At 37.1% G+C, this 72,089-nt stretch overlaps 3 protein-coding genes and 1 pseudogene across 3 annotated transcripts; 2 read left to right on the top strand and 2 right to left on the bottom strand.

Moving 5' to 3' along the window:
- Positions 1 to 2,869: 2,869 nt before the first annotated feature.
- LOC113308448 lies at positions 2,870 to 4,356 on the bottom strand (annotated as a pseudogene).
- Positions 4,357 to 30,645: 26,289 nt separating this feature from the next.
- On the top strand, positions 30,646 to 31,506 carry LOC113312983 (LRR receptor-like serine/threonine-protein kinase EFR). Its single transcript, XM_026561716.1, has one exon. The coding sequence runs from the start codon at positions 30,646 to 30,648 to the stop codon at positions 31,504 to 31,506; it is 861 nt and encodes a 286-aa protein (XP_026417501.1).
- Positions 31,507 to 31,647: 141 nt separating this feature from the next.
- LOC113312981 (putative receptor-like protein kinase At3g47110) lies at positions 31,648 to 34,146 on the top strand. Its single transcript, XM_026561714.1, has 3 exons — positions 31,648 to 31,690; positions 31,741 to 33,228; positions 33,357 to 34,146. The coding sequence occupies exons 1-3, from the start codon at positions 31,648 to 31,650 to the stop codon at positions 33,731 to 33,733; spliced, it is 1,908 nt and encodes a 635-aa protein (XP_026417499.1). The 3' UTR covers positions 33,734 to 34,146.
- A 149-nt stretch (positions 34,147 to 34,295) lies between these two features.
- Positions 34,296 to 36,220, bottom strand: LOC113307813 (phosphopantetheine adenylyltransferase-like). The gene has a single exon (XM_026556270.1). It carries the CDS (start codon positions 35,823 to 35,825, stop codon positions 35,316 to 35,318), a length of 510 nt encoding a protein of 169 aa, XP_026412055.1. The 5' UTR covers positions 35,826 to 36,220; the 3' UTR covers positions 34,296 to 35,315.
- Between the last annotated feature and the right edge of the window lie 35,869 nt (positions 36,221 to 72,089).

The following is a 72,089-nucleotide window of genomic DNA, read 5'->3' as shown; positions in this document are numbered from 1 at the left end:
TAATAATGGGTGGTGGAAGTGGAACTACCTACAAATTAAAAAAAGTAATCCTAACAAAATATCCAATCCCATATCATATTGATATCAAAAATAAAAGCTCATTTCGTACCCGTACGGCCATCTTAATTTCAGTTATGCAAGTATCGGAATCTGTTCATCTGAAAAGGTAACACCGGCAACAACAAGCTTCTTTTTCGATTCTATGTAGGATGGAACCGTTGTCTACCGCCCGCCCAAAGCCGAGGATCATGCTTCGTCTTGTTCTGCTTCGTGTCGTGGTCGAATACAAAAAATCTTACGACAGCTAAGATAAGGTTCCCTGCTAAATGTTGGAATTATTGTTTTTGAATTTGATTAGTAATTAAATTAGATATGTCAATTTATCGTATCCGCTTAAAATATTTATTTATGTTTAGGTTTTTATGGTTTAACTAATAAACGGAATCTTACCAAGTGGATACTTCATGTGCTTTACAGTGCAGTGACATATTACAAATTGAGGGCATGTTAGCACGATGCATAATGTGGCTCCTTTGGACTCGACTCAAATCATCTGACAAATACCACGGTTACGGTCGTTTTGATTTCAGAACCCATAATGTGTCGAAACCAACGACTTCGTGTTTTATTATTTAGTTCCAAAACATCACGAATGGAACCAACGTGAAGATATCCAGTTGACAAAATTGGAAACCTAAGCCTCGACTATGAAAAAGAAACACTGAATCCATGCCTCATGGTATCACAACTTGTAATATCAACCAAAAAAATGATAAAAATAAGTATATCTTTGGAGCTGAAAATAATTGATTTGTATGCAAGTGATTCTAATTAAATCATGGACCCGTGAGTTAAGTAAATGTCGAAAAACATCTATATCATGTAAGTTTTTTATTTTTATTTTGAAGAGACTTTATCTTTATCATGTAAGGTGATTAACATTAATAATAAGGTAGTTGACACAACATAGTGGAGCACAATGAGGGCTTATATGCTTAAACAATAATGCCAGGAAAGAGTTTAATGCAGTTTGTGTTGATCCCCACCATTATTAAGGGATAAACCTAATTAGGCCCCCAAGCAAGGTCACGTCGCGTCATGTTGCGTGTCCTTTTCAGTTCAGTTGCCGCAAGCGGCATAGGAAAATGCAGCCTTTCTTAGTGTACAACTTTTAGAACCCAGTTTCGAGCCATCCGTCCTTAACAAGGGTATTAAATTCTATGGGGTTGCCCATTGGGTGGATCTACTGATGATGAGTGTTTTGTTGTAAATTTTTGTTATAGGGAGAGCAAAAGCAAGAAAATGATCTGAGGAGTGCGAAAATCAAAGTCTAGAGCAAGGTTTGAAAAACGGCCTTCCGAAAGTTATCTAAGCTGACTTCACTCAACTTGGGGATGAGTAGCTTAGGGGACAGCATACAATCTAGTCTCAGAAACCCCTGAAATTTGATAGTATTGAACCTTCCCCATGATACTCTCAGAGGAACCATACCCAGATAGATTATTTTTTTCCCTCTCAATTACCTTCACCCAAAAATCACAATTCCTGGACAGGTTCTTCGCCGACAGAAGTGTGAAACTCAAAGAATCTCAGAGATTGAGACTGTCGAAAACAAATTCTGTGGTATTCCAAGCACTCTGGACAGTTGTATTAGTCGTATTAGTCTACAACGCTGATTGATCAGTTTCTTGACCCCAATATGATAGATAGAGAATATACAGGAGTAGAAAGACAAAACGAAAAGATTGCAATAGAAACGTTAATCTTATTGCTTTAGAGAAAGAGTTTTACAATGTTTTCCTTCAAGGTAATTTTTCTGCCCTAGGAATTGTACCCTTCTTCTATTCTTCTTCTTCTTTTTCTTCTTCATTGTCTTTTCTCCTGCCCCTACAAGTACTCTCTTGCACCCTATTTATAGGTAGCACTACTTCTATATTCTAGTCATTCTAGGTTTGGAAACTCTCCTATGTTTGTAATCTTCTAAAAATAGGACTCCTAAGTTCTCTTTCTAGAATTAAGGAACTACTTCTAGAATTACTAGGAGACTGCTTCTTGGCCTATACCTAAAAACGGATCACTGATACATGGGCAGCGACAACTATGAGGGAATAACTTCATGGTCATTCAGTACTATAACAGGCATATAGAACTTAGATGTGTCAATATACTAGTCCTATTAACGTTGGGGGTTTTGCTTGTAGTTCTGCCACCATATCTTGTTCTTCATTGTTGGATAGGAAATTTGAAAAGTGGAAATGGATCTACTCCATCTGACTTTAAGAGTTGTCTATTCTGTGTTTCCTATAAGTTATAACCAACAGGAGGGTTTTCAAGACACAGTCTGATTGACATCTAAGTGCTTTGGAGAGTTTTATAGCTGAATGTGAAGTTCTGAGAAACACACAACACCGTAATCTCGTAAATACATTTAGCGAGATGTCAAATGAAAATGACATCTCGTTTAAGGGAAATGACTTCAATCCTCGATTTTTTCAGTTGATGCCAAATGGAAGTTTAGAGCAGCGGTTGCAATTGCCAATTGATAGGAGATGAACCAGCGCAGGTGTTTAAATCTTGGCGAAAAGACACGATATAGGCATTGATGTCGCTTATGCATTAGAGTATCTTCATCAAGAGTGTAAACTACCCATTGCTCACAGTGACCTAAAGACATTTAACGTACTTCTTGAGCACGATACTACTGCCCACGTGGGTGACTTGAGCTTAGCATGGTTCCTCCATATCAGTTGCGCTACAGGATCTATTGCCTATGTTCCTCCAGGTATAACTTTGGCTTTAGTATAATATTTTTATGCTCAAGTTTCTTTCAGCAAAGTAGCCCTAAATTAAACATTTGAACTTGCAGAGTATGGTATGGGTAAACAAGTTTCAACATATGGAGATGTGTACAGTTAGAACAGACTCTTGTAGGAGTTATTTACAGGTAAAAGACCTACAGATGAATTATTCAGAGACGGTCTAAACCAAGTTTGCTACAATGGCTGTGCCTGGACTAATTGTGGACATCAGAGACCCACTCTTAATTTCAGAACTGTCAGTTATAGAAGAGGAACACCAGGTTCACTTTCCAAACAAAGCACAGAAACAATAGTTCTAATGAACAATGAGCATAGGGATGCAATATATATATGTAGTAATAAAAACCCTGAATAATGTTATTCGAGACCGTGTATCATGTCCTAAGTCTTCTCAGGTGATGAAAGATGTTGTTAAGAAAATGCATGGAACTAGAAGGTCATTCCTTGGATTCGCAAGGCGCAGAGTTATTCAAAAAGTCAATGCTAGTATTATTATGTGCTTCGACAGGAACAAATAAACAATGTATGCATGTCTATCCATCAATGTGGCTCAAGTTAAGCAATCTAACCTTTTTTGTGACACACCAGCAAGAATAAGATCATGTTGTCAATCTGAATCTTAAACGCCCAGTAGTCTTTAATTTGTAGGCTGCGGTTGTTGTTTAGCCTTCTCAGCCTCTAGCTTTCTTAATAACGTGGAACTTAACTTCTCACCTGTAGATTCTTCAGGGAGTAACTCCACTACTTCCAACTTCGATTGCGGTAGACCTTTCTCAGCTCTCTTCTTGTTAACCGATAATCCACCTGGTAACGTCTCTTTACTGACTACGATAGCATCCAAATTTTCATCTTCGATCGAAGGCCCATAACAATCTGTAATTGGTTCAACTTGAACTATCAGCTCAGGTTTAATAGACTTGATATAGTCCTTGACATTACGCACCCTTACCTCAATCGGTTCAATCAGATTTGCAAACTGCTTCTTACTTAACATCGGTCAATCACAAACACCAACCACGAGACGTTTAGTGGCTAATGCAGATGATGCCTTGAGTAAGAGATGGTGCCCTCCATGTAATCTATCAAAAGTTCCACCAAAAACAACTGATTCATATGACTTTTGGGGGGTTAATGTTTCTAATTCAGGAGAATTCTTCATCTCAAAAGTTTGTTTGACATTGTATTTCAACACAGCTTCAATTTAACAGTAGGGACATAGAATCATTGGTTATCGATTTAACAGAAGGGACATAGAATCATTGTTTACAGCAGCAGGAACAAAATGTATCACCATGGAAGGATCCATGTAAAAGTGCTGGTTCAAACATTTTATCGAACAGTACAGGGGCTCTGTTAACAGATAGAAGGAGAAGGAGAAGGATAATGGACTTCTGTTTACAATTTACACTAAGATTATTAGGCACCGAGATCTTTCCTAATTAGGAAAAATTACGACAAAGAAAATACTGAGAACAGAGAAAAATGAAAGAGAAAAAATAGTCTAGAACCCACTTCCTATCCACTTCCTATGATAGTAGAGCACTAACCCACTTCGAATTGTTTTTTTTTCCTGCTGAAAAACTACGTCCGTGCTGCATACCCCTGCCCGCGAGAGATTTTTTTTCGATGGGGGCGTTGTTTGAAGGGAATATGGGGGGCAAATGATATGTTGACACATGTCTTTCATATTAATAAATTATGATTCTAAAAATATGAAATAAGTATATTTTTGGAGAGAAAAAATTTGCTTTCTTAATTGGTGTTTGTATTTTCGAAAACAAAATTCATTAATATGTCAACATATCATTTATCCCTCATGCCCTCTTCGAAAAACGTCACATCAAATTTTTTCTCCGCCCCCGGATGTATCCCCATGATGTGTTCGAAAATATTGAAGTTGGCACTGCTAGTTCTCCCCTCACTCCAGCTTTCCTACGGCAACGGGATCTAGTTTCACGACTAGATTTTTTTTTTTTTTTTTGCTCGGTAAATAAATTTTATAGTTAGAATAGTTAGTACAAGGTACAAATCCCAAACAAATCTTCTCGTACAAGTACAAGAAGCCCAACAGAAAAGAACCTAGCATATTGAAATTATACAAGGCCCAAGATATGCAACTCAACATACAGCTGTGAGAGCCCAATAGAAATAGAAAACCCTAACCCTAAAAGAAAATGGAAAATCTTTCTGGTCATCTGAACTGAAATCCGTCGCCACTTCAGAAAATTCCCACTTACTCGAAATCCAACATCGGAAAGCTTCAGCTTGCACGACCAGTCGTCATCTCGAAATCGTCGCCACTTTTCCCATCATGTTAAATAGGTACCCGAATTGATGAAATCAGTGATTTCGAAAGATGTTGATTGATTAAAGAAGAACGAAAAAGATGGGTATACAAGCACCCAAACAGAATCAGCAACCTTCTACAAAAGGTATGAGAGAAAGATTTATGATGAGTAGATCTGGTGACCAACAACACCACCACAACCAAAACACTTCCACCCAAAACACACAGTGATGAATCGTCTCTGCGCTCCAACGAATCAACAGAAACCCCAAGGAAATAAAGCATCACAGGAAGCCTTAGTTTTTGTTACTCTGCTTTTCTTATTTTGTTTAATTATGATTCAAAACCTCTATCTTTTCAAAGTGCATATTTCAGTTTTATTTTTTGATATGCAAATGTGTTTCCAGCTTGTCTTGTCTATTATGACGTTTGCCAATATCCCACATTGCAAATATCCCCATAATTAACTTAATATAACATGGAAGAGTCATTCTACTCATTGGCAATTGATTTTGAGTTATTTTAACCTGGTGTCATAGTTAGAGTTAGGCCCATACGCGGGTTGTATACCCGATTTTGGCACTTGTTACTGTGCACCCATGACCCGACTTTGGTCATTACGTACGTAGGTCCACGTGTTAGGCCGAATTACTAGTTAATAAATTCAAGCAAGCTACGTCGGAGTTGGGGGACACAAGTGCAATATAATATGGAAGGGCCACTTCATTCATTGCCAAAGCTTCATAAAATCTATTCAGTATGGGAGAAGGAAACTCATCCCAAGTTGGTTAATAAATTCAAGCAAACTACGTTTGAGTTGGGGGACACAAGTGAAGTTTTGATTGTTCAGCAAGATAACAGTACGAATGTTGGGAAAATACAAACTGGGAGGCTAGTGTAATCAGAAAAGTTATAATAGAGGGAAGATTGAGTCTTGATATTGTAGAACGCTTTATTCAGTTTACCTAGCCATTCATGGCTACTGAAGATAGGTGAAATAAAACCTAATATGATGATTTTCAAGTTCATTAAATGGGAATTCTTGAACACAGTCATTGATGAGATGCCATGGAGTATAAACAAACACCTTCTTGTGGTTCATGACTACATCCCTGATATGGTTTACACTAGCAAACACTGGGTATTTAAACATTTTTGGATTCAATTAAATTTCTTACTACCAGGACATATCAATGTTGCTACTATGACAAAGATTGGTGAAATAATGGGAGAAGTTACTGGAATTGAACCTAAAGATGCTATGTCAGTTGGAAGTGAAATGTCAATATTGATCTATCCATTCCTTTCAGAAGAGGTGTCAAAGCCATAACCAATAATGGGATTACTAAATGGATCAAGTTTTTTTATGAAAAACAACCAAGTAGCATTTGCACTGAATGCTATGTTATTAATCACTGCAAAGGAGCTTGTAAGGGTGTTGCAAACTTTCTATCCAAAGCTCATGAAAAGCCATATTTCTTTGGTAATAAGAATAATATCAAGAAAAACTTGCAAGCTATTTCAACCAATGCTGCTCCAGCCGTTATAAACAATCAAAAGAAATTTTTCAAAAAGACTGTTTTTATTCCTCCCAAAGATGGTGTCCCAGTTACTCTTGACCTCTTGCTCAATAATGATACAATTGAAGGTACAGTTGACTATGGGCTAGCAAAGAGATGTAGAACTTCGATAGATCCTATCTCAATTGAAGTCACAAGCTCTTCCTCTATCTCACCTACTTATAACAACACAGACTGCCAGACTACTCATAGAGTCATAAATGGAGGCAAGCATTTTGGAATCACAAATAAGGAGACTCAGGTAAATTGTTCATTGAATCTTTTTATTTCACTATTTTTGATATTTTTCTTTACTCTAGTTTTATTTTGGTCATTTTATAATTGATGTGTTTCCATATCCTTAGTGTTAAACTTTTGTTTTGTCATATGTTATTTTACTATGATGTGGCTTCTAATTATTGATCATTTTTTCAGCATGAAGATAATTTTGTGGAATGTCCAAGGTCTTAAAAACACCAACACTATAGGGATCACCTAAAATATCTTATAAGAACTCAAAGCCCTAATATCATTTTTTTGTGCGAAACTAAACTTAGTGAAGCCAAAATGAAACTATTAGTAGTTGCTTTTCACTTCTCAAATGTAAGATACTTTTCTCCGGTGGGTCTTTCTGGAGGTTTAGTTATAATTTGGAAGAATGGTTTTTCTTGTGAGTTCCTTAGTGGTGAAAACAATATGATTCATTTCCTTATTTAAGATGATCCCAACCAACCAGATTGGCTCTTAACTTGCATGTACGACCTTGGGAAAGGTCCTAAAAAGAAGGAGCAATGAGAATTTATTAATGAGCAAGAATATTGCCGTCATGGTGCTTAATAGGACATCTTAATAATCATATGTGGGATTCTACTGGAGATACTTCTTCTGATGGTTGTGTTAATTCTATTCTTCATGATATAGGTTTAAAAGACATTGGTTATTCAGGTCATGTGCATACTTGTACCACCAACAATTTGGGAACATGTAAAAGGAGATCTAGAATAGATATGGCATTGGTTAATGCTGGATGGCACTCATGTTTCAACAATTCTAAATTACTTCATCTTACTCAAATGGGCAGTGATCACTGCCTTACAATGCTCATCACAGATTACAACCAACCTAATTGTGGAAACCTTTCAAGTTCTTTCAAAGCTGGCTGAATAATATGAGATGTGCTATAGAGATTGCCAAAGATTGGGGTACTCATGTTCATGAATTCGATGCTTTTAAACTTACCAAAAGAGAACAATTCACTAGGATTGCTCTCTCTAAATGGAATAAACTCCATTTTGGGGATATCTATCTTATTGTTGATACCCTCTAACAAACAGTTGTTAATTGTTCAAGCTCTTCCTTATTCTCAAGAAAATACTTCTAAGGATTTTCAAATTAATGAAGAACTTCAAAATTGGCATCATATTCAGCATGAGTTCAACAAGCAAAAATCAAGAGATAACTTCATTAAAGACATGGATAACAACACCAAATATTTTCACACTCTTACCAAAAGGAAAAGAGCAAGGAATAATATTCGCTCAAAGATAGGAATGGTAATTGGGTTCATTCTAGAGATCAGGTTGTTGCCTCCTCATTGATAAATTTAAAGATATAAGTACTTCAATAAAATCTCATATTGAAGAAAAATTTTATAATCATCCGCCAACCATTATTACTGACGAGGATAACAGAATGTTTGTTTCAACTCCATCCAATGAGGAAATATTTAGTACTTTAAAAAGCATAGAAAGCTGGTCTGCTCTAAGACCTGAAGGTTTTCAGGCAGGTTTTTACAAATCTCAACGGATCTTAGTTGGAGATGATATTTGTGAAATGATGAAAAACTCCTTCACATCTAAACACATTCTAAAATCTCTTAACAAGACCTATATTTCCTTGATCCCCAAGACTAAAAAACCTATTTTTCCAACAGAGTTTAGACCCATCAGTCTATGTAATACTTCTTAAAAGATTGTTTCTAAAATTCTTTTTAAGAGAATGAAACCCCGAATAGAAAATATTGTTTCTCCTTATCAAGCAGCTTATGTCTCTGGAAGGTTGATTAATGACAATACAATCATAGCTCATGAACTCATGAACACATTCATTATATGAAGAAAAAATAAGGTAAGGTTGGCTAGCTCTCAAGGTTGACATGTCAAAGGCTTTTGACATACTTGAATGGACTTTTATTCTCAAAGTTATGAGAAGTTTTAGATTTCGTGAAGACTGGATACAACTCATTCAACAACGCATCAGCACTACCTCTCTCTTTGTCCATCTTAATGGGTCTCCTTGTGCAGAATTTCATCATTCTAGGGGCATCAGACAAAGAGATCCATACTTATTTATTTTGTCCATGGAATTGTTTGTTGATTGATTGAATAATACTAATTATCATCGATAGCCGTAATTTCTTGTTTACGGCTAGGCTTTTATCAATACCTAGTTGTAAGTAGTTTAGAAACCAAAAACAGAATTCTAATATGATCATATCTAACCTATTTAATCAATCAAAAGCAACAAAAGATCATAAGTTTGTCGATTCTTAGCTAATAGAACTCATTGCTGGAAGATAGTTGATGGGAGAAAACGATTTTCTGTTTTTTAGGAAAGTGGAGAGACGACCGTACGGGGGAGGCTCTCGATCGAGCAAATTGCTTTAACCTTTTAGAAACAGATGCACTGCACGGGAGTGCTTTGAGTTTGATAGATCAATCTGTAGAACTCCGACCTAAACCAAGACAATGGACGTTCCGAAGTCAATTCAGTCACAAGAGAGGATGGGTCGATCTGTATGAGGAAAGTTGAGAAATGTGTGAGATCAATGATGATCAAGGATTGCGGATGTGCTGTTATTCTGCGTGCATAAGTTCTGATTGATTAGATTTTGAGAGTGATTGCTCAGATGATGAGAATTCTTGTGTGATGAGAATTTTTTGTTCAAACGAGTCTTCTTGTTCTCTTTTTAATCATGGGTTCAGAGACTTATTTATATTGCAAGAAATAGCATACACATTGATCCCAGTAAGTGTGAAGGTTGATGGAGTCAAAGAGTGGGAAAGTGAGAAATCGTGTTAAAACCAGTTTCCCATCGTGCAAAGACTTGGTTTATTTTCCACCCACTACTTTCTTAACTCCTCGAACCGCTTGCACGACTTAATCACATTCTCGTTATGGGTGAACACACATGTCGTAGGCCGCCAGACCAAAACCCTGGTTAATATCCCCGATGTGACACGATTGATGTCTCTTGATTGTGGAGTCTGCAAGGCAGGCGTGTATTTAATTAGTCAGTTGTTGACTTGATTGGACGATGAGTCTTTGTATTTCTGAGTCGAGCATGATTTACGAACGCTCTAGAATTCATGAATTGAATATGTCTGTTGAGACAGACGTATAATTGTCGAATGAATGTTAATAATTAAAGTGAGCAAATATTGCTCGTATGAGAAAATATTTCTCATTTGGTGAATTGTTCAATATTGATAGTTGAACCAATATTCTTGAGCAAATATTGCTCGTGTGAGCAAATATCGCTCATTTAATGAACTGTTGAATATTAATAGTTGAATCAATATTCATAGTCTGAGCAAATATTGCTCGTCTGATGAATTAAATATTGATAATTGAATCAATATTCCTAGTTTGAGCAAATATTGCTCGTTTGATGAATTATTGATAGCGAGACTAAATAAAATATTAACTTAAGACACTGGCAACTGGACCGGGTATAATCAATTAAAATGTTGATTGTAGGATCAACATAAAATTATTAGTGTTTGAACCTACTTAGAATTATGCTTTGCGGAGCATTGGATTTGAAACCCCAATTTTAATCAACTGTTGATCAATTGATGATTTATTAAGAATCAACCACTTAGTGAAAGAGGGACCGTCTACATGGGATGACGGGTCGACCATCTAGTGCCCAGATGCTCGAGTGAGCAAATACCAAAGTCTCTTGAAGTCTAGTTGGTAAAAGGATGATTAAATGCTGCTTTAATCATTTATTAAGATAATGCTCGTCTGAGTATTAGGTAATAAAACCTAATTATGGAGAAGTGAGGGACCGACCAAGAGGTCATGGAACCGACCCAGATGGTCATGGGACCGACTGACGGTCATTTGATGAAATTCCGAGTTATTTGGAAGAGTTTGAACCTAATATGAGAAAATTAGGTCAAATTATGAAAATATGTGGGACCGCTCTTTGCAAGCCAAAGGGCCGACCCTGGTCGTTCTAGGTAACATGCCCTTGTCACCATAGTGTTTGTGGAATTTTGGTATTTTCTGGTGTGCGTTTTAGCAATATTTAAGAAAACATGAAGAAATCAGGGTTTTGCTCAAACTGAGGAGTTTCATAAGATGGAGGAAATAATATTAATAAAATAAGGGATTATAAGGTGTGGGACCGGGCATGGCCGGCCTACTAGTAGGCCGGTCCCGCGACACCTTTTTTATTTTTATATTATTTCTATAATGTGAAGGAAATATCATGAAACTGAGGAGTTTTGCTCAAATGAAGGAGTTTTCATGAGATCAAAGAAAATAATAAAACAAAGAAGAGGCTGAGACCGGCCATGGCGGCATGTCCGGACGGCCGGTGGGCCCGGTCCCCTAGGCGCCTCAATTAATTATTTATTATTATTATTTTCTTCTCTATTTTGCATAGGTTTCCACATTCCTTCGTATTTTTGAATGCTCGTTTGTGCATTCAGGTGCCCGTTAGTGCATTATTGTTGAGTACACTTGCACCATTTTCTAGGGGCTTACTCGACGGTGGCTTAGATGCCCGTACGTTGAATATTTATTACTAGCCCATGAAATTCTGCTGGAAAAGTCTTGAACTGAAGTAACGAATTATTATAAAGAACGTAGAATGTTTTCTAGGAATTCAATTGATGAATCTAACGACTAGAAATAATTAATTGATGGCTTTATGTTAGCACGTTGTCTAGGAGCATTATAATTATTCGAGAACCGAGTGATGTAGTTTTAAAGTGGTAAATAAAGTTGTTGTTCACTCGAACTCGTTGAGGTTTGATTTAAGACTTAAAATAAAAATAAAGAAAATATATTCACAAGGTTGTCAAAATATCGAGAGAAACTGAGACCCAAGATTCCACCATTAATCAAAATCAATTGGTTCATTTATTGATTCTTAACAATTATAGCTATTTTATGGACTCTATTTCTTTGCCAAGGTAGATTTCTAAAATATTAGATGTAAATCACAAGCATGGTATATCAAAAGATCTTACGTCTAAGCATACACCATCAAATGAAATCACAACTAATTAGTAAAAATCATAAATCAATCGAATCAAGTGCAAAAGTCATAAAGAATCTAATATAGTTACCAAACAATTGTGAATAAGACTTCCTCCGTCATCCCAGTGTTGGGGTTTAGCTCATCATGCCCAAAACATACTCAAAAGATAGAAACATGACTCAAAAGGTGTTTTTATTGAAGAAATTGTATGACACGGAGATTTGAAACGCTGTATTGCTGTTACAGACGTCACTGTAACAAAGGAGCAGTCATTAAAGCTTAATAGTGGTCGCCAAAGGTCTGTTGCAACCACGGATGCAGAACAACATTTTTTGCGACTTTTCTTGTTTCCGCGACTGACTTGTTCAGTCTTTTGTTCTTCAACAGCTTTTTCTTCTTCACCAACAGAGAACTTCTCTGCAACTCTTCTTCTTCGCACCGGAGCTCCACCAGAACCTTTCTAACACTCCCCAACTCTCGACAATCCCCCTTGAGACTCGTACAACTCCTATATATATATATATATATATATATATAAACTAGGGTATCACCCAGGCCTTCGGCCTGGGCTCAACCTCTCGTGCGCCTTCGGCGCGTCGGACTTTATGATACGGATGCGTTTCCAACGCTTTCGAATCTTTCTGGCTTGTGGCATCCAAATCATTTCGTCTCGTAAATACCAGGCTTATGATAAAGTGCATCCATCTGATTCATTTGGTAAAAAGAAATTTGTTATCCTTATATTGTTTCATTTAATCCGATACTAAAACTTTTGCGCCACATTGGCCTTCGTTGCATCACCCATATGCAAAAATATTTGCTTGCTTTTCCTCACCTTCCTTGTATGGTCAGATATTAATGTTGCTTTGGCAAGTTCATGATCTTTGCAAATAACTTCACTATATTCATCACTCTTATAATATTAAATCCACAAAATGATTCATAAATAGGTTACTTTATCGTATGCAAGTTCACACCATCGAGGGTTCCATGTGTGATACTACTACATTTTGCATGGTTCGCCAATAACCTTAATTTCCATTGCAACACAATACAAATTTCATTGCAACATAATTTGAAGTCTGAAAAGGCGAAAAACGCTAAATAAGCTTAAAGCATAGAACTGAAAATTGGTTCAATCAGAAATCAATACCAATTTTTATTCGCCTAATCTAACTGATCACAATTGAACCAATAAAGTGAACAGATCAGCAGTTCAAATGGGTGATGCAAAAAAAGAACAATTTAACAAATACTAATTGTGAAAAAATTTACTTCTACCCACGGTGTTCTATATAAGGTGCTTTTAGATTAGGATTTTATTACCTTATGAAGTCCAGCAAGACCAACTTATTTCATTTTGTCCGTGAATTTCCAATCTCACTTGTGAAAATTCACATGTGCAATGTTAACATTTGGTATATTCTTAAAAAATAATATTACGGAGTGCAATGTCTATTTTCTCTTCACGACCGATCATGAAAGAGACCCAATAAAGTCTCCCTTAATATGAACAAACGAATGAAATAAAAGAGTAGAAGGCCTTCGAGAGAAAAAGTAATATGTAAAACACAATAAATTAAAGAAATTAGGAAATATCCAAGAAATTTTTAAGTACGTAACATATTAATTAAATATGGATGACATGTACATTAATCAATTCCACTAAGCACATTAAGCACCGAAAAACTAAGTTACAAATTTTCACTTAAGAAAGGTGTAAAGAAGACATTTCCACGAAATAAAATCAAGCATTTATTCCGGTAAATGTGCTGCATTCATCTCTCGGAAAATTTTAAGCTCCCATGTCTTTTGTATCCTTAAATGGTGCATGTATCTCACTGCCACAATTTCCTTGCATTTAGATGTGTTTAACACCATCTTTATGCTCAGATGTCTTTGGTAAATGTACTTGTGCATGTCGAGTCGAGTACATAAACATTTGTTTTTTGTCCGAGAATCTATAAACCTTTGGTTGCTGCGAAGTTTGAAGAAGCGTACGTGATGACAACAATCACCTAAGGATTTTTATTTTTATTTATTTATATCCAACTGATCTTACTGGGATAATGTCTCCCTACTGGCTTATCATCACTTGAATGGTCTTCAAAAAATAGACAAAAAAGCAATAAATCATTCTGACATAAGCTTAGCATCACATAATGTAAATTTTGTTGCCATGAAATTAAAAGTTCTGGGGAATCCCCTGAAAATTTAAAGCATTGCGGTCATGGCATAAAAAAAAAACGAAATTTAAAGAAAAATTTCTTTTGTTTTTTTTACCCATATATTAAGCACACTACTGAAATTTTTATACGACTGTCGAAATCTAAAACAAACAAAAGGAAAGAAAATTCAGAAAAACGTAGTGGAATTCCAACAAAAGATAACTAAGAGATAATTGACAAATTGCAGTTCCATATGTTTATTATAGAGTCTGACCGAGTTGTGACTGGCTTTTGCGCTGACATTTTTTTTTAAATGTAGGTTGGTGCCCTAGTATGGAGAAAAAGCGCCCAATATGGTGTTACCAACCATGTAATCTTTGTTGTTAAATGGCTTCCCGGAAGCACCTACATTAACAATAACCAAACATTGAGTAAGGCTTGAGCGTTAACATGATGAAAAAATCTCCACTGCATGAGATGAAGAAAATCCAAGTCTAGCTTGAGTGTAACCATTAACACTGCAGATCAATCTTTATTCCAAACGCCAACTGCATATCATGAGGCAGAAGACAAACTATAAAAACGATAAAGGATAATCAAAATGAAAAACAAAAACGAAAATAAACATATTCCATGAGTCGTTCCTTTATCTAACCACACTCAATAAGAATGATCAATATTGGCGCCAAAAAAATTAAGAAAAAACACAGGCAAAGAAAAATGCTGCCACATCGATCAAAAAAAAGAAAGAAATGCTGCCACTTCATTCGCAGCAAAAGCTAATAACATGAATAAAAATGGTTAAATGAATGTATCATTTACAAAAGAAAATGTTAAGTAAAAGGTTACGAACTTACATAGATGGACTGGGAAAAATCGATTTCCAAGAACAAACCGTGTTTCAGTTTTGTTTTGGTTCTCATGGATGATGATAATCAAGCAGCATGTTTGTCCTCCAATTTCTTTTGATGTTTATTACTATCTGAAAAACAAACAATGAGAGAAAAACTTAAAATCACCAAAAAAAAAATAAAAAAAATGAGAATAATTAAGAGAAAAACTATCATGTCTCTTCCTAATGGTCGGAAGAAGAAAACTAATTAAGATGAAACCAAGCGAAACTGATTTGCAGTTTTGATCTCTTTCAATTGGGGAAGTTATAGAAACTTACGAATAACTTATCTGGAAGACACCTAGGGAGAAACAAAAGGATGCTGTGACACGTTATTGCTGCGGTTTTCAATTTTGCCAACATTCAATAATATAACTTGACCCTTCTTGAAAGACAAAGAACGGTGGATCAGGTGATACTTACGAAAAAGGAAGGTGCAGATATTCCTGTTTGATTAAAATATCACGACCACTAATTGTTTTTTCCAAAATTATGGAAGGACACACAAATCAATTAACTATGACACAATTTAATATTTAGTCGTATTTTTAGCATATTCTGACATACATGCTCGGTATAAGTTATGTATACACTGTCATACAGTTTAAGATGAAAATGCGAGCTATACGCTGAGACTGAGTTGCCATGATTCCGGTGGGAAATGAGGCTCTTCTCTTATCATTTTATTCCTATTTGCAAGAGTAGTGTGCACCTTGGATTGACCCGCAAAAGAAAAAGAAAAAAAAAGGTTCATCAAAAAGGCCATGAACTTATACCGACACGCCCACACATGAAAGAAAAAGAAAAAAAAGGTTCATCAGAAAGGCCATAAACTTATACCTACACGCCCACACATGAGATTCAAGCTATCGCATGCATATGAATCTTGGTTTAATTTGGTGGATTATACAAGTCATGAACTTTCATTAAAGGACGATCGAAATTGTTTCAAAAGCACGGCCATGAGAAAAAATGAAGGTCACAGAAATGACAATACATGAACATATCATTTTCGGCAGATAATCTGCATGTACGTAAACCGATAATCGGCCGATAATGTGCATGTACATAAACCATTGGTTACATGAACATTTCATTCCTTGGTGACACCAATCACTTTAACGATTTCTAGATGTTGTTTCCCTATTGGCTTAGAATCATTACTGCCATGAAATAATGGTGTCCATGTGCGCATAATATCTTTCATCACCCTTGACAGATGGGAAATCCCCAGAAAATTCAACGGATTACTTTCAAGGCATGAGGCGAAAATTATTTTTAAAATGAGAAATGATGGATGTTGGGTTAGGCACTGTTGAAATTCTGATGTAAAACTTGAGGGTGACACCGAACAAATATTGTCTCGGACCTCTTCATTTTAAAGCTATTGTAATTTTCATCCGACGTTGGAAAATGCATTTGCTGCATTATACTCTCAGATATGTTTCCGAAACGAAGTTGATCTGGCGTCGACTCTGTCATATATTTCTCTCAACGCTGTAGGTGGTTCACGTAGTAATGGAAGACGAACTTTTCGTTGAAGACAACATGTCCCAATTTTTGGGGTTCTTAGAGACGAACTCGTAAGTTTTTCTGTCATCCAGTGTAATTCCCCGCAATGCCTACATTTGACATCCATTTGTCCCAGAAAATGGCTTCCTTCCTTGGGAGAGATCAGTGATAATTTCCAACCTGCAGCAAACAAAGAGATTTTAAAAGTAAATGTCAAAAAAACAAAAAACTTTACAAAGCCAATACTTTAGAAGGAAAAGCAATTCAACATCATCAGATTGTAAGGCAGTACTTCGAATTTAAGCACATTCTCATCAATTACTATCAGAAATTACCACAATTGAATTCAAAGGTTAAACAACCAAAACAAATAAATACTCTTCTGGGAATTTGGGGAAGATAAGAAGATAGAGATGGAGAGTTTGGAACAGTTTTTGACAAAATCGTGGGAAAATGGTGAATATATAGTGAGTCGGTTATGGATAAGTACGTAACTTATAAAAACTACTCCTACTTTCTTTGCAAGCGGGTAAGGATCAGTAGACGTACGTGCCAATACAGCGGTTTTCGGACCTTTAATTGTCTGATGCAGAAAGACAAAGAACGGTGGATATGTGTACCCCTAAAGAAACGGACGGAGGGGACCCTCACCTTGTTGGTCTAAGAAATCACCACCAGTAATTGTCTTTTGCTGACTCCATCCCGACCGCTCTTTGTCTCCCCCAAAAGGCAACTACGTCATAGTTAATTGATATATATTATAAAAAGAAGTGGTGTGTGTAGCCTTACAAATCCGACCATCGATTTCGTCATCCCACGATGGAGATCGATCGGTTATATGTCTTATATAGACGTCCGTCCGATCCCTTGACTTCCTAATAAAAATATGATTCTAAAGATTATTTAACGGCGTCGGATCCTTGGATTTCTTAATTTGACTGCAGCGTCGGATTTCCTAATTTGACCAAGTTTTCGTTAATATAGGCTAACACTAAGTAGATGTATTTATAGAATAGAAGAGCATCATTCTTTAACGGTTTCACCAACAAATGGTCTTCTATCTATAGTTCTTCCTCTCCATTAACAACTTCTAATTCTTAACTTCGTCTCTCTATATCATAATAATACTAAGTTATTAATACTAAGTTATTATTATGGATGATTTAAAGGATGGATACGGTGAAATAAAAGAAAACAGAGCTGATGATTTAAAAAAAAATTGATCTAAAGAGGAAAGGAGAAGAAAGAAAACCTAATAGAGGAAGAGGAGTGAATTGGGTAAGAGATTTTATGTTTAATGCAACCAAATATCTCCTTACTAATACATCTTCACGGAAAACATATGGCTAAGGGTATGTTTGGATTATGTTTGGTGGATGACCCTCCATGTAGATTATTTGTATACACCAGATATACTCTGGTCCATCGAACGTTCAATCATCCAATAAGCATAATGATTTGTACCATAACTTTCTCAAGAAAATTTAAGTTATCCTCAACTAATCTAAAAGCTATTTTTAAAAAACAAATAAAATAAAAAACATGGTAAAGATTTATGTGCGAGATTTAAGTGTCACAATCCCGACCAATAAAACATTAGGGAATGTTTAAGGGCCACGGTCGGGGCTGTAAGCCCCGACTAATTTGACCTGACCAACAAAATACTATAGTATCCTCAAGGGACCACGGCCCGGGCTGTAAGCCCCGGCTAATTTGTCCCGATCAACAAAATGCTATGGTATCCTCAATGGACCACGGCCGGGGCTGTAATCCCCGACTAATTTGACACAACCACAATACTAGGGACGCAAGTACGAACTAACTTATAAGCTCGATGTTTGACAGTTATAATCTAATTAGTTTTGCGAATGACTAAAAAAGATTTTGGTAGAATACTGACCAGCCGATCAAACAACAAAACGAAAACGAAAAAGGTTGAGCCCCGACCGTAGGCCGGGGTGATACCTAGTATCTATATTCTAAAAAGAAGTGGTGTGTGTGTAGCCTTACAAATCCGACCATCGATTTCGTCATACAATGGCTCAGATCGATTCGTTATATGTTCTATATAGACGTCCGTACGATCCCGTTTTTAACATATAATTTAGGACGGCGCGGATTATGCCCGGCCCAACCAAAACTCCCTAATTTTACTTTGACCAATTTTTAGGTTTCATGAACCGCACCCTAACCTTACCGTGACCAATTAAATTTGTGGTCTACTCGATTTGATTAGCCAGGACGCATGCATACACATTTGAGAACCCATTACTAAATTTTGTAATGGGCTAGACAGCTATTACTAAATATCTATGTACATGGGCTCCAAAACTCTCCCAAATTTTGTATGGACGCATGCATAGGGGTGAGCATTTGATCCATAATCCGTGGATTTAATCGGGACCAACCATTCATTTGCGGATGGGTGTCCGGACCGTTCGTTAATGGGTTGGATGCGGATGGAATTTTTGAAATCCAACGGATAAAGGATCGGGCACGGATGCAACCTTGAAAATCCGTTGGACATCCATATCCGTTAAATTAAGGACATTTATATAGTTCTAGAAAATGTTATGGATCATTTAGGAATTTTTAAGATGTTTGCTTGGGGTGACGTACATCGCATTTTTATATTTGCATACATATATAAGATATATAGGTTTTATAAGGAGTCATTTGTGTTAGCTTTATTTTATTTACTATAAATTTTAATTAAAACAAATCCATTGGATTATCCGCATCCAATCCGTCCATCCGTGCATCCATTGGATACGGATTGGATGCGGATGCCAAATTTGAAATCCGTAGTGCAATGGATTGGATGCGGATGAGGTGAAAACCGGTCCATACTGGCCCATGCTCACCCCGGCATGCATACAGAGTTGCTAGACATGCTTGCTAAAAGAACATCTACTTATCAAGTCAATAACTTCATTCCTCGTGTCGGTATTGGTGCATGCGGAGGACGACACGTTAATCATATTTAATATTAGTAAAGGAGATTTAATAAGCTAAAGTTCACGATAAACTTAGAGTATTACTACCCCATTACGATAGTATCCTATGCTAGATTTAATTAGCTGATTTACTTCAGTTATATTTTTCGTATAAGATATGTATTAGAATTCTATTTACATAATGATTTCTAAATTAGCTACGTTTAGAATATAGGAAACACGAAAAGAAAAAGAAAAGGAAAAAAAATATAAATTTTAGGAAGTTAGGAATATAGGAAATCAGTAAACCAAATCTTAATTAGGGGATTACATTTGACTCTTGATTTTCTAATCCACGGCTCTGGTTGCTATGGCCCGACTGACTAAACACGACCCAATCATTACATGTTGACTAAATTTTAATGCGGGGACTAATTTGACTATAGATTTTCTAATCCACGGCCGGGGTCGTATGCCCTGGCTGCTATGACCCGACTGATCAAACACGAAACGATCATTACATGCTGACTAAAATCTTATGTGAGGATATTGACCGGCCGACCGAACAGTAAACAAAACTCGAAAAAGGTTGATCCCCGGCCGTAGGCCGGGGTGATATCTAGTATATATTATAAAAGGAAGTGGTGTGTGTGTAGCCTTACAAATCCGACCATCAATTTCGTCATCTCACGACGCGGATCGGTTCGTTATATGTTGTATATAGGCGTCCGTCGGATTGTGCGATTTCCGAATTTGAATGTGTTTCCATAAGATGTAATCGTGGTTATACATCCAAAAACAATAAAAAATAAACGTCACTTGGAGGTTTCCTAAATCAGTCAAATCATTAAAAAATAAGTTATTCTAAAACACAGATTACCTTTTGGAATTCAAGCTCTCCATCTTAAGAAGTTCAAAAAAACAAAAGATTCCTTATGTTTTGGTTTCCTTATTATCGGTGACAATTCCAAAAGCAACACCAGCTCATCCTATTAATAGGGCGTCTCTGATCTCAAGTTCGTCATCAGTTCTGATTTGTTCATTCATTCATCGTTTCATATCATCCTACAACTTCAGAAATTATTTATTCAATCGGATTACATCGTTTCATGTTCATCCTACAACTTCTGTCCGATCCGTTGAGTTTTCTGATATGGCCATGTTTCGATTATATGTAAAACAAACTCACATCCCTTGAGTTTCCCGATTTCAAACTGTTGCTGTTTTGGTTTCCTTAATCGGTACCAGCTCATGATATTAATATACATCACTCCATTAAATTTGTCATCATCTCCAATTATTTGTTTCTGCATCTCAGAAGAAGAATTGTTTCTTTTCAACTAAAGTCTTCTCCCTCGCCTTCTGCTAACCAATAATAACCATCCGCTAATGAGCCGGACAGAAACTAAACATGACCTAGCTACTAACCCTAATCATGGTTAACCTAATTTCCTAATCTAAGCTGGTCACTGTAATAAAACAAGTAAGGAAAATCAAGCTACTCATTCCTAAAAGTAAGATCGTTGACGTAGTAAAGAGAATGTGATTTTTTTACCACATGCGGTCCCACTAATGGTTCTCTCTATATCTCTACACCATAGGTTGCTATCATCTTATACAATTGCTATTAACTTTCCAAAAGATTAAGATTAGATGGGAAAATCGTCTATAAATAAACGAGGATATGATCAGTACAGGGTAGGAGTTTACGAAGAGTTTGTATAATTGAAATTTTTGATCCTGGCCAGAACAAGTAAGAAAAAGCCCCCACCATTATTATCCGATGAGCATCAATGTGAGTTATTATTTATTTATCACTTCCTTTAAATTAATCCCTTATTGGCATTAAACATACTCCATGTGCCTCATTGTGTTATTGAGAAAGAGGACCTACCATGATAAAAACCGACTTCCACTTCTAATACTACCAAATACCAAATATGAGATTATTAAGCATATATATATATATATATGCCGGAACTTGCGTATGGGACTATGGACGGGATGCAAGCCCCGGACCAATTTGGCCCAACCACAATCTTTTGTTGAAGGCGTAGCCTCTGATCCGGATGTTGAACTTCCCGGAAACCTGTTGGTTGTGAAGTTGAGTCATATCCACATGATATGGCAGATGAATGATTGACCAAGATTAATTTCCAAGATTAATGCGAGGAAGATGACTACTCGGATGCAGCCTATAACAATCTTGAAGATCATCTTGAAGGGATTTCTGAGGAAAACTCTGAATATGATTCTGATCATGAAGATGATACTGAATCTGACAATCAATCATTATAGTAGTTTACATCTTTTGATCTCTGTAGGTGTAGATGTTGCCTTGATCATTTCAGTATTTTTGCTTCATGAATACCAAAAACCTTGTTTGTCTCTTTACCTCTAATTGAATAAAGTGGACGAATGTCCATATGCATGAAAAATCACGATTCTTCTTCAGAAAATTTTAACTGTGAATTTTGGATATTTTGTAGTGGACCTCCGTATGGAGAGAACGACCTATCCTTAAATTCTTCATCAATTGCTCCAAGTTGCCGCTTTGCACAGGATGGTGTAAAATTTCGACAAACAAGCTTGCTGCAAAAACATCCATTTGCTTACATCTTCGAAACTTATGGATCCCTCATGGAAATACGTGCAGTATTACAGTGGCAGACTGTCAGTCCCCAGTAATGGTGAGATCTTCTCTTCATTCCTTCTTTTTATTCTTTCTTATTTACAGAAAGGTGGAGATATCGAGGTTTAAGGACTTTGTGGAAATATCTAGGGGAATTTCTCTCGACCGTGAGTGTTATGAATCCCGTTTAGAAATTTCTGCTTGCATGTCATCCTCTCTGAAAGTTGTTGAAACTTCATACGATATCGGAATTTGATGATTGAATCCAACTTTCGAAGCTAAGAGACTTAGGAATCATATGCAAAAAGAATCCTTCAGTTTAGAGATGTCCAGGGCAGTCAATGACGCGTGCACATTCATAACTTGTAATCCAATGAAAATTTTCAGATTTCATAAACCCGGGTGTGGAAGCCATATCTTTATGCTCGTATGTCCGATTTATGTGCCCTTTTGATATGTTGTATCAGAGACATAAATGGACATCTTTGATTAAGAAATCATTGTCCCATTCCTCACCCATTGTAAACCCATGGCCTGAAAAATGTTGTATCTCATTTGTAGAGGTGATGGGAACATCTTGTAAAAGACTTTGGCTTGTGCTTGTCCGTCGTGCAAGCTTTGGGATGTTAAAATGTTTTCATGTATACACATCTTGATATGAATCATTAGTACTTGGTGAAGTCTGATCCATCGATTAATACCTTAGAAAATGGATAGTTGATGAAGCCGGTCTTGAGGATGTTGCTCCTAAGACCTTTGTTGATGCTGAGATTACAATTAGATTTTCTCTAGATATCCTTGTTGATGCTGAGACCACGGATGGAGGTCCTCCATATATCCTTGTTAATGCCGATATTATGGTCGAAGTTGCTCCAGAGACCGAAAAGGCTAGAACCATGATTATCGACATAATCTTTTCACCTCCACCTAGTGAGTCTTTACATTCACGAACTAGTCGGTGAGTTGAGCATCCCTAAGATGGGGATGTACTGGGGTTTCAACCCAAATTCTCCTGAATAGTGTGACTTTACTATGAAGTGGCTTCGTCAGGGAATCGATGTTGTTGCATACAAGAGCAGCAGTCTCCATTCTGGATGTGATTGGTGAAGATAAGAAGTTCCCCAGTCGCGCAAGGTTTGCAATGTAGAGATCCGTTGATGACGTTTCATGGAATCACATCAGGTTGCAATGACTTGTTATGTGGAACACATTTATTGAAATTGATCTAAATTGATCTTTTCAACAAGATCAAGTCCCCAAGTGCATCCCAGAGGTGTTCTTTTGTTCAGCAAAAAGATATATGTTGAGGAAATTTGTGCCATCCATGGAAGAATGATGTTGCATCTGCTCCATAAGTCTTGTCATGGAAATAGTGAAGATTTAACGATTATAGTTCAGTTACACTTTGACCGTCTTGGTATTGAATCAGCGTGTCATCGTCGAGATATTTATGCTGAAGCTAGAGGCGCTATTATCGAAGGTGTACTCTTTGATTGGGAGTACAATATGAAGGCTTTTGAAGAATATAACACTCAGATATGAGAGGTTTTGAATTTCGGTTGGCCTTGGAGAAGTAGGTGATTGATAGTTGTAGGGATTTTCTTTTGGTTTGATATATTCAATTACTTAATGCAAGTATTGCATATATTTTAGAGGAATTGAAAATAATGGATAAGTTAAGAAAATCCCAAATGTTTCAAACCTTAGATGCTTGTGCGTGGAAGCGTCACATCCCTTAAGCATCAAATGTCTTTCGCTTGATCGTCTCGGCGCCGACTATCTTCTGTTGATTTAGCATTCCTTTTGCGATGGGATTCCACACTTGCGCATATATCAAAGCTTTATGATTTTGTGGCCCATATGGACACTCATACAAATATTATAGGGAATACCCATGATATTATTTGTCGTGCTTGAAAATCATCTCAGTAATGAATTCTTAGTGAGATACTCGATTAGGAGAGGTGTCAGATTCAACCACTTGGTAAAATATGGTGAAGCTACCATTTATAACTTCTTGCAATAGCAGAGTTGATAGAGTCCCGTGATAGGATAACATGTGTGGGAATAAATGACATAGACATGAGAGGAATGATACTTTCCTGAGTATGGAACCTCTTGATGAATGTCCATGCATTTTTCGTTGGTTCTTGCTTAAACCTCGTCAAAAAAATTCCTCCAAGTGCCCTGATGATGGAATGTCCACTAAATCTTCTGGATCAGAACTTTTTTCGTTGGAGAGATGTGCAACCAAAGATGCTTTGTCAGTAACCATATTTTCAGCATGGATCCATGCTCATTTGAGGATCATGTCATATCCTGGATCTCCCTTGATTATGTGAAACTTACCTTCAGTTCAGGTTGAGCCTATTATCATCTTGAGATGATGTAGCTATAAGCATCTCTGGGTGTGCATTCCTGATCTCTGATTGAGAAGGGAGTATGAGTAGTTTCTTACCGAGTGATGTCTGCTGCTCTGAGGGTGGTTTTCAGTGGAATGATTTTGATGGAGGTGTCATCATTGATCAACGTACTTCCGAATTCATTTCCTCTCAGATGGACTGTGGTAAGAAGTCCCCAGTCGTGCATATCTGGATGAAGGTTCATGGAATATTTTCGAGATGGACAGACCTTTGACATGTTGTGATTAAATGCTGTGAACATGTCTTTCCTTTGTGCTTTAGACAGATAGAGAAATTCACGTATATGTTCGACCAAGGATTGAACTGCTTCGTTGAATGATTTCTCGGAGAGATTGAGGTCTCGATTAAGAGAGGATCTTTTTGGGCTCCTTCAGTCCCTAGTTGAAGCTCTCTCCTGGATCGACCTTCTCTTTAAAGATGTGCTTCACAACATAGCAGTCACTTGTTGGATGATTGAAGAACCCATGAAAACAAAAATATCTGGGATTCTCCATTTCTTCTTCAGATAACTATCTCCTGATGAATGGAAATATGATTACACCATATGGGATCTAGACTTACATTTTGATTACTTCTTCAATGTGAAAAAGGAAGTTTGAATCTGCATCGTTCCCTGTTTGTGGACACTAGGTCGGAACTTATGCATTTAAAGTTTGATTATCCTTCCTTTATGCTTTTGGATGAGCGTATGAAATTGGAGAATCATGCTTGTGTTGTTGTATCTCAGCTTTCCTTTTGCTCCCTTCTGTAAAAACGTTCGTGGAAGGTTGGAGATTGTATGGCCTGTTGATCAAGTGTCTGCTACCTCGAGTTTCTCGTGTTTCCTCGACTTTTGTAGCCTTTGCTCTTCCAGTAAAGCGGGTCCGGTGGTTGCTGATCACCGCTTCATGAAGCTCTGAGAAAGTCTCAGAGATATTCCAGTAAGGCATTGTAGACCGGGATCATTCTGTTTATGCACAAGTCTACAAGTTGTTGTTCAGTAACGTTTAGATCATGATAGTCCAGAGCATGGACTCTGAACTTTTTCACATAATCATTGAGATGTTTATTGTTCATTTGAGACATCATTTTCAAATCAGAGAGATTGACTTGTTCAGGTGTATGCTCTTCCTGTCAGAAGCTTTGAAAATTCCTTCAGACGAACAACATGATTGTGTTCATGCTCGCCCAATGATTCCAAAAAATCATGAAACATGTTCTCGAGCGTTGCATGTTCCGTTGTAAAGTGTGAACGTTGGAGAAGTGTAGACTTTTGGAAGAGAATTTCTTTGTGTGGCATCAGGAAATGGAGGTTGGCTTTTCCTCGATCCTCCAAAAAGCTCCAGGTCTTCACAAGTGATGAAACTTGCAGGTTCTTTTGTTGTTGAGTCATCTGTAACTTTGCGGACTTCTTCATCATCTACAACATGGATTGGAGAGATTTCAGGATCAACAGTTGAAGATGTTTCTTTAGCTTTTCCTTTTTCGCGTTGAGGTTGAGTTCGTTCAGACGCAAGATTGTCTGTGAGAGTTTTGAGATAAGCACACAAATTTTTCTGTGTTGCATCCATGCCAGTCTGAACCTTCATGAGATCAACTATGGTAGGCTGATTTCCTCTGGTTTCTTCAGGAGATCGGCTAGGGGGTGGATTGTTGATAGTGCCAGTTGACAGGAGTGATCACTGGAGTACCAACACTCAGAGGAGTAGTAGTAACATGTGGCGTGGCATTGCTGGCCAGAGGAGTGGTTTTAGTGGTACCACTAGAGCCTGCAACGTTGAGAGGAGTAGTACTTGTAGTGGCAGTACCACTAGAACTTGCAATGTTAGAGTTGGGTGTTGAACCCAGATTGGTTACTAAACCAGACCAAGGACTGACCACCTTTATGAGAATTGAGATTGCAACCGAAAGAATGATCTCCCACTATGGTAAAAAATTTGTTGATGGGAGAAAACGATTTGGTATTTTTTAGGAAAGTGAGGAGAAGACCGTACGGAGGAGACTCTCGATCGAGCAAATTGCTTTAACCTTTTGCAAACATATGCACTGCACAAGAGTGCTTTGAGTTCGAGAGATCAATCTGTAGGACTCCGGCCTAAACCAAGACAAGGTCGTTCCAGAGTCGATTCGGTCACAAGAGAGGATGGGTCGATCTGTATGAGGGAAGTTGAGAAATGTGTGAGATTAATGATGATCAAGGATTGCGGATGTGTTATGTATTCTGCGTGAATAAGTTCTGATTAATTGAAGTTTGAGAGTGATTGCTCAGATGATGAGAATTATTTGTTCAAACGAGCCTTCTTGTTCTCTCTTCAATCATGGGTTCAGAGACTTATTTATATTGCAAGAAATAGCAGACACATTGATCCCAGCAAGTGTGACGGTTGATGGAGTCAAAGAGTGGGAAAGTGAGAAATCGTGTTAAAACCAGTTGCCCATCGTGCGGAGACTTGGTTGATTTTCCGCCCACTACTTTATTAACTCCTCGAACCGCTTGCACGACTTAGTCACATTCTCGTCGTGGGTAACCACACGTATCGTAGGCCGCCAGACCAAAACCCTAGTTAATATTCCGCATGTGACACGATTGATGTCTCGTGATTGTGGAGTCTGCAAGGTAGACGTGTATTTAATTAGTCAGTTGTTGATTTTATTGGACGATGAGTCTTTGTATTGCTGAGTCGAGCATGATTTATGAATGCTCTAGGATTCATGAATTGAACATGTCTGTTGAGACAGACGTATAATTGTCGAATGAATGTTAATAATTAAAGTCAGCAAATATTGCTCATTTGATGAATTATTGAATATTGATAGTTGAACCAATATTCCTGAGCAAATATTGCTCGTGTGAGCAAATATCGCTCATTTGATGAACTATTGAATGTTAATAATCGAATCAATATTCATAGTCTAAGCAAATATTGCTTGTCTGATGAATTAAATATTGATAATTAAATCAATATTCCTAGTTTGAGCAAATATTGCTCGGCTGAGAAAATATTGCTCGTTTGATGAATTATTGGTGGGGGGACCAAATAAAATATTAACTTAAGATACTGGCAACTGGACCGGGTATAATTAATTAAAATGTTGATTGCATGATCAACATAAAATTATTAGTGTTTGAACCTGCTCAGAATTTTGTTTTGCGGAGCATTGGATCTGAAAACCCTAATTTTGATCAATTGTTGATCAATTGAAAATCAACCGCCGAGTGAAATAGGAACCGACTACATGGGATGATGGGCCGACCATGTAGTGCCCAGATGCTCGAGTGAGAAAATACCAAAGTCCCTGGAAGACTAGTTGGTGAAAGGATGATTAAATGATGGTTTAATCATTTATTAAAATAATGCTTATCTGAGCATTAGGTAATAAAACCTAATTATGGAGAAGTGAGGGACCGACCAAGAGGTCAAGGAACCGGCCCTGATGGTCATGGGACCGACTGACGGTCATTTGATGAAATTCCAAGTTGTTTGGAAGAGTTTGAACCTAATATGAGCAAATTAGTTCAAATTATGAAAATATCTGGGACCGGCTCTCTACAAGCCAAAGGGCTGACCATGGTCTCTCAAGGTAACATGCCTTTGTCACCATAGCGTCTGTGTCTCAGTCGTGAGAATTTTAGTATTTTCTGGTGTGCGTTTAAGCAATATTTAAGAAAACATGAAGAAATTAGGGTTTTGCTCAAATTGAGGAGTTTCATAAGATTGAGGAAACAATAATAATAAAATAAGGGATTTCAAGGTGTGGGACCTGCCACGACTAGGGCATGGCCGGCCTACTAGTAGGTCCGGTCCCGCGACACCTTTCTATTTTTATATTATTTCCATAATGTGAAAGAAACATCATGAAACTGAGGAGTTTTGCCTAAATAAAGGAGTTATCATGAGATCAAATAAAATAATAAAATAAAGTAAGAGGCGTGGGACCGACTACGGCGACATGTCCAGGTGGACGGTGGGCCCGGTCCCCTAGGCGCCTCAATTAATATTTTATTATAATTATTTTCTTCCCTATTTTGCATAGGTTTCCTCATTCATTCGTATTTTTGAATGCTCGTTTGTGCATTCAGGTTCTCGTTAGTGCATTATTGCTGAGTACACTTGCACCATTTTCTAGGGGCTTACTCGGTGGTGGCTTAGATGCCCGTACATTGGATATCTATTACTAACCCATGGAATTCTGCTGGGAAAAGCCATGAACTGAAGTAACGAAATATTATAAAAAACGTAGAATGTTTTCTAGGAATTCAATTGATGAATCTAACGACTAGAAATAATTAATTGATGGCTCTATACTAGCACGTTGTTTAGGAGCATTATACTTATTCGAGAACTGAGCGATATGAGCTGATTGAAGTGTCATATTTATTTTGTATAATCGGGGAAAACATTATTGTATCCTTAAGACGTTATTGCTCTATACTAGCAGGCAAGTTGTCTAGGAGCCGTCCAATCTTTAAGATTCTATACATATGCCTTTTATATAGTCAGGGAAAACATTGTTGTATCCGGAAGACGTTATTGCTCTATACTAGCAGGCAAGCTGTCTAGGAGCCATCCAATCGTTAAGATTCTATACATAAGTCTTTTATATAGTCTGGGAAAACATTGTTATATCCTGAAGACGTTATCGCTCTATACTAGCAGGCAAGTTGTCTTTGAGCCGTCCAATCGTTCGATTCTATATAAAAGTGATTACTGAAATTGTTCAGTATTAATGAAACATGTCGTGGTCTTAATTGAGAGACTGCATATTCATTTATGCTCTGAGAGGCAATACACTCAGTCAGAGATTCTTATGGATGATGTGAGAGGCAATACACTCAATCAGAGACTATCGTGGAATGAGTTTTCATGCTTAGACGAGAGACATGAGTCTCAATATGCGTAAAATTACTGGATCAGGAATATGCAAGGTTATGATTTTACGATTTTAGTCGTTGTCAAAAATCCACCATCAACAAAGATTACTGGTTGTTGAGGTATTTCAACCTCTTCATTTATCAATGCATCATTTTCTTTTTGGAGTTCATCCTCTCCATCATTCGGTGGTGAATTTTTGAGGAGAGCGGTAATATATTCAGGTGATTTTGTTTATGAATAGTTATTGGATTTAGGTTTGGTTTCAGAGGAAGAGAAATTTTAACATATGCGATGAATTTGAAAGCCTCTGAATCAATCTGCAACCCTTAAGAAAAAATTGTAGCCCCAAAGATATCTTTCTTTACAATGAGGTTAGTTGAAGTTGGTGTTAATTTTAAGTGGTTTTATAAATTATGGAGGTAAACAATATGGTCCCATATTAACAAACAAAAATTCTTGACAGACCGTCCAAATGGACTCCATAAAAGCCACACATATACTAACAAAAGAGACCCCTTGATTTCCCCTTAAGGGCGAGCTCACATTCTTTGTGTCTCTACGGTTTCTGTGTTGTTTAAATTGAGGATTTGTTCGGTATCATTCATTGACAAAAAAAAAAATCTAATAATACCCGGTGTAAAGTCACATGTACACAGAAGATATTATGGGAAAATCATGATGGCAGTCAAAGAAACCGTAACGTGTCCCGATACAGTCTCGTTTTTTGTGAACGACGGCAAAAGAACATGATTTTGTCCGGCAATCGCCAAAATCGCATTGCTATGAGATGTCGACACAAAAATGGAAAAAGAAGCACTATAAGAAAACCAACAAAAAATGATAGAACCACGAAACTGCAATTATTCTCTAGTTCTTTGAATCATACTAAAGTCAAAGCTAAAGTCAAACCATCCCTATCTAAATTTCCCTTTAGAGAGGCATGTAATCATCTCCTCCTAGAATTTGATTCTATATCACCACTGAAGCATTCACACCACCTCAGAAGGAAATGAATCCATTTTCCAAACTGTCTGTAAATCTCTACTTAGTAGTGCTACTTTACATTTGAATAATAACACACATTGTAGAAATGAAGTCATCTCATCTCCCACATTTTACTACCAAACTAGAGTAGAGATAATCTTGTTGCTGATCATCTACTTTGTTATCAATCTTCAATATATGCCCTTGGCTGCCATTAGTAGTACTACAAATGAGACGGATCGGATCGCTTTGCTCGCATTCAAAGTCCGGATTCAATATCTTGACCCATTTCATGTCTTGAATTCATGGAACATTTCTGCCAATGGAGTGGAGTTACTTGTGGTAAAAAGCATCAGCAAAGAGTTGTGGATTTGAGCTTGGAAGGACACAGCTTAGTAGGTTCCTCGAGTCCTTCAATAGCCAATCTTACCTTTCTCCGATCAATCAACCTCGCCAACAATAAGTTTCATGGCTCGATTCCTCGAGAGGTTGGTGGGTTGTTTCGTCTACAATATCTCAATTTAACAGACAATGCTTTTAGTGGGGAAATTCCAACCAATATCACAAACTGTAAAGAACTAGTACTAGTCTATTTGAGTGGGAATAAGCTCGTCGGACAGATTCCGGTCCAGCTTGGTGAGCTCTCAGGGCTCAACTTTTTGTATCTTCATGAGAATAACTTAACTGGAGCCATTCCAAACTCTCTAGGGAACCTTTCATCCCTACAAGCACTTACACTTACGGATAATAATCTAGACGGTGAAGTTCCGTCAGAACTTGGTAGGCTTGAGGAGTTGTATATCCTTTACTTATCTGAGAATGAATTGTCTGGGGATATGCCTCTGACGATTTACAACATTTCCTCCTTGGAGTACTTCTATTTCGCATTCAACAAAATCAGTGGAAGAATTCCATCAGACTTAGGCTTCACTCTTCCTCGAATCCGAAGGTTTGGTGGTTCAGGAAATCAGCTTATTGGACTAATCCCGTTTTCATTAACGAATGCTTCACTAATTGAAGCAATTGATTTAGCTGACAACAAGCTTGCTGGAGTAGTACCGCCTTCTCTGGGAAGCTTACCTCGACTTACCTGGCTTAATTTAGGGGACAACAAGCTCACTAACGAAGGCGGGATCAAGTTGAACTTCTTTTCTTACCTGGCTTAATTTAGGGGACAACAAGCTCACTAACGAAGGCGGGATCAATTCTAGTACTCTAGAAGTATTAGCTTTAGAGATAAACCAGTTTGTAGGAGAATTACCCAGTTTCTCCGTGTGAACTTTACGACGAATCTTCAGTCGATAACCATGGGTGATAACCGGATACATGGCAAGTTACCTACAAGCATAGGTGATCTAGTAAAGCTGAAAACTTTGGCTTTCAGAACTGTAGTTTTACAGGCGAAATTCCGGATTCAATTGGAAAGCTAAAAGACTTGTCACAAGTTCATCTCAGTTCCAATAGTTTGTCAGGTAAAATTCCTTCTTCCCTCGGAAATCTCACTTCTTTGAGTGAACTCTATTTGGATGGAAACAGTTTACAAGGAAGCATACCTTCAAGCCTTGGCAACTGTCTGAAGTTACAAGCACTGACACTTGCTCATAATAATCTTAATGGTACCATACCAGAAACTATTCTTAGTATTCCATCGCTCTCGACACTAGTTGATCTATCTCACAACTCTTTGAGTGGTCTTCTACCACCACAAGTGAGTAGATTGATAAATCTTGGTGAATTATACCTGTCTGGGAACAAATTAGCTGGAGAAATTCCTAGCACACTTGGAGAATGTGTTGTTTTGAGATACCTCTTCTTGAATGGCAACTCATTTGAAGGCATCATTCCTCAGTCTTTGAAAGAACTAAGAGGCCTACAAGAGTTGGACCTTTCGAGTAACAAGTTAACAGGAAAAATTCCAACATTTTTAGGAAGGTTACCTTTTCTATACAATTTAAACCTTTCTTATAATGATTTTGAAGGTAAAATACCTGAAGAAGGTATGTTTAAAAATGCAAGTGCATTGTCGATTACGGGAAACCGTAACTTGTGTGGAGGTATTTCTACTCTGAGATTACCGGTTTGCATCACACTGCCGCGGCCGCTTACAGTAGCCTCTGCAAAACACAGAAGATCTATCTCCCCTAAAGTAATAATTTCATTGGTTATTATGATCATCTGTTTAATTCTACTTGTTATGTATTTCGTTGTTCGGCGTTTTTGTTGTTCAAGAAATAAGCCCACTTCTAGCGCTTCGCTTGATCAACAAACGCAGAGCGTAAGGATTTCTTACGCAGAACTCCTTAAAGCAACTAATGGGTTCTCTTCAGAAAATTTGATTGGTTCTGGTGGCTATGGTTCAGTATATAAAGGAATTCTAAGTTACAATTGTAATGAAAAAGTTGTTGCTGTGAAAGTACTCAACCTTCAACAGGAAGGAGCTTCAAAGACATTCATGGCTGAATGCAATTCATTAAGAAATATTCGACACCGGAATCTCATAAAGATTTTGACTGTTTGCTCTGGTGTTGATTATAGAGGAAATGATTTCAAAGCTCTTGTTTTCGAGTTCATGGCTAATGGAAATCTGGAGGGCTGGTTACATCCCACCCCACAAGCAAATGGGAAAAATGTACCGAAGAACTTGAGTCTCTTGCAGCGATTAAACATAGCAATAGATGTTGCTTCTGCAATGGATTATCTTCATCATCATTGTGTAATACCAATTGTTCATCGTGATATAAAGCCTAGCAACATTCTCCTCGACGACGACATGAATGCCTATGTTGGTGATTTTGGACTAGCCAAGTTTCTTCCTGATTTTTCCAATAGTTCTGGCCAAATGAGTTTGACAACCGTGGTGAAGGGATCTACTGGGTATCTTGCTCCAGGTACTGCTTTCTCTCTTCAGTAAATTCCAAGAACTGTAACACATTTTGTATCTAATCCCTACTTACTGCTCCTATAATTCTCTACTTACTGCTCCTATAATTCATACACAATTCTCTTAAAATTGCAGAATATGCAATGGGAGGCAAAGTGTCCACCCAAGGTGACATATACAGTTTCGGCACCGTTTTATTGGAGATGTTTACTGGAAAAGGACCAACAGAAGACATGTTTAAGGAAGACCTAAACCTTCACAATTTTTCAAAGACGGCTTTGTTATCTGAGGATCAAGTTATGGAGTCGGTAGATGAACGACTGATGATTGACAAAGGAGAACATGGTCAAGAAACAATCAACAATGACGGAAAACTTAAGGAATGCTTATATTCGGTACTTAAAGTTGGAGTTTCCTGCTCTGTTGAATCACCGGAAGAACGAGGTGACATCAGTGACATTCTTATGGAATTGTCTGTGATCAGGGACATGAAACTACAGAAGCAGCCTTAGTTTAGTGAAAGGTTTACCTCAAGCTTAGTAGTTTACTCCTTAAGTTTCAGTTAAGATAGGCCTGCTTTACTATTGTAGGAAATCTACCAAGTTGTACTCCCTCCGTCCCAAAAGAGTGACACTTTTTCTCTCTCTCTTTTTTTTTTGTCCCAAACAAATTGACACTTAAGTTGTAACAAGGCAACACCAAGGTTTTATGCGTAATTTTTCGACTCACAAGTGCTCAGCCTTACAAGCTTGCAACAACAAGTGCAAACAACTACAATTGCCCGGATTGGCAATCGAAGACTTGTTATTTTCTCTCTCAACTCTTATTACATCCCATACTGCAATAGAGGTCCTGCCATGCTATTTTACTTCATGGGATTAAGGAAATATAGACACAATGAAATGAACACAGGAGCTATATGCAAACTGATTCCTTTTCATTGCATAAAGGGAAAGATAACTAAAATTATCAGATAATGGGCTTCACACGCTTATTAAGCCTAAATCTCACTTTCTGCAATCAATAGTTCCTCTACAACTCGAAGACTCCTGAAGTCATTGATCCCTAGCCAATTTATAATGCGAGGATCATGATAAAACTCGTGTGCCACCAACTGCGCAGGCCATAAGCAGACATCCATGATTAAACTAACCAGCATAAAATATAGCCATTGATGTCGCTTATGCATTGGAGTATCTTCATCAAGATTGTAAAATACCTATTGCTCACTGTGATCTAAATCCATTTAACTTACTTCTTGAGCACAATACGACTGCCCACGTGGGTAATTTGAGCTTAGCATGGTTCCTCCATATCAGTTCGGCTACAGGGATCTATTGCCTATATTCCTCCAGGTATAGCTTCGGCTTTAGTATAATATTTCTATGCTCAAGTTTCTTTCAGTAAAGTAGCCCTAAAGTAAACATTTGAACTTTCAGAGTATGGTATGGGTAAACGAGTTTCTACATATAGGGATGTGTACCGTTACAGCAGACTCTTGTTGGAGTTACAAAAGACCTACAGATGAATTATTCAGAGACGGTCTAAACCATCACGAGGGTGTTACAATGTCTGTGCCAGGACTAATTGTGGACATCGGAGGCCCACTCTTAATTTCAGAACTGTCAGCTATTGGAGAGGATCACCAGGCTCATTTTCAAAGAGAAGGGATGATAAGAATAGTTCTAATGAACAATGAGAATAGGGAAGCAATATACGTAGTAAGAAAATCTTGAATAATGTTATTAGAATCTGTATATCATGTCCTACGTCACCTCACTTCACCAAGTGAGGGGATGGTGATGAAAGATGTTGTTAAGAAAATACATGGAACTAGAAAGTCATTCCTTGAATTTGCAAATCCCAGAACAATGAGAATATAATGTTATTCAAAAAGTCATTGCTAGTATTATTATGTGCTTCCAAAGAAACAAATAACTCTAACCATCAATGTGGCTCATGTTAAGAAATCTAACCTTTTTTGTGACACACCAGCAAGAATAAAATCATGTTGTCAATGTGAATCTCCAACGCTCAGTGGACACCTTCTAATAAGCTGCTGCTCGCGCATAATCACAGTCTTTAATTTGTAGGCTACGGTTGTTGTTTAGCCTTCTCAGCCTCAAGCTTTCTTAACAACGTGGAACTTAACTTTTCACCTGTAGATTCTTCGGAGAGTAAATCCACTACTTCCAACTTCAACTGCGGTAGACCTTTCTCAGCTCTCTTCTCGTTAACCGATAATCCACCTGGTAACGTCTCTTTACTGACTACGATGGCATCCAAATTTTCATCTGTGATCGAAGGCCCGTAACAATCTGTAATTGGTTCAACTTGAACTATCAGCTCAGGTTTAATAGACTTGATGTAGTCCTTGACATTACGCACCCTTACCTCGATCGGTTCAATCAGATTTGCAAACTGTTTCTTACTTAACATTGGTCCATCACAAACGCCAACCACAAGACGTTTAGTGGCTAATGCAGCTGATGTCTTGAGTAAGAGATGGTGCCCTCCATGTAATCTATCAAAAGTTCCACCAAGAACAACTGATTCATATGACTTTTTGGTGGGCAATGTTTCTAATTCAAGAGAATTCTTCATCTAACTCGTTTGATATTGTATCTCAAAACAGCTTCGATTTAACGGAAGGGACGTAGAAGCATTGGTTACAGCAGCAGGAACAAAATATATCACCACGGAAGGATCCTTGTAAAAGTTCTGGTTCAAACATTTTATCGAACAGTACAGGGGCTTTGCTTCCTATACAGGAAGAGAAAAGGAGAATCAGTAAGAGAATCGTGAGTTGGAAGGAGGAGGAGAAGGATTTCTTTTTCCAATTTACAATAAGGTTACTAGGCACCGAGATCTTTCTAATTAGGAAAAATTATAACAAAGCAAGTATTAACAGAGAAAATTGAAAGCGAAAAAGTAAAGATTTAATGATTGAGTGGATTGATCGGATCTCTCACAAGACATGATATAAATAAATGAGAATAGGAAAAACTATATTTAAAGTCTAGATTCCAAGAGAACCCACGGCCACGTATTCTCTACCTATCAATCCACCAAACAATTGTAGTAACGTTAGGTAGTGAGGTTTTTTGCCTGTTGGAAAACTACCGGGTTGTTTGGGGTATTTTGCGTTACCTCTCCCGGCAAGATCACTAATTTGCTTTATCTTTCCTGTAGAGATTAAATTAGCAAAACCTCCTTTCGTCGTATATTTCGTCCAAAACCAGATAGCTGAGTCATCAGTTTTGTACAGGTGGACCAAAATATACACGTGGATCTTGAGTTTCCGATATACTCTTTTATTTTTTTGTTCTATCGAAACCGTGGTCAGAACTAATGGTTTCAACTGCCATCATTGCAGCCATCTTCTATCAAACAATCATCACATATGCAGATTAATCAAGTTGTGTAACTTGTTAATACTTCAACCGGAAACTTAATTTATCGATTTTTAATCCATAATTACATGATATCACAGAAAACCCCAAATTTTAGATGAAACCTAAATTTCAAATTGGCATATCTTATCATAATCGTTGTTGTTGCTACATCTTTCATATTCCTTGTGAAGATTCCTCGATGTAAAGAGATGAGAGGATGACAACTTCAAATTCTCTATATTGTATGCGCTGCATTCTTCTGTTAATAACCATTACACTTTGATCTAGTTATCACTTATTGAACCATGTTTATTGGTTAGTTTGCTTATGCAATTCTGCATGTCAACCTATTATACAATAATACTCATGTCCAAGAGTACTGAATGGGATTGAATTGTTGTTGGATAAATTTCATAATGAATAGAAGAATTCTTTTGTATTTGTGTTTCCATAATGAATGTACAGATGATGGAATGTGGACGGTTTGTGGATTCAGAATGTATGAATTGCAGATTGGAAAAGAACATATGCAATTGTGCTTCAGGTTTAAATGTATTGCAGGCATGTAACCTAGAAATCCAGGTTCATGATAACGACCTGTAATAAAAAAAATAAAATAATTGAAATTTAAAAAAGTTTGTCACTAGTTTAATTGTAACAGTGGTAAGTAAAAGTGTAAGTAACCAGCATAGGTGTCATAGTCTTAGTGTTTGCCCATATGAAGAGTAATAATGTAAACATTACAATATTCGTGACAGAAAGACGGCACGTCTCCTCTAAGGACCAGTTGCAAAATGCGAAGTAACACTTACAAACGTTGTTACATATGTGGCGGTATGAGACAGGTTTCATTCAGTGAACTGTTGTAAATATGGAGTAACAATTGAAACCGTTAAAATAATTGTGGCAAGTAAGACACGTGTTGCAATCTAAAAATTAGATCAATTGTTGATATTAGTTATTGTAACAGTTTCTAGATGTGTCTTTAATTAATCATTATCACTGAAAAACCGTTGCACCACACTATATATAATTGATTGTAAGTCTCCGGCATGATCCAACAACATATGATTTGATAATAAATTATTGAAAAAATAGTCGTATGATAAGCACGAAAATGCTACATTTTATGCCCATATTTATATTAGCTAGGACTCGATATTTTGGCTAATAATATTGTGTTAAGGCTTTTGCAGGAATTACAAACAAATCCAATCACCTGAGAAATAAGTGGTTAAATAAACAACAAATGACATTTGCGACTAAAATGGGTAAATGTGGCTGGCCTGGTATTCCTATGTATCAGCACCACTGCGCGGCACCAAACACAAACGGAGCCTTATGAACTTGCAAGGAAAAAGGAGTACATGATTAAGTTCACGATTCCTATAGACGTGGGCAGAATTAAAATTCAATTGGCTAGTGTCACTGGCTTGGCACTCACGAGTTCACAACGGGCAGACAATTCTTAATCTCAATTAATGCATGGTGAAGCGAGTCGATGTCAGCACACTAATGCCACCTAAGATTGGTCAAGAGTGACTTTATTATTGTTAGCATAAGAATGGAAGAATATCACCTCCATGACCACGTGCAAATGAAGAAAAATGAAAGATTAATGTATCTTGTCCTTACATAAGTTCTCTTGCTATATTTATATAAAGAATCTGAAGGAATATTTGAAGCCAAATGACGTCATTTTGCAAATACAGTTAAGGCGGGATCCAGCACATGCAAGAAAATATCATGCTTTCTAAATGAAATTCATATACTATGGAAAGTGGAGATTCGATGATACTTTACAATGTATCGTCATATTATGACACGCGGCACAACATCATTGGGTGAATTTATATTTTCATGACATGTGGCAGACTTCTATTGGGAGGTGATGTGGCGACGAAGAAGAAAAACGTGAATTCATTTGTGAGCTATATTTATGTGTTGTTTCAAAATATACCAGGGGGCGCCCGGCCACAGAGCGGGAAGAGAAACAGGAGAAGGATTTTGGAGTTTTTCTTCTCCATTTTTGCTTAGCTATTTGATTTTAATCTTTTGATGGTTTTTTGTGAAAGCCATGGCTAGCTAAAGCTATGTTAGGGTCTAGGTAGAACCCAATTTTATTATGAAAACTCTATATTTATATGCTTAATAATGAGTTGATTGATTAGTAGTTTTTCTTCATTTGGCTTGGTATTCTATTGTTGATGTGATTTTCTAGATTATTTATGCTTTTGAACTGATACTGCGTGCTTCGGTTAAATCCCTAGACGTGGTATGCAAGGATAGATAAGTAATGCTTTAGAATAACTACTCATGAAGCGAAGACAACTATAGCGGAGAAACAGTATTTGAAAAAGCATGGAATATACTTTTAAAGATTAGTAGAGTTTGCATAATTAATTGGTGGAAACCGAAAATCCTAATAACCCACGCTCGTTTTGTTTATCTTTAAATTATTTATTATTTCATTTTGTTCCGAATTTCTAAAAATCCTTAAAACATTATCTTGTTGATTATTTAATTTTTGGTATTAGTTGGTAGAGTATTTCACACTCCCTGTGGGAACGAACCGCATTTGCTATTTATATTACTATTGACTTGTGCACTTGCGGATATAACTGGGTTTCATTTAATCATTAATTTTGGTTATCTAAAATCTACATCATCGTATTATGATTTATGATTTACAGACCTTGGTAATTAGCAAAGAAAATTGCAGAGGCATTTGAAGACAGAACATAAATAATTCAATTTTGTTACCTGATTTATTCCTTCATTATCCTCACCAAGTTTCAGGTGTGATCTCTGGACATCAGTTACCCACTCATCTAAGATGTCTTCCATTTGATAGGATGCTTCCTTGAGGTTTTCTAGCCACTTCTTCACTAAAGGATCTTCCACTTTTCTTTGCTCTGCATCATTCGAGCTCTGAGACCTCCTTTCGAACCCCCAACACTTTAGATGTGCCCTGTAAACCTTGACCGAAAAAGAGCTCTTGTTATTAGTACTACTTAAGAGAAGTTCTTACAGCTTTCTCGAGTTTGGGGAAGCCCTATGAGTTCTTAGGCTCGGACACTTGAGAATTCTTACTCAAATATATGATATAAAATCGACAGATCTTTTACATATATATATATATAACATTTTATTAATCTGCAAAAGCCGTTGAAGCTCACGCAACTCAATAAGAACGCTTTCTTATTTATGTGATTACTTTGGTTTCATTTCCTAATTAGATTCTACGAAATTAAATAACAGTAAATAATTTTAGATTGAAAATTACATCGATATGTGAGTTATATATATATGTGTATGTATGTGTGTGTTATATATGATACCACAAGTATCACAAATATCACAAAATAAATATTTCATATTATTAGATTGTGTATATTCACTTAAGATGATATCCATTATAACAAAGCGGTATGCTTACCACTAAGACGGATACTAGCTTTTGTAAAAAAAAGTATGATGCAAGAAACATAACTTTTACATAGCTTTTTATTTTGTTATTTGCATATTCAAATGTATTCTAATGTATCATCCACGTTATTTTTTTTTTATGAAATTATATAATTTTTTTAAAGACCCTATTTTTTGTGCACCACTTTTTGGTACAACTTCGTGCATGCATCCTTACTTGTTACCATATATCTGATTGAATATTTCGAAAATATATTGAAAATATCAGGTGCTTTTGAGGTATGCTTGCTTACTTCTTAGTATTTATTTCATACAATCTTAACTGACTAGATTATTCCATATAGTTACTTGGGGTTCTCAAACGAGTGACCTTGAGTTTGGCTTCTAACGGGATAGTTAGGTTATCACTTTTAGTACTTGATGTATTGATGTTAGAGCATTTCTCGGTTGAACCCGCCAAGCGTTGGTATATATGTCAAGGTTGGTTGTCATATTTTAGCATCAAAACTCAAGAGTATCTTGATTAGAACTACATACTAGAGTCAACTTTGTTAGGTTAGACTCGGAAGTCGAGAACTGTTGAGACATACAAGTATTACTCTATAGCCCTGAAGATTCTAAAGACATATCGACATTGGCGAAGACATCATCCTTCTACCTGAGGTTAGTAATAAATGACTTGACTTGTTTCCATTTATATATCGTTACTTTCAAGTCGTTTAGATTGAAAAAATAACATGTAAAGTTATATACATGATCCTCTAGTACTAGAGACTTGGTCATCTTATTATGATCAAAGTGTCAAGTAAGATTATACCAATAGTTATGAATGCTTTTCATTGGTATATTAATTTACAAAGTATAATGCTTATCTTCAAATCTTCAATAATATTCTATACCTGCAAAATAACAAACTTGATTCAACTTATGATCGATCGGTCACAAAACGGGGTTTGTTAACAATGGATGAGCACAAGTCGACGTCAGATCTAAACCAGACCTAAACACCGCTAATCTGATCTTGTTTGAGTGACCTTATGTCAGAAGAGAAGGCTCTTAAGAATAATCAAACGAGGTGCAATCAAGAGCTAACAACCGTTAGTCAATCAAATTAATAATCGAAAAATAAAATAACAATGTAGATTCTAGTTTTCCACAAACGGTACTATTAGAGACTTCTTGGTCCCAAATAAGACTTTAAACTAGCGTACGCAAGAGATTTCGCTAGGTTACTCTCCTCTCCAAGATCGTATTACAAGTAAATTTCTTAGTCGACTGTAGCAGTAACTACAAAACAAAGTGCCCACCTCAGGATAAGTTTGTAAGAAGAAAAAACTTCAATATTTATAGACCAAGATCGTTTAGACACCAAGGAATTTCCATAAACGAAAATATTCTCAAGATATGCAATAAAGCACCAAAATTCAGTTTTGTCTAATTCCAACCAATATCCAACTATATAACTGAAATCCCTCTTGGACAATTCGATATTAGCAAAAGAGAAAAACTAAAGTCACTTTACATGCAAGGTAAAAACAAAGAAAAGGAAAAAGGAAAAGCTAAACTAAAACCTGATAAAAAAACAACTATCTGTAAAACCTATAATACATTACATCCGGCATTTCAATGCGATATAAAGATTATGGTCTCCCAGCATGAATGATCATTTCTCCAGCTCTTAAACTTGCTCGTTTTCTTGCTAAATTGTTAGCATAGAAGTTCACTTCCATGTACCTGTGATGGTACTATCAAGCTTTTACAAGCATTAATCCATCTATTATATATATACCATGGCACATTGTTGGATCTGAAATCACTATCCATCTGACAAATTATGATTTATCTGGAACCCAATGAGCATTCCCATTCGATGACACACACCACTTCCATGACCTCATCTATATAGTTGGTAGCTACACCAATCCCCCTTGACAATATACCCAAATCTGTCTTAGATTAAACCTAAAGCAACCTAGGCTTTGAAGTCTATATAAGGGGAACTCTTCGCAACTGGGATCTTTGAATCGTTACACTACTTTTTGGTGTGTCCTAGTTTTAGCTAGACTCGTCCTCTCCAGAAACACTTTTAGGGTTTAGAGACTACAAAGACTTCATTGGGATTCGTGAAGCCGGGTCTAGTTATCTTTTATATTTATAACTTGATTATCCTGATAATCTTGATTGTTTAATGAGACTTTCTCCATCAATCAAGATAGATAGTAATCAACAAAATCTCTTCGTCTCATACTTTGTTGATTCCACAAGTTTTATACTTGTGAGGTGAATAATAATCTAGGCTGCACTTCGGGTTGCATAAGTCCGTATTTTTAGGATAACCATAATTTTTGTCAAGTTGCTATCGATTTCCATCACCTAGATATTTCTTTTGATCTGATCATCCGTTTAGATCGTAAATGGGGAAATCAATCATAGGTTTAATCTTTGGGAGGAAGATTTGGTTTAAATTCTTCAATTGAGTTGAAGCAACTCTTAGTTGGTGTGAGACTGTCTAAGGTAATCAATTACGCGGAGTCCTGCTAGGATTCAAGAGGCGTAAAGAGCGCGACTATACCTGAATCAGTGAGAGACTGAGTTCGGGATCAACTACATTCCTGACTGAAGTTAATTGGTAGTAGGCTAGTGTCTGTTGCCGCTTAATACAGTTTGGTGTTCGATCTGGACTAGGTCCTCGTTAAAAAAAATTCTGGTGTCTTTATAATTGAAATATCACAGGTTGTGCGTTGATCAATCACTGTATCTAGGTCCAACCTTGTTTGTTGGATAAGACTTGATTTATCTTTGGATATTGGTATTTGGTATCGTCCAAGAACTCTCTTTGTAGTTAGGTTCACGGATACATTCTAACAACGAGAGAAAGAGAGATATAACTCTAGACACTTTCCTTGATTGAGTTTTTACTCTCGGATTTATGTTGAGTTTCTCCATACAGATTGCCTACGAAAAAGTTGGTGGTGTATAGTGGTACCCCCGGCCAGTTTTTCAATTGATATCAGAGCAAGCAAACACGTTAAGACCTAATAAGTGTGTGTTTGAAGCAGTCTGACTATATGGACAGGAGTACAATTTCGGTAAACGTATCGCTAGCGTTTGATGGCTCAAATTACTTATGGTGGAAAATCGCTATGCGTCCCTTTCTACAAGCCTGTGACTTTGAGACATGGTAAATTGTAGTTATTGGTTATAACACACCAACAATTGTTATAGACGGAGCTACTGTTGCAAAGCCATTGATAGAATATAGTGAAACTGAGATAAGTGTTGCAAAGCATAATTTAGACAGTTTAAACTCTATTATCCATGCCATAAGCCCAGATCTTCAGCACCATGTGACTTCGTGCACTAAGTCTACAGATGCCTGGGTTATATTAGAAACCGTATTTGAAGGAGACACCTCAGAGAAAGATGCTAGGATTCAAAACCTAACTTCTGACTGGGAAAACCTCTGTATATATCTGATGAAGATTCGTTTGAAGAATTTAATGAAAAGGTGTCTAGTATTTTTGATGTTTGTTTTGCATTAGGGAAGACTATATCCCAAAAGGACATTGTGATAAAAATTCTCCGATCTTTACCAGCAAGATACAAGTCTAAGAAACATGCGATCATAGAAGAAAATAACCTTGATACAACTTTCCAGGAACACTCTTGTTGGAAAGTTGAATATCTTTGATCACGAACTGCAATCCAAAGCCGGAAAGGATATTGCGTTCAAGACACTGAAAAACATTAGAAACCCTAAAAAGTGAAAGTGTTGACAACTATGAAGATGATCTTGTCGATCCTGATTTTCCAGATGAGGATCTTGATAACTCAGTTTCTATGATCAAAAGACAGTATAGAGAACTTCTTAGAAATAGAAATAAACGATTCTCCAGAGACAAACCTCTAATGTCAGCTAAGCCACATAATCGTATTTCTGCTAAAAACATAGATTCCAATAATACTAATGACGAGGATATGCCACAGTGCTTCAAGTGTAAAGGATTCAGTCACTTTGCCAATGAGTGTAACAAGAGTCTGGATGCAACACTTGATGAGACCTCTGATCATTATGATTCCGAATATGAAGAAATTTCAAGTGTAGCACTCTTGGGAGAAATTGTCAATTTTGATAATTGTAGCAATACTCATATCAATCTTGATAATTTAATTGATGATTCTTCATCAAAATATTTGGAGAATGTTATGGAATTTTCGTATACTCAATGAGAGTTCTGATATTATTTTAGGTACCATGTGTTTAACAACTATAGTTGTCCCTGAAACAATCTCCAATATGACATGTCTTTATTGTACCAATAAAAGTCACAGACTCGTTCAATGTTTCAAATACAAACATAAGCTAAGGTATGTAAACAAACTGCAACAAAGGTCTAGTCTGTTGGCAAATGCGCTTAAACTTGTTCAAAAGTCCAATCCTGAAGTACACAAAGTTAACTCTTCGTCTTCTAAGAGATTGATTGATTCAAAGGATAAAGATAAATCTCAAACAAAGAGAAGAGTTCGGACTAAACATTCCTTTTGAAGGATATTGTAAAATCCATGCACGAATATGGTGGTGAGAAACCTAGTGCTAATAGCAGCACAATCTAATTGTGTTGAAATGTACATCTTATCTCATGCGCCCTTGGAAGAGATAAGAAATTTGGACGTCAGGACTTGGGATCAAAATTGAATATTATTACTTGGATAGCCACCTTTATTTGTCCATTCTTTTCTATATCTCAACTCTCAAGTAATGGTATTGAAAATTTTGATCGGAAAAAAACTTAAAGAAGAGATAAAAATGAAATTTTCATTCCATTTTAGGGTTTTCTATGTTCCAGAGCGTGAACTTTATAAGTTCCGAAATCCTGCATGATAAATGTCTTCTTCTTCAAGACTCATATCTCTTTCACAAGAAGCTTTGCCTGTTGAGCCGCTCATTTGTGTTTCACAGATCCATTTTTTTGTTCTCACGAATCATGAAGTCTCCAAGCACGACATCTTATCGTGAAACCTATGCTTCAATGGTTGTTGATACTGTCCCAACTAACATGGATAAATATATGCCTCTTCCTTTGTTCTCTTCTCTTAAGAGGAAAAGGAAGAATCATAAGAAACCTAGATCAGAATACTCCAATCAGAAAAGGTTTGAAAATATTACGGGAGAACTTAAGAGAACCAAGAAGGAGGTACATGGACTTAAGAATATTTTATTGAAATCTCTCAAACTACAAGATACTCTTGTCAATCAAGAAACTACCAGGTTTGCAGGAACTAACTCTTTCATTCATGAACCGTATGTTCCTTTGTCAGTCATCGATAAGGAGTTTGGAGATGATAAGGAATTCTTCAAAAACTTTAAATACTAGGAAACTTCTTTTGAGGATTTTATTCTTGAGAAGGATAACTAGGGTTTGGCATAGCTGTTAGAGCATAGCTCGGTTGAACCCACCAAGTGTTGGTATGTCAAGTTTGGTTGTCATATTTTAGTGAATCAAAACTCATGTTAAGAGTCACTTGATTATGTACTAGAGTCAACTTCGTATAGGTTAGCTTGAAAGTATTAGGATACGAAACATTACAAGTATTGCGAAGTCTTGAAGATGTGAAGAAGCAAGGAGCTACAACGACAACAATCATCCTTCCACTTGAGGTTAGTGATATTTGAGTTGAACTGTTTCATTCCCTAACTTATCTTTCAAGTCGTGCATATTGAAAACAAAACTGCGAAGCATATTTGAACTCTAGATAGACATAGTATTAAGGAATACCATACGAGGTTTATTGCTTAACTATTAAACTTTGTAGATAAGACATCGCCATAATCATTTGAATGATATTGTGATTATGTATGGGTATGAGGTCAGGATTTCATCCTAGGGAACAATGTTTTACATGTGTTCTAAGGAAGTAAGTTCATAAACTTGTTTGTGAACCGAAAAGAAAATTGCCAGGTGTTATTGGTTTTGTTATTCATTTCATATCTTATGAATAACCAATATGTGTGATTGAGTATAACCGCTCACAACTGTTTGTGTTCTTGGTAGAACTATTCACAAAGGCCTGACTTATATATTGGTATGACTTTTATTAGTGGAACCGATCTTAAGTAATCACCTGAGATGGTATGATCGGGTTTGAGATTTTATGTCTGACCAAATATGGGAAAGGGGAACTGATCCTAGTAAGAGGTGTAGTATATCACAAAGGGGAACCAATCATTGTATGGGGTGCAGCAAGGTTCATAGCAAAAAGGGGAACCTATATTATGGACATGTGCAACACATATAAGTTAGATACCATATATATGTGGGGAACCGATCCTAGTACCTAGTCAACTGAATTTTGGAAAGCTAGTGTGACTATGCATAGTACTTACATGGAAGGTAGAACCGAAACTTGTTTTGGTAGAACCGTTAAACCCATGATTGTGATTGAATGTTTGTTTGATCAATCTCATAGTTCTTGAAAGTCAGATGAACCAATTCTAAACTTGTTTGGAAGTGTGGCAAATCGGTTTCAAGGTTGTAAGTGTGAAAGAGAACTTACAAAGTAAGGATGTCGACATACTTTGAACACGTGCTATGAATGTTTATTTCTTTAATTGTTCAAAGTTATTCCTTAATAACTAAGGGAAGATAATCCCAGGATCAAAACATAAGTAAGTTAATAATCTTTTAATTAAGGTTATTAATTTCATTTTGTAGGGAAATATAAGAATTAGCAATGTGTATTTACTAATTAGATTTTCCGAGAGATTTCGATCATTATTTTTGGACAGAGCATTTCCAGGAATTATGGAAACCGAATTTGTGCTTTAATGAATATCTTGAGAATATTTTCGGTTTTGGAAATTCCTTGGTGCCCAAACTTCCTTGTCTATAAATACTTGAAGTTTGCCTTTCTAGCAAACTAATCCTTCATAACAATAGGCTTCCTCTTTTTTTGTTGTTACTGGTGTAGCCGCCTATTCGGAGAGGAGAGTAACCTAATTAGGAGAAATCTCTTACGGTCGCTCAGTTTAAAGTCTTCTTTGGGATTGAGAAGCTCTATCGTGTACCGTTGGTGGGAAACTAGATAATTGCGGTTTATCTTTTGTTTTCGATTGATTTGATTGACTAACGGTGGTTGAAATCTGATTGCACCTAGTTTGTTTATGCTTGAGAATATTCTCTTCTGATATAAGATTCATTCAAACTAGTTCAGAGTTTCGACATGGATCTTTAGACTGTTGTTAGTTCTAAAGACGATCTTGTGATAATCCATTGTTAACAGACTCCGTTCTGTGCGTAATTGTTCACAAGATATTCAAGTGATTGTGTGCAGGTCTTTATTGAAGATTTGAAGACAAAGAGGATATTGAAGATCTTACTTGGGTTTACAATCTTTGGTGTGCACAATACTTGTTTCGGTAAAACAGGATCCAATTAATAATCGGTTTATCCTTGTGGTAGATTGGATTGATTAATTGATTAGATCGGCATCAACACAATTCTTTGGATTAATAGTGTTGTTGGCTTAATCTTAAATGATTACTTCGGTAATTGAACATAAGATAGATCTGAGGACCTGACGAAGGAGTTTATGTTAATATAAACGGAAGAGCCTTTGTCCGACTCATATCACTTGGTTGAAGAGAGTTGATACCAAACAGATTTGTTGTTCCTTTACTGTTTGGAATACGAACCAAAGGAATTGTTCCAAGTACGTGACTTATTTATAAGTTGGAGGCGTGGGAATACATACGGAACTAGGTGAACTATACGAAGTTAGGTGTATAACATAAATTAGTGTTGTTGGTTTAGTTTCTTGGTCTCAACTATACGAAGTTAGGTGTAATTTTGTGTATCGGCTTAATCCTGAGAATATTCAATTCTGGACAAGGTACCGGGGTTTTTCTGCATTTGCGGTTTCCTCGTTACCAAATCTTGTTGTGTCATTTACTTTATATTTCCGCATTATAATTAAAGTAAATTACACAAACATTAATTCCTATTTACTTGATAAGTGAATCATATTGTGTTTGGTTAAGTATGAACCTTTTTATCAAGTAACCTACTTCATTGTTGTATTGTCTCGATCTCTTATCCATAGAAGATCACACAAAGTGTGAACCGATTAGTTGTATTGTCTTGACTCTATCTATAGACAATCACTTTCGGAGAAATGACTTATAAGTAGGAAAAAATTTAGCTTGAGGTATATTTGGGTACCCTCGCCTTTTCAATTGGTATCAGAGCAGGCAAACAGGAAAAGATCGAACAATCTGTGTTTGGTGCGATCCAACCTATAAGAAGTGAATCTAATGGTCGATTCAGTTAACGTAGTTGCAGGATTTGATTACTTTATAATATCGTGGTGGAAATCACGTATGAAGTATGTAATACTCTTATTCCTAAACATGTTAGGAGTTATGCTTATGTATGTCTCGAGTGACTTACATAATCCTTTGGTGAACATAGGATAGGATTGTATTTCATTATGTTGAGTAACAATGATACTAAGACCTATGTAGCAGGTTATATCTTGAAAATGCATAAGATTCCTCTTATGATTTGTATGAACCATGGCTATTGTGTTCTTGATAAATTTGGAAACTTAGATATATTTTGGATGACCTTCCAAAGTATATACATGTATATTTTCATATGCAATTCTGTCAATGTTTCGCCATCTAGGATGCGATTTTGGAAAATATGTATTCCTACAAGGAATAAGTTTTCAGTTAATATTTCTATTAACAATGGATTGCTTCATGCACCTCACAACTGTTTTAATGAAGCAAATGATCTTTTGAAATATTAAATGGTTTATGATTCTGATGATATTTTTAACAAATATCATATTTTGTTCAATTTTATCTCTGTATACTCTAGTAATTTCTTGAATAAAATTCAAGTAATATTATCACATTATGGTAATAAAAGAGTACACAGATTATTGGACAAAAACTTGGAATCGACCCGAAATAAAGATCCAGTCCATAGAAAACCGGTTTTCCAAAAGAAAGACCTAGACACAAAATCGGAATTGTTTTCCCACAAGCCATGGTTTCCAATTTTGAGTGTATTTTCTAAAACTAGTTATTTCCGGTTTTTCATATCAAGTCTTCCTATAAAATATAATCTCTTGCTACGTGTTTGATGAGTCCTAAAAAGTGCATATTTCTATATCTTTTTGTTGGCATTTAACTCATCTTTTGTGCATTAATTCTACATTTTATCCCATATTCTGTATTTTCTTTGTTTTCAAGAATAAATATTTTTATTAACTAATTTTGCATTTTTAGGTAATAAATAAAGTTTGGATGAATAGCGGAGCAAAAAGAGCAGAAAAGTGGTGGAAGCCAAGAGGAATCACACAAGGAAGCCGCGAAGAATGTTGTGCGCAAGACCAAAAGGCTAGAAATGGGCTTGAAGAGGAAGAATTGTTCTTAAAGAAGATATGGTCTTGGCATACCCAAGGCCCAAAACCCTCACCCAAACCCATTTCCAATATCCATACCCGCCTTCATATTCAGCTGTCGGATTGGATCATCTCAGCATCGTACGGTCGCTTCATCATAGTGCATCAAAATCTGAAGATCCTGAAAAACACTATAGCACCTAACTCCATCTTGAGCCGTCAGTTTCGTTGTACTTCCGCATCCAACGGTCGCTCCTCGCTTCCTTCCATCTCGTCGTTATATCGATCCATCATCTCCACATCCCACGGCTCATCCTCGCTGTTCATCCAATTTGCTACAACCGCCCAACACCCGAGCACCTAACACCTATACCCGTCATCCAAACAGACCTTACCCAATTTTCCATCGACCACCTTCTTCTCCATCTTCTCCCCCATCCCTCTGCAACAGATCCACCTACTCCCTGCCACCACCTTCTCCGCCCCTACCAGCCACCACAGCCACCCTACAACCCTAACAACTAAAACCCATCATCACCACTGACCTCCCCTACTAGCTATCAGTCGAGTTCGTCGATTTCACTCCCCTCTTCTCACTGTTGGCGTGTGAAAGTGACGAACTAGGTTGATGGCTATGAAGCTAGAAACGTAGCAGGAGCAGGAGGAAGAGAAGATAAAGCATGGGTCGACATCAAAATCGCGAGAACAGTAAGGAATTTTTTCAATTAAAAATTTAGGTTTTCGAATTTTAGGGTTTCACAAAATTAGGGCTTTTTGAAAAGCTATAAAAGGCAAGTTGCAGGGAATGTAAAAGGTGTTCTTGGGTCATCCGAGATACCCCCTAATTGGGTTAATTTCATGTTTAATTTCAATTTCCATTTCAAATCAATTTAGGGTTCTTCAATTTTAATTTTTAGGGTTTACTGTTACTGTTAATTTTGTGATGTTTGATACTTTAATCATGTTATGTTAATCACCATGTTTGTTATGTTCTAATACACCACTAGGGTGAGAAGACCATTGAACCATGTTGGTTAGCCATTTGGGTTACATCCTGTTGAGCTCAAAACACTTAGGTTAGTGACATTCCAAGGGTTCACTGGCTTGTGATTAGTGGTGCTTTAAACAGACCATTAATGCTAGGAGTCAGTGATAGTCTGAGGGATTAACAAAGCCATATTAGTTAGAGACCTAGAACCTAATTGACCTGTGATTGTTTATGCTTTAATCAGATAGGCAATGCTAGGGGTTAATCCAAGGACTTTAGGTAGTTAACTAGACACATGACAAGGTTAACCTAGGTGAACTAGCTAGGTGAAGGGAATTCTCATCCATCTCCATACACTTCATTCCCATCCACAATTTCTCTCCCATGTTCTGTTTTGGTTAAGTTTTTCTTATTCATTGCCACTGATTTTTCTTTGCTCCTTTGCCACTGATTTTTCTTTGCTCCTTTGCCACTGTCATTCACTGCTTCTTTGGTTTACTGTCACTTGTTTCTTCACTTCAATACACACCCAAGTCTCTGTGGTTCGACCCGTACTTGCACATTTGCCACTTTCGACACCGTGCACTTGCGGTATTAGTTTGTAGGTCTTTTAAAAGCCTTCCAGTGTTCAAACACATTGGGGAAGATTGCTCAAAAACGTAACTAGGGTTTTTCATATTTTTGCAAGTATGGGAAAGAGGAAAACAAGAGAAGAAATCTCTGAATTAGACAAGTTTGTTTTGAATCCTTTTATCCCTCCCAGGGAAGTTGAGAAAATCAAGTATCCTCACTTGATCAAAGGGAAGCATGTCCTTACAAACTTCGTAGATAACACATGTTATGAAAGATATCAAGCTTTAAGGAAGTAAGCTTCACTGAAGAGAAGAGATTCGATCCAGATGTTTCAGAAACCAATTATGTGAAGTTTTTTCAAGACCGAATCTGGGGAAATATGTTCGGATTTGAAAATTATTCACCTGACATAGTAAGAATTTTTTATGGTAATATTCACAATATTAATCATGAAAAACTTATGTTTAGCACCTTGGTTGGAAGTACTTTTCTTCATGTCAATAGAAAGATGATATCAGAAATCATCAACTTCAATGATAAGGGTCATATGATTATTGGCTTTGAAATTGAGCACGATTACATTTCGAAACTCATCACTGGAAAAACTGTTGAATGGTAAAAGGGAAGGATGATAACCAAAGAAGTACTCTTACACTTGAGGATTTTCGGTAAACTCGTTGTACCAACACTCTTTGCTTGCTCAAGAGATTCTTCTCTATGGAATAGAGAATTTGCTGAAGTGGTTTATTACCTTCTTAAATGCAAGAAACGGATTGATATTTGTGAAATAATTATCAATCAAATGATTAAAATCATTGAATCTCTCAATATCACAGGTTTCCATAGAAACCTTGGATATCCCTGTGTCATCACCAAGTTGTGTGAAAAAGCAATCGGGAACTGCCTTGGAGATAAGAAAGATACCAAAACTGTCTCTCAGGGAATTATTAACTGGATGAGTGGAACTCAAAAGGGATCAAGCATCTCATATGATCAAACCTATAGTAATGGAGATCTCATGTTTCACATTTTACGTCTTGGGAGACAATTGGACTGTATTCAGAGACAGTTGATGTTTGCTTACAGACATAACCCAGAAACTCTTGAAGGAATCGTAACAGTTAATAATGAGTTCCTTAAAAGAGAACAAGAAGAAAACTCTGAGGATTCAGAGGTGCAACCAAATGAAGTCTGACTTGACTTCAAGAAATAGAAAAATAGACATCAATTTTTTATTTCTTTCAATGATTGTCTTAGTCTATTATGAATACAACTATTATGAATAAAATTACTTGATTTATAATTTTTCTTGTGATAGTTTTCGGTTTACATAGCCTGTGCTTGAATGCTTTTATATTATCGTTATGGATGTTTTCTGGGATGTTTGATTTCGGTTTTACTACCTTAATATTCGATCTCATACTATTGTGAACCCTTGTGGTTTGGGTGACTTTTTGATTTAGCAGGATTAAGTTATATCCCGTGTTGGTAGGCTTTGAAAAAGCGGGGGTCTAACAACCACACCCAATATTTTCGATTAGCAATCTGTATGGACTAACTCCAATATACTTTCTAGAGAATCAATTAGACAGTCGGACTCAATATAGAGAAAAGTATATCGAGGAGTTAATATCTCTCTCTTGATTTGATTTTTACTCAAGCAAATAGAAATATGCGAGTCTTTATCAAAGACAAGGATAATAAACTTGGATGGTACCAAAGACCAATAATCAAGGATCAATCAGTTTCCAATCAACAACCAAAGGTTGGATTTCACAATTGATCGATACAAACGCACAACCCGTGATATTTCAATTATATAACAAAATATAATGCGGAATAGAAATAACACATACACCAGAAATTTTGTTAACGAGGAAACTGCAAATGCAGAAAAACCCCTGGACCTAGTCCAGATTGAACACCATACTGTATTAAGCCGCTACAGACACTATCCTACTACAAACTAACTTCGGTCTGGACTGTAGTTGAACCCTAATCAATCTCACACTGATTCATGTTACAGTTGCGCTCCTTACGTCTCTGATCCCAGCAGGATACTACGCACTTGATTCCCTTAGCTGATCTCACCCACAACCAAGAGTTGCTACGACCCAAAGTCGAAGACTTTAGTAAACAAATCTGTATCACATTGAAAAGTCTACAAGGATAGATAAGTCTGTCTCCCACAGATAAACCTAAAAGTTTTGTTTTGTCTTTTGATAAAAATCAAGGTGAACAAAAACCAATTGATAAACTGAACTTATATTCTCGAAGAACAACCTAGTATTATCAATCACCTCACAATAATCTAAATCGTATGGTAGCGAAACTAGATATTACAGAATCACAAACGATGAGACGAAGATGTTTGTGATTTCTTTTTATCTTGCCCTATCAGAGATATAATCTCAAGTATTGAACTCATACTATAGAAAATGGCAAGATCAGATCGCTCAACTACAAGAGAAGTAGTTTCGTCTGGCTTCACAATCCCAATGAAGTCTTTAAGTCGTTAATCGACAGGGTCTCGAGAAGAAACCTACGATTAAAGGAGAATCGACTCTAGCAAACCAACTAGTGTCACACAGGAGGTGTGGGATTAGTTTTTCACAGTTGCTAAACGTCTCCTTATATAGTTTTCAAATCAGGGTTTGCAATCTAAGTTACCTTGGTAACAAAGCATTCAATATTCATCGTTAGATGAAAAACCTGATTTATCCAAGATAATATCTTTCAACCGTTAGATCGAGACTTAGCCTGTCACACACAAATGAAATGCATTCATTTAGGTTTGAGTAACCGTACCTACATGTGTACATTGGTTGGTTCACAAATGGTTGACCAATGGTTAGCCATATGAGTGCTTTCATATTAACCGTATTCATCTTTCTCATAACTAGTTCAAATGACTCATAAGAACTAGTTCAATAGTTGTTCAATTGCTTAGGTCTTTATACATAGACACAATTGAAACAAAATCGGTTGATTCATTTGAATCAATTCATGAACAATATACCCACGGTTTGCAAAGATTGCATTCCTTATAATTTATTGTTTTAAGTCCATGAACTACCGGTTTGAGAAATAACTAGCTTGGGTACACGTACGGGTATGCGTACCTTAGCTACCGGATTTGAGTTGGTTTTAGTTTTCAAACTCAACAGACTTTTTCGGGTGAAAAAGTTCCGCCAGTATGCGTGCGGGTATGCGTACCAAAGGTGACTGGTTTTTGAGTTCGTAAATTTCAAACTCAGCAGAATTTCACGGACGTGAACTTCCGCCAGTACGCGTACGGGTACGCGTACCCAACCTGTCTCCTTCACCAATACCACATGCACACATATGCACGCACTTGGTTTCCGGCACATGGATTTATACACTAATCTGCGAACACACTATATGCTTACATCCATAGGTGGTTACATATTCTCAACTCTACATTTCAATCATTGAAACATTCTTCTATAATGTTATAACAGTCGTTAGACATAAAGAATCGACTATCGTCATCAAAGTTATTTTCAAGATTGAAACGTCATGATGACTTTCGTCACGGGTAAAGATGAAGATGGTTAAAGCAAAAGCTTATCAACACGTGTTTAGAGAAAAAGATAGACGAGTAAACTCGGCTCGAAATAGCAAATGTGTATGTATGAAAACTATCATACTTATACGAATTTTGTCTCAAGATTAGAAGATAGAGTAGATAGACTTTTGAATGACAAGATGAGTTCAAGTCTCCACATACCTTTTGGTCGAATGAAGATCCACCGGTTCCTTGACTAGTTCTTCGTCTTTGCGAGATAATCGCCATGGAGTCTGGAACTCAACTATTCCTAACTATCTTAGACCGAGACTTAGTCATAAGTATACTAGAAATCAAGACATATAGTTTTGATCACTAATATTGAAAAACATGCTTGAGATAGCAACGCATGCGAGTTCGACCGAGCAATGTTCTAACAATCTCCCCCTTTGTCAATTTTATTGACAAAACTATCAATACATATGGATTACAAAATAAATAAAACTTTGTAGATTCTCGTCCACATGCTTGATCTCCTTGGTGCTTTAACGTTACTTGAAAACTTCGTCTTTTCCAAGTACTCCCATGATTCCACAGATGTTCAATTCAACATCATAGTTGTTGAAGTTCCGTAGCCATAACAATGAGAAAACAAAAGCTCTCGATCATTATTATACAGTGTCATAGTATTATTACATGGTATCAAAGTTCTCATATCACAACTTCGACAACAATACTATGGTGATATGTATCACTCCCCCTTAGTCAATACTTTCGTCTCAACATGAAAACCACTGCCCCTTACATAATGACCCGTAAAGCACGTAAATCATATGTATTTGTAGTGTGAACTACACATTAATTCTCCCCCTTTATGTCAATAAAATTGGCAAAGGTACGAAAACGGGATCCTAATGAAATTTCCACGAAGACGCTTCAAGATCAAAGAAAAGTACATATCAACTTGTTTAGATGCAATCATAAAGTCGTGGCTAAATGCATTCATCAAGGAGTTTATAAAGATACAAGATAACCCCTAAATAATTCCACGGCCGCACTCCCCACAAAGATATGGAAATTAAGCACAAGTTCAAAAGAACTCTCCCCCATTTGATATCATTCCCGGAAGAACAACAAGAGCGACCTTACTTTCACAAGAAAAGAAGGATTTTCTTTGGACACCAAAAATCACAAAGGAAATGATTTTGTATCCAAAATTCTCAATTAAATTAACCACAAGAGAACCCATGATTAATTTAATCGGAATACACAACCAAATTAACCACAAAAGAATTCGCGATTATTTTAGTTGGAAATGCTCACATAAGAAGACTTATGGAGCCGCACAGTACATACATACGAATATGGATCATGGAAGATCAATACTTTGAAATATACAAGGATTCATTCTATTTTCCATCACTATTTGCACAATGACATACAATAGACATAATCCTCGTAAAACAAAAGATTTTAACCTATCTTCCATCAAAGAATTGACACAATAGGCTTAACTTTTGTTTGTCAAAAGTTCATCGATCTTGTATCAATACATGCATATCGACATATGAAAGAGATAATGTTTGACATTGTATGGGAGAATAATAGTTCACGGACGCAAACACACATATCCCATAACATATTGCAATATATAAAACCATAAATATTAATACTGCAAAAATCAATCTTGGCCATTTGAAGATAGAATCAATCTTTTTCGCACGGATTTACACCAAGAGTGGTTACAATAGGCGTATAAAAATATTTTATTAACAAAGAAGAACATACAAAGTCATTAACGACCATGCACAATAGTTCACATAAGATGATTGTGAACATCCAAGAACCCGATAGCATTGTGTACTACTGCCCATTCTTGAACTTCCTTCTTTTTGATTCACCAAAAACATTCTTTTAAAAGCTAAAAATGATCTTAGAAGATTACTACTCCAAGAATCCAAGTGCCCAAGTCCAAGAGAAGTGGAACAAGTGCGACGAAACAGAGCAAAACACTCAAAAACAAGATACGGGACAAAAACCAACCTCAACTCCTCCAAATTTAGGATTTCTCATCACCATTTTGAAGAGAGTTCTAAGAGGAAGAGAGTGCAAAAATAATGAGGTCATTCCGAGTTCGGACGAAGACGTTACGATCAAAACAAATTTACCGAATATCGACGTCAAGTATGCATACGGGTATGCGTACTTAAACCCCTGGATTTTGATTTTAAATGTTGTTATGCATACTTGGTATGTGTAACATGTAGTCCAAACATTTCGAACTATTAATTTCAAACCTAAACATTTAAGAACCTTAAACACATATCAAATTAGGTAGAAATGAACGATAAGCAAGATCATTATAAGTATTCTAAGCAAATAAAAACACAAATTTTACTCAAGTTTATAGACATACCTTTTTTATGAGAATCCAATTGAATTCTACAGCCTTACGGAACATAATCTGTGCGCCCCAATTATCGTGCTTCCCTCACCGTATACATAGCATGGCATTACTTGGTGGGGATGCACTTACAACACAATAAAGTTGTGTTGGGGTGAACAATGTCTTGCTCACCACAATTGACCTTTGGATTATCATGAAAGGGATCGCTTTTAGAGCCTTTCACATCCAATTCCATTTTTCCAAAAAACTTTTTAAGTTCCAACATCATGGATACTGCCTTCTCCATAGTCATGGAATTTTCTGGAAGATCATTCCTTTTCACACTCAAAGCATCATTGGCTTTATTTGGTACCCACTTTTGAGTGCGTTTAGGAACAACCTGACCCTTCTTCCCGTTACTCTCTTATGGAATTCTTGGAAGAGAATTGGATTGACTATTCTTTTGCAAGTTAGTCTTTCTCCAATTGGGAGCATCGGATATTGTCTTTGTATTTACAAAGTTATCCTTTTGATAATCATTACGATTGTGAAAAGGCTTCTTATGACGTTTATAGGCAAATCTAGGATTATCACAACACTGATTCCTTTGCCTAAAGGTTGGATAGTTACAACCTATAATGTTAAGGGGATTAGACTTATCCTATGATCTTGGTTTCACAACTTCTTATGATGCCCAAACAAGAACATCATGAAGTTTCTCATTCCTTATACGAAAACGACATCTCCTTTCCAGGTGACCTTTATTTCTGCAATAGTGGAAAACATAAGGAATGTTCTTACCTCGATCTGCATGTGCTGACTTTGGAGGTTGATATACATTGCTTTTTCGAACTTTAACTGCCGATGAAGGTATTTCACTTTTTCCATTTGTGAAAACTTTTTGTTGAGAAGAATCACTATCCTTGACAAATTTTACTTCTTTGCTAATACTTGGATCATCTATTCCCTTATAGCCCAATCCTCGTGTATCACGATGATTTTTACTTGCTCCTAGCATAGTGGTTAATTTGCTTGAACTAGTATTGAACTTTTTCAAGTCATATTCCAACATCTTGATTTTATCAAGAGCGGCAGCTAAATCAGCCTCAAGGCGTTTTTCTCGAGCGAGACAAGCACTTTCTCTGTCATCAAAACTAATGTGTTCAGAGTTAAACCTTGCTTCAGATTCTGCAAGTTTCTCTTCCAACAAAAAGTACTTTTGATAAAGATTATCACATTCAAGTGACCTCATACGTAAGTTTTCCTCAGAATCCTTGAGGATTGATTCGTTAGAACGATTCGAAAAATAAACACATGTGTAACATCTTCTCAATTTCTTGTTTTCTTGACAGAGAGGAGTCATAAGTGGTGAGACATGAGAAGTTGTAATATTCTTCATATTCCACGAATCCAGAAAGTTAACATACTCCGAGACTTCCTCATCAACATCTCTATTAATATCTGAATCACCTTCATCAGAAAGTTCATCCAACTGTTCTTCTAGGAGAGTTTCCCAATCAACAGTTTTTACATCAAGAGAATGTTTAGATATTGACTTAGATGTGACAGTTCTCTCAGGTGAATCCAAGCTTTTAGAATTATCTGGTAATTTTTGAACTTGTACGTTATTAGAGATAGACTCGTCCATAATCAGATCGCTACAAACACAGACTTATAAGGTCTTTAACGTGTTTACCTGCTCTGATACCAATTGAAAAAGCGGGGGTCTAACAACACCCAATGTTTTAGATTAGGAATCTGTATGGACTAACTCCAATATACTTTCTAGAGAATCAACTAGACAGTGAGACTCAATCTAGAGAAAAGTATATCGAGGAGTTAATATCTCTCTCTTGATTTGATTTTTACTCAAGCAAATAGAAATCTGCGAGTCTTTATCAAATATAAGGATAATAAACTTGGATGGTACCAAAGACCAATATCCAAGGATCAATCAATTTCCAATCAAATACCAAAGGTTGGATTTCACAATTGATCGATACAAACGCACAACCTGTGATATTTCAATTGTATAACAAAATATAATGCGGAATAGAAATAACACAGACACCAAAAAAATTGTTAACGAGGAAACTGCAAATACAGAATAACCCCGGGACCTAGTCCAGATTGAACACCACACTATGTTAAGCCGCTACAGACACTAGCCTACTACAAACTAACTTCGGTCTGGACTGTAGTTGAACCCTAATCAATCTCACACTGATTCAAGGTAAAGTTGCGTTCCTTACGTCTATGATCCCAGCAGGATACTACGCACTTGATTCCCTTAGCTGATCTCACCCACAACCAAGAGTTGCTACGACCCAAAGTCGAAGACTTTAGTAAAAAAAATTGTATCACACAGAAAAGTCTACAAGGATAGATAAATCTGTCTCCCACAGATAAACCTAAAAGTTTTGTTCTGTCTTTTGATAAAAATCAAGGTGAACAAGAACCAATTGATAAACCGGATTTATATTCCCGAAAAACAACCTAGTATTATCAATCGCCTTACAATAATCTAAATCGTATGGTAGTGAAACAAGATACTGCGGAATCACAAACGATGTGACGAAGATGTTTGTGATTTATTTTTATCTTGCCCTATCGGAGATATAATCTCAAGTCAATTATTCAACTGAACTCATACGATAGAAAATGGCAAGATCAGATCGCTCAACTACAAGAGAAGTAGTTTCGTCTGGCTTCACAATCCCAATGATATCTTTAAGTCATTAATCGACATGGTCGAGAAGAAACCTACAATTAAAGGAGAATCGACTCTAGCAAACCAACTAGTATCACACAGGAGGTATGGGGATTAGTTTTGCACAGTTGCTAGACGTCTCCTTATATAGTTTTCAAATCAGGGTTTGCAATCTAAGTTACCTTGGTAACAAAGCATTCAATATTCACCGTTAGATAAAAAACCTGATTTATCCAAGCTAATATCTTTCAACCGTTAGATCGAAACTTAGCTTGAGTAACCGACCTAAACGTGTACATTGGTTGGTTCACAAATGTTTGACCAATGATTAGCCATATTAGTGCTTTCATATTAACCGTATTCATATTTCTCATAACTAGTTCAAATGACTCATAAGAACTAGTTCAAGAGTTGTTCAATTGCTTAGGTCTTTATACATAAACACAATTGAAACAAAATCTGTTTGATTCATTTGAATCAATTCATGAACAATATACCCACGGTTTGCAAAGATTGCATTCCTTATAATTTATTGTTTTAAGTCCACGAAATACCGATTTGAGAAATAACTAGCTTGGGTACGGATACGGGTATGCGTACCTTAGCTATCGGATTTGAGTTGGTTTTAGTTTCCAAACTCAGCAGACTTTTTCGGGTGAAAAAGTTCCGCCAGTACGCATACGGGTACGCGTACCTAAGGTGACTGGTTTTTGAGTTCGTAAACTTCAAACTCAGCAGAATTTCACGGACGTGAACTTGTGCCAGTACGCGTACGGGTACGCGTACCCAACCTGTCTCCTTCACCAATACCGCATGCAAACATATGCACGCACTTAGTTTCCGGCACATGGATTTATATACTAATGTGCGCATACACTATATGCTTACATCCATAGGTGGTTACATATTCCCAACTCTATATTTCAATCATTGAAACATTCTTCTATAATGTTATAACAGTCGTTAGACATAAAGAATCGACTATCGTCATCAAAGCCATTTTCAAGATTGAAATGTCATCATGACTTTCGTCACCGGTAAAGATGAATATGGTTAAAGCAAAAGCTTACTAACACGTATTTCGAGAAAAAGATAGGCGAGGAAACTCGGCTCGAAATAGCAAATGTGTATGTATGAAAACTATCATACTTATACGACTTTTGTCTCAAGAGTAGGAGATATAGTAGATAGACTTTTTAGTGACAAGATGAGTTCAAGTCTCCACATACCTTTTGGTCGGATGAAGTTCGAGTCTGGAGCTCAACTATTCCTAACTATCCTAGACCGAGACTTAGTCATAAGTATACTAGAAATCAAGACATATAGTTTTGATCATTAATATTGACAAACATGCTTGAGATAGAAACGCATGCGAGTTTGACCGAGCAATGCTCTAACAATCTTTATCAAAGAATCATGAGGGATTCTGGTAGAAACAATATGTGAAAAGGTCACAATATGTTGAATCGGTTTTGGTTTGGCATAAAAGCATATGTGTTTCGACGGTTTTCAACTTTTGCTTGCAATTGTGAAAACCGATTTTCAACCTTTCTCTGGTAAAGGTTGGTTGTTGTTATTCTTTTGTTTTTGCTTGATTGATCATTGGATACTGGTCTTTTGTACCATCCTTGAACTCTATATGTAGTTAGGTTCACAGATTCAGTTCTGTAGAAATTCTAACAACGAGAGAGAAAGAGAAAGATATAACTCTAGACACTTTCCTTGATTGAGTTTTTACTCTCAGAGTTATGTTGAGTTTGTTCATACAGTCATACAGATTGCCTACGAAAAAGTTGGTAGTGTACTTTGGTACCCCCAGTTTTTCAATTGGTATCAGAGAAGGCAAACACATTAAGACCTAATAAGTCTGTGTTTGAAGCAGTATGACTATATGGACATGAGTACAATCTCGTTAAACATACCACCAGTGTATTATGACTCAAATTACTTATGGTGGAAAATCGTTATGCGTCCCTTTCTACAAACTTGTGACTTTGAGACATGGAAAATTGTAGTTATTGGTTATAACACACCAACAATTGTTATAGACGGAGCTATTATTGCAAATCCATTGATAGAATATAATAAAACCGAGATAAGTGCTGCAAAACATAATTTAGACAGTTTAAACTCTATTATCCATGCCATAAGCCCAAATCTTCAGCACCATGTGACTTCGTGCACTAAGTCTACAGATGCCTGGGTTATATTAGAAACCGTATTTGAAGGAGATACCACATAGAAAGATGTTAGGCTTCAAAAGCAGTAGTGACTATGTCCAGCTAATCTCTCTAGCATCTGGTCGATGAAGGGAAGGGGAAAATGGTCCTTCCTAGTGACCTTGTTCAATTTCCTATAGTCAATACAAACACGCCAACCCGTGGTCACTCGGGTCGGGATTAACTCATTGTTATCATTCTGGACTACAGTAATACAAGATTTCTTGGGAACAACTTGAACGGGGCTGACCCACTTACTTTATGAAATAGGGTAGATAATGCCTGCATCTAATAGCTTAAGAACCTCAGTTCGAACTACTTCTTTCATATTGGGGTTTAGTCGACGTTGCATCTCCCTAGAAGGTTTGGTGTCTTCCTCTAAATAGATCTGATGCATACAAACAGTAGGACTTACTGATGAGTGCTAAAAAGTGCATATTTCTATATATTTTTCTTGGCATTTAACTCATCTTTTGTGCATTAATTCTACATTTTATCCCATATTCTGTATTTTCATTGTTTTCAAGAATAAATATTTTTCTTACTTAATTTTGCATTTTTAGGTAATAAATAAAGATTGGATGAGTTGCGGAGCAAAAAGAGCAGAAAAGTAGTGAAAAGCCAGGAGGAATTACGCAAGGAAGCCGCGAAGAGTGATGTGCGGAAGACCAAAAAAAGGATAGAAATGGGCTTGAAGAAGAAAGTTGTTCTTAAAGAAGAAGTGGGCTCAAGGTTTTCCAAGCCCAAACTCATTTCCCAAACCCATATTCTATACCCAAAAGCCTAAAACCCAAATCCATACCCGCTTGCGTCTTCAGCCGTCAGATCAGTTCTCAGAAGCATCCGACGGTCGCTCCCTTGTTGTGCATCGAAGTTTGATATCTCCGCCTTACACTACAGTACCTAACTCCATCAAGTACCGTTCGTTTCGTTGTATCTCTTCATCCGACGGTCGCTCATCGCCTGCCGCCGCATCGCCGTCAGATCCACCTACCATCTTCCCATCCATCGCTCCTTGTCGCAGATCATCAAACCTCGCTGCACCCGCCACACACTGGAGCACCCGAACCCTATGACCTAACCAAACAGCCCCTACCCTAACCCATATCGACCTCTCCTCCCTCACCTCCCTCTGCAGAACCACCTTCTTCACCTGCCGCACCACCATCATCGCCACCACTCCCTGACGCCACCAAACACCACCAAACCACTCTACCTTTTCCCATAAAATCAAAACCCATCATCACCCCCTCTTTCTAGCCCCCTATTTGATTGATATTTCTTCTCACGGCTCTCTGAAACCCTAGAAGAAAAATCAATCGATTAGGCGAGTCTAGAGTAGCAATTGACACATGGGAATGGAGCAGGAGAGTCAGAGGAAGAATGGGTCGACGCATGGGGGAGAGATTGTGCCATCAAAGTAGGTAATTTGAAAAACCTAATTTCACTGTTTTCAAATTGGGGATTTTTTTGGTATAAACCCTAATTATGTAATTGGGTATAAATTGGGACTATGGGTGTGTGTGAGAGAGTATGCCTGGATTAGCCAGTGTGTCCAGAACCAAGTTCTGTTAATGATCATTTTTGTGCTGTTCATGTTGTGTTCATGTTTAGTGTAATATCCTGTTGTGTTCTGTGTGTGATGTTTGTTCCTGTGATGTTTTGTATCCATCTGTCATGTTATGTTTGTGTAATTAGCATGTTTGTATTGTTTCTACACATGATCATGTATTTTCCCTGTTTAAACCTCAGAGAAGACAACTGAACCATGATGGTTAGCCATTAGGATAGTTTTTGTTGAACTCAAAATAGCTTAGGCTAGTTAGATTCCTAAAATCCCAACTGACTTGTGATTAGTGGTGCTGTAAGAAGACCACTAATGCTAGGGGTCAGTGGTGGCTCTAAGGGGTTAATCAGCTACATTAGTTAGTGAGCCACTGCCTAGTTAGTCTGTGATTGGTTGTGCCTTAAACAGACAGCCAATACTAGGGGTTAGCTAAGGCTGTAAGGTTAGTTAACTAGACATATGACAAAAACTTAACCTAGATGAACTAGCTAGGTGAAGGGAATTCTCATCCATCTCCTTACACTTCCCATCCACAATTTCTTTTCCATGTTCTGTTTTGGTTAAGTTGTTCTTAGTTTTTCTTATTCTTTGCCACTGCCTTTGGCTCACTGCCACTGAATTTTCTTTGTTTCTTTGTCTCTTAACTTCACTGCCTGTCACTAGCTCAGACTATCTAGGAAACTTCAATACACCCCAAGTCCCTGTGGAATGATCCCTTGCTTACTTTCTATACTAAAACTTGGCCTTGTATACTTGCAAGAGTTTTTGTGTGTTTTCCAACCACACCAAGTTTTTGGCGCCGCTGCCGGGGACTTGGCGTTGTGTTTTCGAAGCATTCTTATTTGCTGTTCTCCTTGCATTTAGTTCATCTAGCCTCACTTGCATATTCATCTTGCATATTCTCTGCACTGCATATCTTGCATCATGCATTGCATTCTTGCATCTTAGATTAACTTGCTGTTTTAGTAGCTGCTGTGTAGTGCAGCTGAAAGAAACTGATCTTTGCTGAGTCCAGGTACCTGCTGTGAAGTGCTCCTGTGGAGCTGATGCTGCTGCTGACTGCTACCTTTCCTGCCAGTTGCCTTGTGCTGCTTGCCTGCAGCTCCTCTCTTGTGCCTTCCCTGCAACCTGCCAGCCTCCCCTAAGCTGCTGCTGCTGAAGCTGGTGAAATATAAAGCCCAACTGGGCTGTAAGCTGCAGAAGGAGAAGAAATTGAACCAAGCCCAACTGGGCTGTAAGCTGCAGAAGGAGAAGAAATTGAACCGAGCCCAACTGGGCCTTGAGTGTTGAAGCCAAATCTTAGGATGATCCAAAGCCCAACTGGGCTTTTGCAACCTAACTGAGCAGCTGGGCTGTGCTTAAGCAAGTAAGCCTAAACCCATTAAGAGAACCCAACATGTGGGCTTCCATTTTTAATTTGTGGGCTTGTAATAATTTTTGTTTTTCTTTATTTTTTATTTGGGCTTGTAATAATTTTTCTTTTTCTTCTTTTTCTTTCTTTTATGGGTTTGTAATTATTATTGTTGTTTTATTTTCTTTTATGGGTTGTGATAATTTATGCTAGGATAAGTTCAAAAAAAAAAAAAAATTACTTTACTTGCTCCCAGATTTTAAAACAAAATTTTGTTTTGCTCCCACATTAACAACCAAATTTTTCTTCTTCCTCCTTATCCCGACAAAACCCAAAATTCTCCCATAAAAACCAAAAAGTTTTCCAAATCTTTCCCTAAAAACCAAAATTTTTCTTTTTCCCATCAAAACCAAATGTCTCCCGCCAAAACCAAATTTTTCCAAAAAGTCCAATCCCTTAAAAACCAAATTTTGAGCTTTGTAAACTCTTTACTTAGCCTTTGAGCCCAATCATGTCTAGATCTTGGTCTACAGTTGGGGAATACAACAAATCCCTTAGAGAACTTGCGTGTGGACATACTTCACGTTATGAACCTCCCATAGACCATGATGTCAATAGTCATAGGAATTATTATGGACATTTTCAAAGTCCCGAGCTTCAATACATGAACCCTACTGACTATTCGCACATGCATCGTTTGCCACAACGTGAAAATGAACATTTTGCTAGTGCCTCACTCACACAATCATCTCTTGTGGATCAATTAGAAGCTCGAATCGCAGCTTTAGAAATGCAATCACATGAGGAATCTGTCACATCTAATTTTCTTAGGCAACCTGAATCTATGCATGTCCCGCATGTGGTAGTTTAGACCACCCTGTTGAGAATTGTCATATTTTGCATAATTTTAGGCAATCTAGAGAAAATCCAAGGTATGAAATGCCCTTGAATTGTGAGAATGGTAGTCATTGGGACCGTAATCAATCCTTTGAGGGTTGCGATCAATCTTTTATAAACCCTAATGACCATGCACACATGTACCAATCACCACAATTTGAACATGAAGAATTTTGTACTCCCATGAATTTAGACTCCACCACAGAAGCTTTCAGACTCAGTGAGCAAAACTTCGATAGATCTACATCACGAATTCAGGCATATTTAGATCAGATTTTGCTTCACCTACAAAAGGAGGAAATTCATGAGGAAATGTATGTTGTCCCTAATGAAGTGTCTAGTCCCATTCATGTAAATGATGTTGAATATGAACCTAATTTAGAGGAACATGAATCGACTAACGACACCACCACTTTTAATGAGGACCAATATGCATGCTACCATGATGATGATTATGATGATGTGTTAGAAGAACATGAAAATATTGTGGAACCTGTTGGTTCAATAACATATGGCTTCTCGCCCTCGACCTTCATGAATGTTGTTTTTTCTAATACTCATTGTAATTCATATGATTTTGATATTGACATGGGATTCGTACAATTATTCTGTGAAGATGAGCATGACATAGGAATAGTTGAATCTTCTGTAGACACTAATATGCATGAAAATATATTTGATGTGTCTGATTCTCTACCTAGGTCACATTGTGATATTTCTCCTGATTTGCCGATGCATGAGAATGAATCTGTTGATGATGTTGATAATTCTAAGTGTGAACTTGTTAATTTGATTGATGATTGTGAGCATGATGTGACATGTGTAGATGATTTAGGAGGTTTTGATTTGATTAATAATGATGTGCCTATCGTCCTACATAAGTCACAATCTGATGGCCTTCCACCCAACCTAGATTTGGTTTGTACCCATATTGTCAAACCGACTTTTCTGAGAGTCCCTAATCTAGGTTTGGAACTGTGTGCTTCCCAAGTCCTCTTGGACTATTTTGCTTCTAAGTATAATACATTTGAGGAACCACAGTTGGAATTAGCATGTTTGCCCGTCCCTAGCACAGTTCACTTTGAGCTAGACCTTGTACATGATGAACCCCCAAAACTGCGAGATTTTGTTTCCAAAATTTTATCCGTTGAAAAATCCAGGTTTGGGGGTAGCTCATTTTGTTTCACAGCTTCACTTGCATGCCTACCATATTATTATTGTGTGAAGCTGTTGAAACCTTTACACTTTGTCTTTTGGGTTGATCCTCAACTCTTTAGATTGTTAGTGTATGGTGAATTTTTTGTATATAATCCAGTAGATAAAATTTCTTAAAAACCCTTTTGTTCCTTTTGTATAAATTTTGCTAATCCAATATGATCTCGGCTGAAATATGTTGGATTTTTGCCTTGAATAACGGAGTTTTAATTCTGCTTTCGCCGAAATCGGGTATTCTCTCCTTTTACTCTACTCAGCATGTCCCTTTCCATATGTTGCATTTTAATTCTTTCCATATTTTGAAACATTGAGGACAATGTTTAGTTTAGGTTTGGGGGTATAGAGTAGATACCATGATAATATGCCATAATTGAAAACGAACTCCTTCTTCTTTTTGAAAAAATTGAAAAATTCCAAAAAAAAATTGAAAAATCAAAATTGAAAAAAATTAAAAAATTGAAAAAAACATAAAAATGGAGCTCATTTACCTTGAAATGTTGACTCTTGTGCAAATATGTATTTTTATTAGGAGTCTTAGTCTAGATATTTAGGCACCCTGATTCTAGAACAATTCACATTGTGATAAGAAATTTGCACGCGCACGATCTACCAATACATGTATGGCCTCGATCTTCAAGGTGTTTGATAGGAAGTTACGATTGCCAATCACTTTAGAATACTGAACGAAACTTGACTAGCTTGTTCTTTGGTTGGTTGGGATAGAAGGTGGAGGTTACATTAAGAAAGACAACCATCGAATTTAACTGGGTGCATCAAAAAGGGCTACCTCTTGCAAAGTGTCATGTAATTTTTGTTTCCTGTTGTATATGTATCAAAAGTGTTTCCTTAATTCAAAAAAAAAAAAAAAAAAAAAAAAAAAAAAAAAAAAAAAAAAAAAAAAAAAAAAAAAAAAAAAAAAAAATTCAAGTATTTATCAATTCCATCATCTCTTGTTCCAAAAATAAAAGAGAATAGTCAATGTAAATAAGAGTCATGTAAATAGTCATCTTTTGTTGTTTCATTGTAATAAGCAAGGAAGGGTGTATGCCATTGATGTACAACGCGAGTAATTGTGAAATACCTCCAACTCATTCACAATTCTCGTAAAGTCCGGACAGCTAGCTAGATTTCGACCTCAGTTCTTAGCCTGAGAAACTATCTCTTGGTGATTAGTAGTCATAACTTCAGATCTTTCTTTACACATGTGTAGATACACTTTACACTCTTATCACATGTCTTTTTTTGTTATCAGTGCTAGGATTGTGCCTTCGATAGCTAGATTGACATCTCCATTTTGCTGTGAGCTTAAACTGTTTTGCACATGTCACATTTGATGGAATCTGAGCTTATATTTTGACCTAGAACTTTTTAGGTACGTTCTAAGCAAACCTTCACGAGACTTAACTCGTCCACTAGGGACACTTAGTGGTTTAAAAGGCTTAGTGCATACGCTAAATGCATTCGAGAGACCAGCGACAGTGGTATAGGTAGGATTTCCTTAGTTTTGTTTTACTTGAGGACAAGTAAAATTCAGGTTTGGGGGTATTTGATGAGTGCTAAAAAGTGCATATTTCTATATATTTTTCTTGGCATTTAACTCATCTTTTGTGCATTAATTCTACATTTTATCCCATATTCTGTATTTTCATTGTTTTCAAGAATAAATATTTTTCTTACTTAATTTTGCATTTTTAGGTAATAAATAAAGATTGGATGAGTTGCGGAGCAAAAAGAGCAGAAAAGTAGTGAAAAGCCAGGAGGAATTACGCAAGGAAGCCGCGAAGAGTGATGTGCGGAAGACCAAAAAAAGGATAGAAATGGGCTTGAAGAAGAAAGTTGTTCTTAAAGAAGAAGTGGGCTCAAGGTTTTCCAAGCCCAAACTCATTTCCCAAACCCATATTCTATACCCAAAAGCCTAAAACCCAAATCCATACCCGCTTGCGTCTTCAGCCGTCAGATCAGTTCTCAGAAGCATCCGACGGTCGCTCCCTTGTTGTGCATCGAAGTTTGATATCTCCGCCTTACACTACAGTACCTAACTCCATCAAGTACCGTTCGTTTCGTTGTATCTCTTCATCCGACGGTCGCTCATCGCCTGCCGCCGCATCGCCGTCAGATCCACCTACCATCTTCCCATCCATCGCTCCTTGTCGCAGATCATCAAACCTCGCTGCACCCGCCACACACTGGAGCACCCGAACCCTATGACCTAACCAAACAGCCCCTACCCTAACCCATATCGACCTCTCCTCCCTCACCTCCCTCTGCAGAACCACCTTCTTCACCTGCCGCACCACCATCATCGCCACCACTCCCTGACGCCACCAAACACCACCAAACCACTCTACCTTTTCCCATAAAATCAAAACCCATCATCACCCCCTCTTTCTAGCCCCCTATTTGATTGATATTTCTTCTCACGGCTCTCTGAAACCCTAGAAGAAAAATCAATCGATTAGGCGAGTCTAGAGTAGCAATTGACACATGGGAATGGAGCAGGAGAGTCAGAGGAAGAATGGGTCGACGCATGGGGGAGAGATTGTGCCATCAAAGTAGGTAATTTGAAAAACCTAATTTCACTGTTTTCAAATTGGGGATTTTTTTTGGTATAAACCCTAATTATGTAATTGGGTATAAATTGGGACTATGGGTGTGTGTGAGAGAGTATGCCTGGATTAGCCAGTGTGTCCAGAACCAAGTTCTGTTAATGATCATTTTTGTGCTGTTCATGTTGTGTTCATGTTTAGTGTAATATCCTGTTGTGTTCTGTGTGTGATGTTTGTTCCTGTGATGTTTTGTATCCATCTGTCATGTTATGTTTGTGTAATTAGCATGTTTGTATTGTTTCTACACATGATCATGTATTTTCCCTGTTTAAACCTCAGAGAAGACAACTGAACCATGATGGTTAGCCATTAGGATAGTTTTTGTTGAACTCAAAATAGCTTAGGCTAGTTAGATTCCTAAAATCCCAACTGACTTGTGATTAGTGGTGCTGTAAGAAGACCACTAATGCTAGGGGTCAGTGGTGGCTCTAAGGGGTTAATCAGCTACATTAGTTAGTGAGCCACTGCCTAGTTAGTCTGTGATTGGTTGTGCCTTAAACAGACAGCCAATACTAGGGGTTAGCTAAGGCTGTAAGGTTAGTTAACTAGACATATGACGAAAACTTAACCTAGATGAACTAGCTAGGTGAAGGGAATTCTCATCCATATCCTTACACTTCCCATCCACAATTTCTTTTCCATGTTCTGTTTTGGTTAAGTTGTTCTTAGTTTTTCTTATTCTTTGCCACTGCCTTTGGCTCACTGCCACTGAATTTTCTTTGTTTCTTTGTCTCTTAACTTCACTGCCTGTCACTAGCTCAGACTATCTAGGAAACTTCAATACACCCCAAGTCCCTGTGGAATGATCCCTTGCTTACTTTCTATACTAAAACTTGGCCTTGTATACTTGCAAGAGTTTTTGTGTGTTTTCCAACCACACCACTTACACCCTTAATGTCTGCTGTGGTCCACCCTAAATCTTCCTTGTTTTTTTGAAGGACGATTACTAGCCTACTTTCCTGATCTCTATCCAAGTCGGAAGAAACAATCACAGGTAAAGTCTCAGACGGGCCTAAAAACACATACTTCAGGGTATCTGGCAATGGTTTTAGGTCCAACTTAGGAGGCTTTTCTAAAGAAGTAACTAGGGTAGACTTAGAAACTGATAGTGGTTCGAACTTAGGTTTCCATCAATTACTAGTATCTAACAAAGGGGTTGAATATAACAAAGCATTCACCTCATTAATCACCTTATCATCATCAAAATCAATCCCAAAGTGAGCTAGGCATTTCTCTAATGAATCTTCTAACAAAGTGTTTGGTAATGACTCCTCGACTTATGTTCCTATCATGTTCACCTCTTCTATATTCGAGTCATCTAGTTCAGAGGGTAGCTTACTAATATTAAAAATGTTCATCTCAATAGTCATATTACCAAAAGACAAATTCATAATACCATTTCGACAGTTAATGATCGCATTGGATGTAGCTAAAAACGGGCGACCTAAAATCACTGGTATTTGGTTCTCTGGGTCAGGGATAGGTTGGGTATCTAGGATAACAAAATCCACCGGATATATAAACTTGTCGACCTCTATGAGAACATCCTCGATCACACCACGAGGAATTTTAACGTACCTATCAGCTAACTGAAGTGTCATCTGTGTAGGTTTCATCTCACCAAGTCCTAGCTTAAGGTACACATGGTATGGCAGTAAGTTCACACTGGCTCCTAAGTCAAGCAACGATTTCTCAACACGATACTGACCTATTGTACAAGCAATGGTAGGGGACCCTGGGTCTTTATACTAGGGAGTAGTGGTATTCTGAATAATAGAACTCACATGACTAGCTATGAAGGCTTTCTTCTGGACACTGAGCTTACGCTTTTGCGTACACAAGTCCTTAAGGAACTTGGCATAAGAGGGAATCTGCCTAATTGCATCTAATAATGGAAGGTTGATATTAACCTGCTTAAAAACCTCCAATATGTCATTAAAGTTGGACTCCCTCTTAGTCGGAACTAGCAGCTGAGGGAACGGGGCTCTGGGAACAAAGCCGGGATCATCAGTACCCTCATTGGTCTCTTTGGAGACTCTATCAGTCTCCTCATTTTCTGGCTCATAAGGGTGAACTACAACATGTTCACTATCAGGCATGGAAACCTTATTGTCAACTTTCTTTCCACTCATAAGGGTTGTAATAGAGTTCACATGATTGTACGATTTCTCTGCTTTAGGATTGGGTTGAGTTTGACTAGGAAACTTACCTTTTTCCCTCAAAGACTCATTTATATGACTAACCTGGGTTTTCAACTCGGAAATAGCCTGAGAGTTAGCCTGACCTATTCTCTTATTTCTTCTATACCTTGAGCAACATATTGCTGAAACTGCATAGTGTTACGAGTTAACAAAGCAAGAGACTCTTCTAAACTCATAATCTTCTTATCCGAAGGGTTCTGAAACTGTGCCGGGGCTGAAGGATTCTTAGGATAGCCAAAACCTGGGGGAGCTTGAGAGTTCACATCGCCTAGTTCTTCGATTTTACGTCTCTATTATCTTCCAAACTCTCCCTAAACTTGATAGCCCCTCCTTATCGACATTAGGGACCTATTTATACACAACAGGTCACTCAAATCCTCGTAATAATTCC

The sequence above is a fragment of the Papaver somniferum genome, chromosome 9 (assembly GCF_003573695.1).
Source record: "Papaver somniferum cultivar HN1 chromosome 9, ASM357369v1, whole genome shotgun sequence".
Classification (NCBI taxonomy): domain Eukaryota; kingdom Viridiplantae; phylum Streptophyta; class Magnoliopsida; order Ranunculales; family Papaveraceae; genus Papaver; species Papaver somniferum.
The sequence above is the reverse complement of the archived record's forward strand: the minus strand, read 5'-3'. Positions and strand labels throughout refer to the sequence as shown.

Excerpts from the sequence above, each read along its gene's own strand:
- LOC113312983 (XM_026561716.1), top strand. The coding sequence starts at position 30,646 with ATGGAACATTTCTGCCAATGGAGTGGAGTTACTTGTGGTAAAAAGCAT.
- LOC113307813 (XM_026556270.1), bottom strand. The coding sequence starts at position 35,825 with ATGAAGAATTCTCTTGAATTAGAAACATTGCCCACCAAAAAGTCATAT.
- LOC113312981 (XM_026561714.1), top strand. The coding sequence starts at position 31,648 with ATGGGTGATAACCGGATACATGGCAAGTTACCTACAAGCATAG. Across the intron at positions 31,691-31,740 it reads CAAGTTACCTACAAGCATAG|GCGAAATTCCGGATTCAATT; the intron begins GTGATCTAGTAA and ends GTAGTTTTACAG. Across the intron at positions 33,229-33,356 it reads TACTGGGTATCTTGCTCCAG|AATATGCAATGGGAGGCAAA; the intron begins GTACTGCTTTCT and ends TTAAAATTGCAG.